Raw genomic sequence first — 64,518 nt, forward strand, 5'->3', positions numbered from 1 at the left:
TGCGTTCCCGGTCTCTGTGTTTTACGTTCCTGGTCTCTGTTTTTCTGCTGTCTCACTTACGCAGACATTCTCTCACTCTCTCACTTTGCCCGTAAGAGATAGAGAGAAATGTTCTCTCACTCACTCCCGTACTTACGGCCTAACTTCCGAACGTGACAGAGAGAGACAGCAAGCTCGTCGAGCGAGTGCCTCACGCACACCGATGTGGAAAAGTCACTCACGACTGCGCAAACGAAGACCGCATAGAGTGAGACCGGCTGTCCCGCTTGCTCTCAGGAGCCGGCGGAAAAATCGGAAAAATCGGAAAAGAAAAACCATCCATTTAGGAAATTTAGGAAATTTAGGAAATTTAGGAAATTACGGTTTTCGTTATTAATTGCAGTGGAGAAAGATGCAAACCGGGCGATCGATCACCGTGTCGAATAGTTTTCGAAATCACTGAACCGGTGTCGGTTTAAGTCCTGGCCGCCGACAAGTAATGTAATGTCCGACAAGTAATGCAAAAGATTTGCTTATTTCTCATGGGAATCATCATTGATTGCTTCGCATTGATCATCGCTTCGCTTAGAGAGTTATTTTATTTGGCTACGAAACTAAGGTTTCTCGATCCTTTGTCCCTTCTGGCGCGTCCAACTACTTCTTCAGGCTGGTCAGTATCCAATCGACGTACTCCGAGATGCGGGTCGAAACCCCCGGGGCCCGCTTCAAGCCACACTTCGGCCCATAACTGACCACGCCGGCTATGTAATACCGCGGATGGCGCAGCTCTATTATCGGTGCCCCGGAGTCCCCGCTGCAAACGTCCTCCAGACCATCGCCCACCGTACACATTTGACTCGAGGGAATCTTCCCCCCTTGCAGATGCTGCCGCAGGGCCTGCGAGCAATTGTCCCGCGAGACTACGTACAGGCCCACCACCCGCTTGGTGTTACTCATCTCCCCATCACGCCCATCTGTTCCGAAGCGGATATCGAAATGTTTGAGCGGGTTTAGAGGACGATCGCGGGCGCACTTACCGGTGCTAGTGGAACCCCAGCCGTACGAAAATACCTGCGACTGAATGGCCTCATCGTACGTATGATTCAACGGCAGGCAAATGGGTTGAATGTAATCCGAGTTTTCCACCGGCCGGTCCATCCGGAGGAGCGATAGATCGTTCAGATTGTACCGTGTAGTGTACGCCTCGTGCGTCACCAACTCGGTGGCTCGACGCTCCTGACACTGCCCACTCTCCAGACACACGCTCAACTCGCGCAAATCGAACAAACCCAGATACAGGATGACACTACACAGATCGGGAACCAAACAGAAGCGTGATCTTCGTGAGCCTGCGCTCCATATGCTGATTGTGATGGATGCTTACTGTTCCGGCTCCAGATGATACATACAGTGCGCGGCCGTCAGGACGTACCACTGGGTGATCAATGTCCCGGTGCAGCGTGTCACAGATCGTGTTGGGTCCCTTTGAATCCGGACAAACACGGCCCACTTGTACGTGTGATCGTCATCTTCCTGTGAGCTGATGATGTGATTTGCGGGTGTCCGTTCCCCGCAGCGTTCCGGCAGGAGCCTCATGAACTGACCAAGCCCGGGCAGAACGCGTCCCCTTTTCATAGTCGTTGTCGGTGCCACCGTTGTGATCCTTGTGGTCGGGGTCCTCCTTCGGGTGGGTCTTCTTGTTGGGGCCACCGTTGTTCCGAGCGGTGCGGTGCAGCAAAACTACAAAACAAAACACGTTGTGAGGCGCCTAAAGCGTACTAACGGAACACACACGTATACTAACGGAATCATCAGTAGTGGCGCTGCCTTCACACGCCTTACTGACGGACGTTATCAGCTCGAGCTGGGCCGTGTACAGCACGCTCTGCCGTAGCAAACTGTCGATCTCTTTGCAGTCCGCAGCGGCCACACACCGTCCCGGGTCGCCATTGGGCCGAATACAACTCCGATTCGCCTCCGCTGTGCCGGGGAACCACACCAGCGGCAGCAGAAGCAACCCAATTGTCCCTAGTGTCCGTAGTGTGTCCCACCGAAGCATCTGGCCACTGATCGTTTCTGCTGATAGCTGCTCCTCTGCGACACGAAAAATGTTGCTTCCAGGCCAAACGCCAAACACCGACTGAGAAGATCGCTGTTATCAGTGCGCCTTTCGGTTCGCAAAAGAATCTCGTGCACTCCGTCACACATAGAGGCGTCACGATGATAACCGCGGTCGTTCTCGGGGTTTGTGAAATATTTCACTACGTCACAGATCAAACTCGGGCGCTTATCAGGCTGGCAAGCTGGTCTATTTATTTCAATGACTGCCCAGTGGCGGCCACTCTACCAGGACCGCTCCTGGATCGTATCTTGTCCAGTATCCACTCACCGTACTGCTGGACGTTGGTCGAAACGACGGGGTAGAGGTTGTTGGTCCGTCCGACACCGTAGCTGACCAGTCCCACCACGAACCAGACACCCTGCTTGCGGTACATCAGCGGCCCACCGGAATAGCCGGCGAACACGTCGTGTCCGGTGATGCTGACCGTGCAGATGCTCCGCTCGTCGAGCTGAGGGGCGGTAAGACTTGCGCCTTGAAGGATGTCCCGGCACTGCTCCAGTGAAATGCGCTCCACCGTTACCCACTGCTTGGTGTCACTGGGTTGCCCTGTTACAGAGGGAGAGCGGAACGTTAAAGGCACGCCACGAGAAATTGGTCCAGGTCCGGATACCACCTTCCGCATTGAGGCCCCAGCCGAAGGAGCGCAACGCGTGCCCGAAGGAGGCAACCTCCTCGTGTTCCTGCGCCAGTGGGACGCAAACCGGCCACGGTGAGTCCGGCGCACCCATCGGAATGCTGCGTTTTAACCGGAGCAACGCGATGTCACACCCTGCGCTAGTCTTCGTGTAGTTCTCGTGGATGATGACCTCCTCCACGTACGAAGGGCGCACGTTTCTTCCCCGAATCTGCAGCCCGTGGCCGTCGTCCGATAGATTGTGCGCGTTCACGTACAGCACGAGGCTATGAGGAGCAAAGCCAGTAAGTACTGACTGATTCACCTGGGTCGGCATTCTTACTTCTCGAGGTCCTTCGCGCAGTGTGCCACCGTCAGGACGTAGTCGGGAGTGATGAGACTTCCAACGCATCGGCCCCGTTTGTCTTGGGCGTTGGTGCCGGCTACGAACACTCCAAAGGCGGCATTCTCTGCGTATCGCCCACCGTGCCTAGCGTCTTCTGGTAGCCAATCTTGAAGACACTCTCCGTGCGGTACCATCCGATCGGTGACCCGGTGGGGAACGAAGGTGTCTACTTCCGGTCTGAAGGTGGTGGTGCTGCTCTTTGTCGATTGAACCGAGCTCTGCGTCTTTGGCGTCGACCGCTGAAGATCTGTCAGAGCACAGCAGAACTACCGCGGGTGAGAGTATTACAATATGGCCACTCGATCTTCACGTCAGGGATCTTACATGATCTGTGGTCGGGCAGGCACGGGACGCACTTTGCAGCAGATTCGTTTCCTGTACGCTGATGTACGTTTTGTCCGAGAGCTGCTTCCACGGTGGGCAGCCGGCCAGCGGAACACAGAGTCCATTGGTGACGGCCAGCGTGATACACCACCGCGCATCGGCCAGACTTAGGGACGACCAAAGGGCGATCAGTGCGCAACTCAAACGCATCCTAGTGGCATCAACACCCGATAGCGACTGAAGTGGCACTGTGGGCGTCCAGGAATTTCGTGCGAAGTCCTCTTATCACTTGTCCACAGCGTGTCCAATTCTTCTTCAATTCCCTTCACTAGAGAATTGGGCGTTTGTTTGTGTTGATTCGCGCGGCGATAACACCAAATTGTCTACACACGAACCACCGACGTCATCCGGGAGGACGTTAATTATAGACTCGCTTCACGCTACAGGTCCAGAAAACAGGAACGGAACGGAGCAAATAACGATCCGTGTGTTCAGCCACGCGTTCGATCAGACCGGAACACCTCTTCGAAGGGGACGCGCGCGCACACACGGGAAACGGTGTCTGCTCCTTCAGCCTTCGAAGGCGCAGACACGGAAAACCGGGAGAGCAAACGGGTTAAAAAAACACAGTGAGGCCCCAAAACAGAAACAGGTGTCGTCGGTGGCCCGTCTTTGCCGGAATTGTTCGATTAATTCGATTCCCTATTCGACTCTCTAAGCCGAGTGTCTAAAAAGTACGGAACCCGTAGCATATGTCTCAACTTTCGGCGTGGATATGGGCGTTTGACGTTTTCGGAGGCTCAGCTCCAGGAGTTAATGAACACGAGGCGCCCCGAATCGAATCGTATCGAAGGAAAGCGCCCGCCCGTGAGTTCAGTGACCTGCCGCGGACCGATAAGGGATTCCTACTTTGGCCCTTTCTTTTTGCTGCCCCTTTTTCACAGGCACCACGGGGAAACGCGAGGACGCACTTTCCGGCACCGAAGAAGATGTTCGCGCTCGCAATACGCGATCGTATCGCTTTTTGAGTAGTGCCACTCCCTGGCGCTCGGTTCGACCCATACCCGGGCCCGGTAAATCTGGTTGATGAGCTCCGCGCTCTCCCTCCCGAGGGTCTTGCACAGGGCACAGGGATCCCTGTGTGGGCCCCAGCCCTATCGCTCGAACGTTGGTCGATCGCGATCGCCCGACTTGTCCGGCGCTCTGGCTGGCTGGGTGGTTCCAGGATCCTGCCTGGAGGCGTAAAGAATCAAGAAAGGACGGGTGGACGGGCGGCTAGTCCGGGCCGTGCCCGGCCAACGATTATCCGATCGTTTTCGCGTTGGTTCGCGACGGCTTGCTGAAGAACGAACGGGGCTTTCAATACGGCAGATCGCATCGGCCGATCGCGAAAGGAGTGTGGTGCCCTCGCGCACGCACACACCCAATTCATTAAGGAAGTGGAGCCGGAACACACGTGCGGTTCCGCGATCGTACATGCGCGATCTCGGGGGGCCCGTGGCTTTATTAAGGCACACTCCTCCGTTCGCTGAGGCGGCTCACAGAACGCCTCACTCGCGCTCGCTCACTTCTTTTCTATTTACAGGCCCTCCGGAGGGGTTCATCATCTTCCTGTGGCCGGGGCTCGGAAACCAGCCCCAGATTAACGGGTGATAATACAGCAAAACCCACAGCGAGCTCACCGGAATCGATCGGTTGATCGTTCACCGCTAATTGCTTGCACGATTAACCACATGTAATATTCGGCAAAAGGATGCTCAATGTTTCGCTAATATAAAATAATACGACTACTTCTAAAACACCCATGGTCCGGGGGCCGTGGCCGTTCGCGCTTACCGGGGGGCTTGTGAAGCCGACAACATTTACATAAATCATTGTGGCCCGATTCGGCGGGGCTTCGGCGGAGCCACGCGGCGCAGCGCAGCGCAGGATCGTTCTCGGAAAAAGTGGGTGGAGACTCGCGAGACAGTCGATCGAGATCGATCGGAGAAAAAATCCGAAATACATCCGACGACGAACGGGCGGCACAGCATAACGACGCCACGCGGACGGTATACGCTGCCACCCGAACAGGGTTCAATCGGATCATTCGAAAAGCGTGGCTTTCGTTGCTGATCGTGGGCTTCATTCTGCGTGGTTTCGAAAAAGCTTCAAAGCTACTTAGGGGTTATTGCGTTTATCGTTTCAGTTCTCAATCTAAGTCCAGAATCTAAGCTCTCTAATGCGTGTCTTTGTGATCCTGCGTCATCCGTTGCCGGAGTTTGTTCCACAATTTACACTTTTACCGTTCGAAGCAAAGATCGTGTTTTTAGATCAACGTAAGAGCATAAGATCACTATCGAACCTCACAGAAGCGAAGAGTCCATTGGGCCGACCGGGGGTCGATCTCAGTTCAACCGTCCCCGATCCGTATGTGCAACGCAGTTTCCGTACCCCTCTCGCCGATAGTGTGACTATTGCTCCACCATAGCGCCATGTTCCGCCCCGAAGGCCGCGCCACGATTGCGTGCCACTAATCGACGCGCGCGCGCACTTTGCGTAACTTTGTTGCACGCATCGACTTGTTTGCTGCATACACGGCGGGGCTAGCCCCTGGAAGCAATAGAGATCACACGGGCCATGCCGGGCCAAAATGAAACTAGTGCACCACCCAAACGCACGCCAGCCGATCGCGGCGGAGTGGAACCGTCCCGTTTTCCTTCTTTGCCGCCGGTCGTACGTCGTACGCTAATTAAGCGCAAACAGCCATCAAATTATCCCCACCGTCTTGGCGTTGCGAGCAATGCGGGATGGCGGGTCGTGGCCTTTAGTGGCAGTCCCCGAAATGAAAAACCCCAAAACGTAAGGTGCGCAAGTTCCTTTGACATGCAACTGAAAGCCGCAAGCCCTGCCACAGCTACGCACAACAAAATTTAATGTTGGACGACCAAAAGGTACTTGGCAAGAGGGAAGAAGTAGGGTTCCAAGATCCAAACTAGGCAAGTAATTCAATTCCGTATACACAAAACACTTAGCTACGCGATGAAATCAAACGGCCACACTAATGAAAAGGTGAATTTAGACAAATAAACGAGTGTAAATAGGAAAGCCTTCAGAAACTATAAAAAGTTGGCTTAAAAGTAAATAAAAAGCCTAATTTTAAGCCGCGAAATCTCATTTTAGTTCAAAACAAAAAGCAGAAGGTTCGACATAGCTCAAGGTTTATTATCAACAATTTTAAACTACAGCTTGAAGCTTTTCGAATTAAATCATACAAAACAAACATAATTCGTCTGAAAGATACCAAAAGGGTGCTATCCTACTCGAGCGGAACACCGCCTGTTTGCCATTGAACCCGCTGGACTCCGGTCCTTAAATTTCTCCTTCAATTTGTTTTCTTTTTACACCGCCCGCCATCGGCCATCTCGTAGGGGTGAACCCCACTTCGCTCCGGTGCGCTAAGTCAACAGCCCACGCGATACCGAGAAAGGACCATCGGCCGCGACCGCGATCAGAAATTACAACATTCGCTTCGCTTTTCCAGTGCGAGCTGGAGAGTGAAATTTTCCCCGGAGCCACCGATCTCCGGCACGCACACGGTGGGTCCCTCCTAATGTGACATGTACGCCCTTAAACCCAGCGTGCCGCGTCGTCGCCAGATTTTGCAGAGCGGAAAATTGTTGTTCCATTGGGCTGAGGCCGTGGGACTTGGTTGGTGAGCGCAAATCCTGCGCCTAAATGAGCGCGACAACGACGCCGGCGAACAGGTTGCGCAAGATTACAGACACCACCAGGCCGCGGTGAGCACGAAAGTGAAATCGCGCGGTTGGAAATGAATTGCGTCTTGAGAGGATGGCCCTAATCTGCATCGCATGAAAGTAAAGTTTAATTTAGGACTTTTTGTTGTTGCTACTTTCAACGCTGTAATAACGTCACGTGTGGTTGCGAATCGCTCTGCTAGGTACGCCGCATATGGTCGAGAGTACCATGGAAATGGGTTTTAATTGAATTAATTGTTCCCTTTCGGAACAATATCGGAAATCCTGGTCCAACTGACCGGAACTTTCAGTTAGTCTCGAATCGCATTAATGGAGATGGGCGGATCGCTCGACAAATACCGAACAGGACTCTCGACAGAATGATGAATAAACAATCATTCCTCTGTTTTGTGGTGCTTTGTGCCCCCTTTTGTGGACCACAAATATCCGAGTTTGTAGTGCGTTGCAAAATTCTTTTCGTTATTATTTGTGCACCAAAACCGAACCCCTTTTGGGGGTTTGGCGCAATGTTCTGTTCCATTTGTAAAGTCCTGGACCATTGGCTGGATTTTTGGAATAATAATTCCCGTTTATTTAAACGAACATATTTTTTCTCCTAGGCGATCCGAAACATAGCGCAATGAAATCACGACGTAGCGACGAAAGTGGCTAATATATAAATCGCAACGATTCACTTTTTTTGTTTGTCGAATAACGGCAAACGGCTTATCGTCGCGCTCTAGGACACCCTGGCGAGCCCGAAATAGATGGTTTCGATTCGGAAGTGGTAGCAAAGCTAGCAGCAGCAGCAGCAACAGCCAGCGAAGAAAAACCAATTACCCAACAAAGCTGAGGGCCATGGGAATGGCTCCAATTACGGTGAAAATAATTGCCGCAAAAAAGCACCAACATAAACCCCCCCCCCCCGTCCAACCACCGGGAGGCGGCAGTGGCAACGTGTTGTCCTGCGGAGCGACTGGTTCCGTCCTTTTCCGCGGGGAACCCGATTGCGCGACACGATCGCGCGCGCAATTCATCAAAGCTCAAATTGATTCGCGTTCGCCCGGGAAAATATGCAAAGAATCAAAACGGAGCGCGAAAGAAGTTCTCACGAAAGGACTCAATCGACAGCGCGACAGGACGGAACGTCCTGTCCGCGCTTCGGTTCGTCAAACGTCCTGTGTTCCTGTAACTGCACGGCCTAGCAGCCGACGAACGCGATATATTAATTTTTGTACGCTCTGTTGTACGTATCGAAGGCCGGAGACCACACCGCGTGCACTGCAACAAGGGGCAGCGAAGCTACGATCTCGGGATCTCGAAGGACTCTCGCGTGGTAGGGGTCTGCGTTGGGAAGCGGTGTGCTCTTACGGGATTCAAAAGGTTAATGGGAGGAAAGAACACGGGACACTCCTTGAACCCGCCGCTCTGGACATTCGCATCGATTGATCGAATCGTTCTTTTTTTCTTCCGAGCCGCGAGAAGCAAAACTTCTCAGCCGAGCTCGAACTCCCGCCTCCCGCCGAGACGAGTGCGCCGCGTGTGCCGTGTCCTGCGAATGCGAACGGCGGCAGAGGGGACGACCAGCGTGCGTCTTGGAACACGGCCCGGGCAGGGGAATCGACTTCAGATCGAACCTTCGAAGAGTGTGTGTCCTTCGCGAGAGTGCACCGGCGGCCCAGCGGTCGTCTTCGTCGTCCTGGTCGTTGATTTTTGGATCGATAGCTGCGTGCTGCGCGCGAGTCGTCGATGGCAGGACCGGCGCAGGATTTCCCGGGCGCACAACAGGACAGTGGGAATTCGTATTGTACTCTCTCTCTCTCTCTCGGTCGAGCCGATGGGAAAAAGTCCTCGCCGACGACAATGCGATTTATTTTGGGCCAGATGTCAAATCGCGACATCGCGGCCTATCGAAGAGAGCGGCGACCTTCCGGCGAAACTTGAGACGTTCCGGCGCCGATTCGACCCACCAAAAGTAGGGCTCCGGAGTTGTTGAAAAGTGACCTTTTCTGCCACTGGGCTGCCCTGAAAGTTGAGGGTCGCGATCTTGTGACTTTCCGTGGGCAGCGGTTTTGTGGTGGACGGAAATAATGACGGTTCCACGGCCAAGGAAGTCACGGGCAAACTGGCGTCAACAAGGGGCTTTTCACTTTCACACTGTTGTAACATAATGAAAGAAGAATGATTTTTAAATTGCTCTACGCAGCCGGAAATAGGAGACGAGTGGCGTTAGTGAGACACGTGAGGTCACTTTCTTGTTAACAATAAATTAATTTCACTATCAATAAGAAACCGTTTAACCTCAATTTATCGTCAACTAGAAGGTCTCACGGTTTAGGGGAAGGGCAACCTATTGCAGAAATTTGCAGTTCTAGTTTCATTCGGTTAATATTCAAATTAAAAGTTTCGTGTTCTTAAAACGATAAGAAAAGGTTGAACAAATAGAAAATGAGCCTATTTGTGTGTTTCAATTCAGTGTCTGGAATTCGCAAGTTAAATTCCACAAATTAATGCTTCACATGAGAGCAATATTATCACCATTTTCTCACCATCAAACATATTTTCAAAGTGAGAATTTGGGTTTTTTTCATTTTCGGATCCGCTATTACGGCTTATCATCGTTACCATCTTCGATTGGTCGTTTGTGGCAACTCCTAATTAATTGAATCGATCCGAGAGCGTCAGAATTCCTTCACACAACGAGCGGTGCCAGAGGCCGAACGTGTGGTGTCTCGGGTGGTCTCCGCAAACCCAGAACACCGCCACCACGTAACACCTTTTTGTCGATCCACAAGGGCACCAGATCGCGCCAGTGTTGAGACTGTCTCCGTAATTGACTCTGCCTTCCCATCGGGACCGTGCCGCGGCACCAAAACTGATCGCGGTACGACCTGAATTCAAAGAAAGCACTTAGCCGCCCGGCGGTTACATCTCTTCCGATTCCGTCCATAGACGCCTAGCGGCCAGGCGCACGGCACCATCCGGGAATCGCGAATGCCGATCACGCACACCCGTTCGGGGCCGGGTCGGCATTATTGACCATACGGAATCGGAAATCGGTTGCCGGCCAGCCAGAGATGGACACACTCATCGGGAATTTTGTCGCAGACATTCGATGATTAATCATCCGGCAAATTCCAATCAAGTGCGCGCCACGGTATGGCGGCCGCCCGGGATAATGATTAACGCCCGGTCGGTGTTGTGCGGGGCCAGCGAGCCAAGGCGAAAGATTAATAAGGACGCACTGGACTGGACGCGCCCAACGCGTGCAGCAGGTGAAAGCTGGGAAGGCAACAACGGCAAGAAAATCACTCCGCCGCCGGCAGACGCGTCGGCATTCGTCGATCATTAAAAATTAATTCATAACCCAACCCATCGTGGGCAATCGAGCAGAAGGATTAGCGATATTAACGGTGCAGAAGAGCTCGGGGTGACTCACATAAGAATTGTTTAAACAAATCAACTAAACAGCTTTGACGTAATTTTTCGATACTTTTAAAAATTATTTAAGTAGGTTAATAAAAAACCCTCGTATCGATCGCAAATATGCTTCCCGCAAAATGTCTTCCATTATGGTTCATTAACTATCTGCACGGCGAGATTGATGTGCTCCGATACCGACATCCTGCACTCATCATCCAGTCCATACGGATTGGCCCCGTAGTGTGTGGGTGGCTTAACCCTTTTTGACCCCCACCTTCGTTATCTAAGAAGCAGAGCTGGGCAAGATTCTAGCAAAAGCCCCTTAAAAAACCGAACCAACACCGAAGCATCGGAACGGAAACCATCGTCGTCGTCGTTATCCTCATCGTCCGTTCATTAATGGTCGTCGGATGGCCGGATCATCGGGACCGGGCACACGGGCACAGATTATCGACGGCAGTCGATCGGATATAAAATAATTACTTTGTTTACTCAACCCCGTGGCAACGTACCGGAGCGCCGTATCATAACGACTCTATTGCTCCCCACGATCACCACCCTTCTCCTCTGGAGGATCGCCAATCCTTGGGCGGAAAACCAATGTTCCGGAGCACAAACCGCGGACCACTTTCCTGCATCATTCTCCCGGCCGAAGTATCTTTCACCGCGACCCTCCCCACTGGGTTTTTATGATGCGTTTATGCGCAAATATGCTTACGATGACGATTCAGCGCTCTCTCTTCCTCTCTTTCTCTCTCTGTCTGAACGATGAGGTGGTCGAACACGATGGCGCCTGGCCCCAAGATGCTGATAAGGACATAAGGACGAGAACGGAGAAATTGACCGCATAGCGCATAGCGCACGTCGTGGAAAGGAAGGAAACCCCGAAAACAAAAAAAAAACAAAATGCAATCCCTTTGGCCCGGCGAATCTAGATATAAAAGTTGTGGTCTCGCTGCGAGAGGGAGATTTTACCGAGGGGCACGCGGTGGCAGTACGCGGCGGGAGTTCTCCGGAGATGGAAGAATAATTCAATAATGTGCCAATGGCCGGGCCAAAGGACGACGCAGAGGCCAGGAGTTCGTGTTTCCTCTCTTCGGCTTTGATGGACGTGATGGGGGACTTGACGTGCGAGATACGAATTTTGTAAGGCCAGCGCAGCGTTGGTCCGGCCATGGAAATACACCGCGAACGGAATTGATTTTTGTGCATAACACCCAATAATTCAGTGAAAAGAAATAGAAATGCGTATCGAAAAGCATTTTTCCAATACTTTGTCAAGTATTTCGATGAACCATTACCAATGATCTTCATCGGACGTACCGCGCCCCATGAACTGTGAATCATGAACCAATAGCGCGGGGCGCCCCCGTCATCCCCCGCACCCGTATGACCCGCGCGGAATCGAGTACAGGATGAACGTTGGACGAGTTTTCGGTACCGCTTGCTGTCCGGCAAAATGCTGCGTTCCTGTTCCCTTTTCAAGTTCATTTCAAGTTGGCTGCAAATTATTGTTTAATTCACTGGGCGCCCTACTTGCCCCATGAACCCCTTTTTCGAGATTTCATTTCACCTAAGAATTAATAAGATTATCTGTCGCGTCTAAAGGCAACAAGTTATCACATCTTCTGTTTGCACATCAACACAAAAGGACAGCAGCCGCGGCCAGGGAAGTGAATAAAAAATCAATAATTTAACTACTTCGCGTCACGGCGCCGTGGTGGGGCCGTGGAAAAGAAAATCGTAAATCTTCTCCAAATGCGCCGACGGGAGAAACTGTATTCCGCCGCCAGCAGCAACGAGCGCGGCTTCACAACCTTTCCGAAGGACTTCACAAGCTTCAAACGATTTCAATGCATCATCGTCCAGAAGCTCGGGGTGATCGGGTGGCTGACAAGGGGGGTGAATGCAAAAATTTGAATCAACTTACCGTTCCGCTCCGTTCTGGTTCCAGCGACGACGGGGCAATAAAATCTTCTGCGGCCTTCCTGAAATGAAAAACCGCCAATGCGATGCAGAGAGTTGATGAATGGATCGGTTGGGCGGTTCGACGAAAACGTACATCAAATGGCAGACAGCCAGACGACAGGACAACAGGGACGGGACAGTTCGGGCGGTCGCGTTTTCGGCGAACTGACCAAGATCGTCGACAAGTTGGAACCTTCGGATGCGACTGCAGTGCAAACCGTCGTAAACCCAATAAATAACACGGTGAGCGTCTTCGAACGGGATCCATTGAGTCCGTGTTTCGGAGGGGCCACTTTTCCGCTGGAAGTGGAAAACGTTTTTCCAATAGTGCATTCTTGTTTTATTGTTCGTTTATCATTGTTAACACAGTTATCTGTCCTCTGGGCGGACGGTGTAAATAGGTCGATGTGTCTACGGTGACTACAAGCCGGAAAGAAGATCCTGCGGATCCTGCGCATACCTCAAGCGTTAAGGATCCACACGGAACACAACACGCACTGACACGTTCCTCTAAGAGAAATACCACGAAGCTGCTGCTCTACACATTCATCGGAACTACTGCTTTATAAGTTTAGTCTGTTTTTTGTCCCTTCCCTCCCTCTTTGCCCTTTGAAGTCGAAACAAAATGTGGCCAGAAATTCGAAAAGTTACGGGGCAGAAGAATCGATCTGATGACCGTCATCCGAATGAATCGATCAGCGCCAGCTGGTGGTCGGTTCCCGCGGTTCGATTGCACACAAGCAACATCTTCAGAAATTCGTGGAATACTGCCAACACTGCCGGGTTTGGAACACGGAACCAACTTGCACGAAAGCTTGCACGCCAGACCGGTGGGAAAATGTGTTCAGTGCGATCGGTTTTGAAATGCGAATTAGCGGATGAAATGAATGAAAAACACATTCATTGTGAACTGTCTATCACTATGCGTAAAACGACTGCACTTGTACTTCTTTTCGGCTACAGCGGCGCTATGGTAATAGTATCATCATAAAAACCTGCTGCTGGGGCAAAAGATTTGTTGTCTTTTTGTTCTACTAAGTCCTATCCACTAACACGTTAAGATCCCTCCTGTTCTTCGGTGCCGTTTGTTCTCTTCTGCTAAAATCTTCACAGTCGCTTACGGTATTGTTAACATCGTATGTTGTGTTTTAAGAGCATCATCTGGTCATAGAAAACAGAAAACAACGGACTAACAACGGCTAAAAACTAAACATGCATCCGCACACAGCTGCGTCCAGGAAACACAGGTTGACGGCACAACAACGCACACAGGTTGGGGCTGATGGACCGGTAATCCTTCTGGTACGCACCCTCTTCTCTTCGTTGTCGTCCGTCAAACGCGTCGCCTGCTCCGCTTCCCATGGCTCTCGGATATCGGTAAGTCGAATGTATAAGGGTTTATCAAAGAACTGTCCTGCAGTAATGTTTACTGGTGGCCCGTTACGACCCTCTGCCCGCTCAATTGGATCGATCCAAGCTCACAATGAACCCTTTGGCCGCAAGGACCCCACGGCACTTGATGTGTACCTGGTACCGTAACGACCAAGCGACACCGTAATTATCGAGTTCCAGTTCGTTCAGAACCTCCCGCGGCAGTAGTTCTACAGCGGCGTGTGGGGACAAATAGAAAAATACACAAATGAATGATTCATTTAAAAATTTACCTCTGCACCGTTAGCCATCGGGCCTTGGAAGCTCACTCCGGCGTACCTTGTGGATCGCTGTGTGTTAATAGCTGAATTTCGTTCTGATTGCAGTAGGCCTGCAGCTCCGGTGGCACCACGCAGCAGGCTGCTAGATTGATTTGCGCAATCGTCGGACGAACCGTTGCCCCTTCGTACAGCTTCTGCAGCGAATCGGCATCCAGATCGGCAATGCCCAACTGACCGATCTTACCCTGCCCGGAGTACCGCTCGAGAAGGCCCCACAGGTTCTTCAGCTTACCGACCGCATTGTCACTCCCGACGGCCCACTCGAGCACACCTTCCTCTTTCGTGTCCCCATCCTCTCGCTCACTCGTTCCGTTGGTGGCCGAGCTGGCGGCCGGCGGATGGCACGCCAGAATAAGATTGTCCAGGTAGGACACTTCCAGCACTTCGAACAGTTTCTCGACCGCCTCGGTCAGGGCCGACTCGGAGAAGCAGGTGAGAAAGATCTTCGCACCAATCTTAATGTCCTTCCGCGGATGTTCACCGACCTTCTCGAGCAGATCATTGTTCCGGCGCACGACCAGCCGGCGTTGGTGCTTCTGTTCGACCACTTCCGCATCGCCGAACGTTGAACGAAGGCAATCCGTGAGCTGGAAAAAGAGGATCATTCAGAAACTGTGATGTGTAGCGGTGAAAGTAACAAGCATACGATGCTTGCTGCTGGACGTAGATTTTTGGGGGGAGGCACACAGTCGAGTCGTGGCCCTCCCTGGCAGGAGGCCAACTGCTCGTCAAACATCCATTCCGGGCGTGCCCGAAACGAATCCATCCGTCGCGCACGGTGATGTATCTTATAAATAAATGCATTCCCTGTGTCGCCCTAAACGCGAGTCACGCGGGGGGACACGGAAACGGGAACTTCGCTTTTGGAAGCGGACAAATTTCGAAATGTCAAAAACCCAGCCTCGGACAGCCACAGGCCGCGACCAGCCGCTCCCCGTGGCGGCGATATTGATCGATCGATTTCGAATGCTATTTTTAAGAAATATGTACTACAAAATGGTGTCCCCGTGCCCGGCAGGAGACGCACCACCAACCTGACCAACCTGGCGACCCACACACAAATGGGAAAGTTCGCAGCTGGCTTCACCACACCGGCGGAACCGGAGGCAAGGGAAAACCGACTCCCCGAACAGCAAAAAAAATGCAAAACCACTGCACTTTATGCTCGAGGACGAGAAGATCAAATATCACCCGAGAAGGCTGCGGGCCAGAAAGGGGGCCCAGCTTGCGTTAAATTGCTCCCCGGAGGGGAGCTCGAACGAACATTTCATGCGGCGCCGCCGCCACATGGTTCGGTGCCAACGGTTAATTGCTTTACATAAGTGTTGCCATTTTTTGTGACACTTTTTTATTCTTCCGAACCGAGGGAAGCAAGAAAAAGTGTCACCAGCACCCAAAGAGAGAAGCGTAAAGTGCATCTTCCGAAGCATTTGGTTTCGGTGTCCAATCTATCGTCATGAAATGCCTTCCTTTTTCCACCATCTGTTGTTAATAATTGTAGATCATATTTATCGTCTTTTTCTTGTCGAACAATCTTTTATCCTCTCTAAGGACATTGCCGCGTGAGACAATCCCAAAACAAATGCCGTAACACACCCAGAGACCCCCGGGGAAAATTACGCATTATGACGAGACTTCCTTTATTTTTACACTAAACGAAGCGGACCACAACAACGTGAATAGCTTTGTGTTTTCCGTGGCGTAAAATCCTCAAAGTGAGACCGATGCGTAGCGGTCATAGTGCTCCTACAGGTCCGGGGGCAGCGCTTCTGAAAGTAAAATGTTCAACCCGACGAAGACGCTCGTTCCCGCTTGATGAAGCTGCTGTCAATCTTTGAGTACGCAACCGAATCCCCCGGGCCGGTGGTCGCTGACACATTTTCGTTCTAGCATTTCGTGCGGAATCGAAAAAAAACATCAACAGGCTAATCGTGAGCCTGGTGTTTTTTTCGTTTTCGGGAGCGATTTGCCTTGATGGACCCCGTGAAAGCGACGTGACTTCCGAAGAAATCCGATTAGAAATTACCAGAACCGTGGTGAGGGATTCACAGCTGATGTCATGAGTTTGCGTACTCTATTATCATCACCAGCGCCGTGTGTCGTTGTTATCGCTCTGTATTCGAGCAGGGAAAGAGCCAACACTTCCGTTACTTGACCACTGAATGGTTGCTGGTTGCTGGTTGCTTGACAGAATTTGTCACACCAAACGCTAGCTTTACCATACAATATTTGCTGTGTAGCAAATGAGGATTCCACGGAAACTCCCATTCAGAAGAATCTGGGACAAAACCATTGCTCCGGGGCGCTTCCTTGGTATAGTGATTTCCCAAGGATGCGCGCGAGCGTGGCATTGCATTCATAATGGCGGAAATGTTGCTTTTTGCTCTCACATTCTAGTACATAAGTAATGCGAATAAAAAAACACAGAGAATGGAACAGTGTCACCGGCGCACTTAGTAGAAAGAGAAGTGTTCGTTCCATGCACAAGCATTTGCCAAGGATCCGTAATGCTGCCTGTGTTTGCCGCTGCGGCTCGTGACTGCGGAGCGGATGTTGGTATGTCCACAGGCTGCCGGAAATTGTATTCTATTATTGCTCTGTGGGAAACATGTCCTTATCGTGCAGTTGTTTTGTCCGCAAGTTAAATAGATTTCGCTCCTGGCTCTATAGCTCTATTCTATTGTCGTCCTTATAGAAATAGGGAAAAAATAGAATATTGGTAACATTCTAGTGAATGTTGTATAATTATTCCATTAGACAAGATCCACTCATTCGCTTGCAATCGGTACCTTCGTCAGCACGGGCCGCTAATTTCTGGTCAAAAGCAGGGCAGGCAATGTGGTACTTTTAAATTTATGTACCCAAAACCACAAACACTTTCGGGCGCGCTCATGGTTTGCAGCATCACCGGGTACTCGTTCGAACGGTATCATTGGCCGCTAACAAGAGATAGGATTAAAAGCAAACTAAAAATAACCAGCCCCGTGATGGCCAAACATTGCAAGTTTCTAAACAAACGCAATGACGCAGCGCAGTGTAGAAAACAATTATCGTAGAAAGGTCTGTCAAGTGAAAACGGAAGCGACACCAGCAAACACATGACGTCGCAACAATATGATGACGACACCGAAGACAGGATCGATCGATTTACACCATACAAGAGTGAGACTCGTGGTCACGGAAAGCCACGAGCAGGTCGGCGCTGGCCGTCTGCCAAAGAGTTTGTTTCGCTTTCGATAAACCAGATTACGGCACCGGCGCGAGTGAAGGCATCAGAACGTCGACCCGCCCGCAGTGATGATGATGTTTATACGCCACCAGCATAAAACTAGTGACATCATCCTTTTCGTCAGTTCGGATTTACCGGATTCGTGCAAGTCACTGTGAATGGGATTGTTTTTATCACCGCGAGAAGGCACTCGTGACGGAAGCGCAACAACCGGTTGCAACCTTGAGCCACGGTTTCGTCATAGATTGTTCCCGATTATTCGATTGAGATAAGACGAATTTCGGTTTCTGAAATAGAATTTGTTTCATTTTGATTAATCTTATCCCTAAAAAAACATTACACGAGAAACGCTTCCCACGACGAAGTCAAACGGTGTTCAAGGACGATCAAAGCATGTTTGTGCTATCGATCGACCGCTGTCGGAGTGGATCGATCACAAATCAATACCGTAGCGTGTTGGGATGAGCTCATGCTCTATTTTCGACCATGTTTTTCACATTTCCATGCGATCCATGGGTAAATGAGATCACCTAGGACCTTGCGACTAAAAGGATCGGAATCATGACATCTTAACAACCGTAAGAATTGAACTGTTTTGAATTAGCCCATATTTTAGGATAAATTGCACACATTCCATTCACGCTATGGCAAATTGCTCCCCTCTGTAGGCCCCACCGGGCAGGGCCATGCATGTAAAAATGTAAATATTTACGTTTCCCACACCAAAACAAAACACAGAAAATTCGGAATTGAGCCAAGTCAATCGATGGCCTCTGGTGGAACGGGATTGGAAATAGAAAAACGGAACTAATAGGAATGTAGTTTAGACAATTAAGCCTCTTACCTCGTCGGTCGGTTTCTGGCCGGCCTTTTTACGCAGATCGCTCACGTTCAGCACGTTGCCGGTCGAAACGATGACGTTTTCATTCTTCAGCAAATGGGACAACATTTTCGACTCTAGAAGGGTTGCTTTGTCGCTGAGAGTTGTTCGTTCCGCGCTACCAACTCAAGTAGCTCGTGAAGGGTGCACACGCAGAAGAGCTTTGCACAAGATAACGCTGGACACACCGTGGTTGCGCTTCGTGGCACCTGGACACTGCCACAATGACTGATTGTTTATTATTCACAACACACACAGAGTTTACGTGGCGCAGGACCGAGGACGCCGGACGTTGTTACAGATGAAGCACTAAATCATTCATCGAACAAGAAGCACACCGATTGCTTCGTTGGCCTTGACCGATCACCACTGAAAACAGCTGTCAGAATGCACTTATACACAGGCGACGGTGCGCGGTCACGCGGGGCTCCTTATCACAGAAGGCTACGTGAGGTATCTTCTTAGGTGGAAGATTTTCATACGGCGTACAGCGATAAGTTACTTGGGAATGCTGCTAGGCAGAAAGACAGCAAACACTATCGCCACAGACTTGCAGCTGATGGAATGAAACGATGGAATAATCGCGGCACGGGTTTGCTGTACACTTGAGCACTAAAAGCCACCATCACACCACTACCAGTACGATTTCACACGCGACGCATCGACTCTGATTTCACGGGAAACCGACACCGGCACACGTTTTATCAGCGCACAGTGCGAAGGAGACGGCACGAAAAGTGGTGAACGAAACTAACCCGCGCCTTAACGAACACATATTGCCACCTGTCGGCGGCACGCGCAAGAGCGGGAGAGACGACTCTATGTAGTAATTTTACTACATGCCACAACCACTACGAGACACTTTACTCTACGCGCGTACGCTCCGCGGCCGTAAGGAACAAAACAAAAGCCGAACCGGCAAACCCTAACGATTCAACTGACGCAAACAGGAACACACTCCGGAAGAACACTAGCTTAACGATTCACCTAGATTCGAAAATGTCACCATGGACATGTAGTTTGCACGCTTTTTGCGAAAATTACGACCATTTTACGGCCCGCAAACTTATGAATGAGAGGAAGAGGAACGCGTTTGCCGATGACTGCGGACCGCGACTGTCAAATGGCAATCGATGAAACGGCCGATCGCATCGATCAACCCGATTTGAAACGGAACTGATCGAGCAAACTATACCCCAAAGTTGAAACCGCGATTATAATTAAAAACTCAGTTTGGACAATCTGTAACACATAAAGAGTGATTATTGACCAATAAATCAACCACTTCCACAAACTGTGCGTTGACAACACGACATACTTTGACGATTCGTTATTCGTTTGGCAATGTTGGCTTAACGTCTGCTAAAGTGAAGAAAGAAAGAGACGGGGAAGGAGTGCTAACCAATTGGTGGTCTTAGTCTGCAGTTTGAGCTTCATCGTTCCTGTCCGTTGTTGGGTGTGTTTCGATCATCTTTCCCGTTGGTGGTCGCTTTGAAACCGTGTTAGCAAACGATGTTGGTAGCTGTGCCGGAAGTTGATTCAAACACGCTAGTTTAACGAGCAAAAATTTCATCCGAGGAGGCTTTGCGAGAAGTCCGTTTTTATCGAACCGCCGCTACCGTGTCCCCGAGAATCCAGCGTTCAGCGAATCGCAATGGCGACAATTGGCAATGTTAAGTTGCCTGACCTCATCAACCGATGGATCGAAGTGCAGAAACCTGGGACTGGCCCGAATCGTTCGGAGGTACGTAGATTCCATTGTCCAGCGGTTGTGCCTCAAATACACAATATTTAACTACCAACCTTGCCGTTGACTCACCGCTGAGTTTTTGTGCTTCGCCCGAGCACGAATGCCGAGCATCTAATTTGTATTCGGAAACGAGAAGCGTTTCGCCTAAAAAAGGGAAGCTACCATATCGTGTCCTTCCATTTCTGGCGGGTCGAAAAAGCGCATTGCATTCGTCGAGGCGAATTGTTTTACGGCGACTTTTTTTTTCATTTTGTTACCTTTTAGCCACTGAACATTGACGTAATCAACCTGACATTGATGCTGAAATCGATGGGCTTGAGACTAAAGTATCTGGATTTTGATGCCGAAAAAGATAACACCGACTCAATGGTTATAAGCATCAAGTGCAACCGTTCCGGCATTCGTGCGGAAATGAGTTACGATCTTCAGCAGCCCGGGTGCAGCTGCCCGGAGAAAACGGATCGCGATAGTTCTTTCTGGGAGGTGCAGGCAACGGGGCCGACGGTGTTTTCGAAGTTTAAGAACAACACCTCCTCCAACCTACTCCCGGACGTATCGGAACGCTGTGCTGTGGTATCGAGAGCGATGCTATCAAATCTTCTGGAATTTTATCAAGCCAGCATTAGACAGGTGAAGGAGGGCAAGGAGCGTCCCATGCTCAACTCGCCACTGAAGAACTCGGAACCGAGCGTGTGTGTGACGAGCCCGGGGCTAACGATCAAAGCTCCATTCTCGACACCGCCGGCCGAAGGTAAATGCACTTCCAGGGTGAGCCTTTCGCAGAGACAATCGACAACGCCAATGGAGGGAATTGCGTCAGGGAAGGAAGAGACGAGAAAGCAGGACACAAAAACCGAACCATCGCCAGGATGCTCGAACGAGTGTAAATCAAACACTTCGTCGGACAGTGTGGGCATCAATAATAAAACTCACGATATAGTTAACTCGGAACATCACGCGCAAAAACCGGTGGTCGAACCGATCCACACCTCCAACGCCAGCGTGCCGGATGAGAACGTGTTTGCCTGTAATGAGGCCATGAAGACAGTGATTACTTCAAGCCCGGTGGCCAGAAAACCCACGTTGCAGGACACACTCGACATACAGCACGACCGTGATGCGAATGTGATCAACTATTTGCATCAAGCACGGTCTCAGATCGATATGGCGCTAATGCTAATGAAACTCAACACCACTCAGGACATTTCCAATGGCTCAGGACACACCATGACCCCCCGCCACACAACGGCGATCTCTCGCAAACCGATTTTGACACCAAAGTTTCAACAATCCCGTTCCAGCTCGCTACTGAGCATCGAACGGCGTCGGGTTCTTGCTTCGGTGGACATGGGAGTGAAGAAAAAACTCGCATCGACTTCCTCACTGGGCTCAACGCCGAGGGTGTTAAGTGGAACCATCGCAGCCCGTGCCGATACACCACGCCCTTCGATAGCCCATATTAAATCCGTCGCAGCTCTACGCCGAACGGCCACGATGCCATCGACGAGTGCGGGAAGCGGGCAACAAACGCTCCAACGCTCTAAATTGACGACGGGCACTGGGACTGCTGCTGGTGGTGGGACACTTTCCGGGCAGCGAAAGTTCGTACAGCCAAGCACTCCGTTGACCGTGCCGGCAAAGCCACAGCCAAGACCACCAATTTCGATTCGTCCGGCGTCCAGCGCCGGGACGAAAGCTGGGATAATTCAGCGATCATCAAGCGCATCGTACATTAGCAAAAAATAGAACTCGTTCAACCGGACCCTCTTTCATTTTGCTGTCGTATTTTGAGAGATTTTTGGCATATTAATAAACAGTATTTCGGTTCGATATCTTTCTCAAGCTAGATTTGTGTACTGCAAAGTCATATAGAAACAGAAAAACTGAACAAACGGCCAATTTAAATAAACTATACTTTTCGTCGTAAAAATCGTACTAAAACTGTACTAACTCAAAGTATGTCCATCGTTTCATCGGTTATCGACGAAGCGCTATCGCGGGCTGTCAAACGGAATCGCAGTGCGCCGCATTTTCGTTTTCAAGCGTCGTTTGTCGTATTTCGCAGTTTTCTCGTACTAACTCAAGTTTCTTTTAACCAAGCTATTTCGAAGATGCCGAGAAAGAAGAAGCATAGCTCAACGAGCGATTCCGATTCTGATTCTGGTCCAGATGATGTAAGTTACTAAACACTAGACTTAAGCACCGGACCGGTCGTCTATAACCGGGCGTTTTTTCACCAAATGCTTTCAGCGCACTCCAGTGAAGAAGGCTAAATCGGATGGCGCCCAAAAGGGCCCAGATGGCGAAGAATATTTTTCGCTTGACAAAAACCGACGGATTGCAGTGCGAGATTTCAAAGGGAAACAGTACGTGGACATTCGCGAGTTTTACGAAAAGGACGGAAAGCAGATGCCCGGGAAGAAAGGGATCAGCCTTTCGGTGGTACAGTGGAAGAAGGTGCTCGAGTACGCGGAGCAAATCAACGAAAAGCTGCAGGATTCTTGAGCATACTGCGACTGTGTCATTTTGTCGACCAATTCTAAGAATGCATGGTCGTTGTGTTTCGTTAATAAATTAATATATTTCCTGCATGTGCTAGCAGGTGTCTGAATATGGTTTCACATTCAATTACACATGTACGTGCTACGGTCAATATGCAGACAATGCACTGGAATATCAGCCTTTTAACCCCCTACGTTGCATAGCCTATAATTGAAGAAGGTGCGATCAACAACACCCGTCACCGTCCCGGAGTGTGGGGACACGATGCACAATTAATCGATCGTCCATTTCGAGTACATCGCCACCAAGCCGCAAATAATCAGTATGACGACGAACGGGGACCAAGTTTTGAGGAATCCGCGCACCCCAACGAAGCGACCCCTGAAGAACATCCAGAACGCCAACACAACCATATTCCAGCGGGTGTACTCCTTATAGCGCATCAGCGACAACGCCAGACCGACGTGCGAGTGGCAGTTATCGCAAAACAGATTGTGCATCCGGGCCCCGTACGTGACCGATGCTTTGATCACCGATTCGTCCCATTTTTGCGTGCCACCGAGGGCGTGCATCGGGTGCAACTGCAGGTACCGAGTGGGACGCCCGAATCCCATATTGTCTTCCGAGACAAAGTACGGCCCCGCGAAATCACGTATTACTCCATTCGACATTGCTATTCCCATATGGCCTAAAATTAAATTAAAAAATCGAGTCATGAAACTTTTGCATCTTATTTTTTCCATCTTTTTCACCTATGAACGGGAAGAACCAGGACAACACAGGGATTGGTGTCCAAACGATGCAGAATGGGAACTTGTCCGCGGCAACGTTGATCGGGGCAATGGCCATCTCGGAGGAAGTTTCAGACATTCCTACTCGACGGTCCCTCGGCGGTTTCCGTGGGTACGCTGAATCGATGTCCCTTGAATCGTTGGTTAGACAAACTATAAGTCAGCAAGCACAGAAAAATGTATATTTCGTTACCTTTGCTCGACAGGTTGGAAATTTGGCGACTCTTTCCAAAAACTAATGCAACAAATCTTTGTTTTGTTTTAAAACGATGACACTCCGATTACGATCCGCTATAATTATAGCGATTTTCTTTGACACTTCAAATTGCCACCGATGATAAAACCGTTTTTTTATGGCACTCCGCTGCATTTATGTTTTAAGTTTAGGATCGATACAAATCATTCATGCTCTGTAGGTTTGCTTTGAGGGGTACGATCCTGGTTCCAGTTTTTATTGATTTAGAAATGGTTGCTTCTTAACTATTCAACTTTATGAAAAGTGGTTACATTCGCTTCTTTAAATTTTGAAAGCAGTTGAATTTTACAATTAAAAGTTGATACTAATCCTCTAAGGTGACTCACGTTTTGTGGAGTCGCGGGACTGGCCCGCCAACATCCCACCAGTGGGTACAGCCCTTTCGTAAATTGATCGTACGCATTGCTGGATCGTGCATTGCATACTAATGCATCGTCCACGATTAGTGCGACGATAAATAATTGTTCACCCAGTCGCGGTCCGAAAAACAAGGGCTCGAGTTGCATTGCTGATGAATACTTTGATGAATTATCAATTCATCACTACAATCCAAGGGGACACGGTCGGCGTATCGGTACCAGGCTCGTGGAGGTCAAGTTTGTAGACGCCATTCATTGTTATAATTTTGCACATCCTCTGTGACCCGCAGAACACCGACGGCTGAAGAAAAGACCTTCAGTAGAGCACGATCGCGTCATTTCCATCATGGTGCGACAGCCGTAAGGTTGGTCTCCAAACCGTTTCGGCACGGACCGCCTGGCAAAGGTTGGCCGGCTCTTCGTTGCGCGGAATTTTTGATTAACTAACCAAACCAAATATCGTTCTCGCAAACACGCTACAATCACGAGACGTATCCACGAGCCTCGTTGTTTCCATGCACCGTCCAAGCCGCATATTAATCAGGAAGATTGATTTTGTTTCAACTTGCACAAAATCCTTCGACAGCGTTCTTCCGAATGCCGCCGGTTTGCCTTCACTGACCTACCTAGCGGTGCTGGTGAAATATAAAGTCTTGTCTACACCCAGAAGCATTGTCAGTCGTCGTCGACAGCTAAGATGAATCGATACATCGCACTACTGGTTTTGCTCGTGGCAGCGGTCGCCGCAGAAGCACCTTATCCTCCCTCCGGATGGCGCCCGGAAGGAGCACAATTTCGGCTGCCGACGGAGTACGCGGCGCCTCTTCTACTGTTCCCTCCGCAGCAACGTATAGTTGAGCTGCAGTTTACGCGGGAGAATATTCAGTTCGCTGGCCAGCAGGTTTCGGAGGAGCCACAATCGACCCCAGCCACAACACCGGCACCAAGAACAACTACGACGACACAAGCCAATGAATACGTTCCGCCGGCTTTGGCAACTACAACGGCCCAGGTAACAGGTTTCAGCCTTAGAGAGCTATGAAAGGGAATAAAATGTTGTGTCTTGTTATTCAGCCCAACTTGGATCCGCTGAAGGTACAAGGCTTACCGTCGGAGCAACCGAAGGGTTTCCAGCAGCGTGCCAGACTTCGCCAGCAGTCGGTCAATCAAGTGCCAACAAACTTTGGCCAGCGTCAGACCGGTGTCTTCCCGATCAGTGGACAGTTGCGTGCTTTGCCAGCGGCGTCTTCAACATTCTCGCGACAGCAGGTAGCTCAACCCCAGACTCTAGGGCCGCAACAGTCACGGCAGCCGGTTCCCGCCGAAACTTACGGTCCCCCGGAACAGGAGGAGCAGGTTCCGGAAGAGCCAACCGTAACGACTCAGGCGACCGATGCTGCCCAGGATAATGGTGATGGAAGTGTTAACGAAGACGAGTATGAAGATGATGCCGGCCGTACGGTGGTGGCGATTGCCAATGGCGTCTCCGGCCAGTACTACATTCTGTCGCCGGATAACACCCTGCAGCGCGTGATGTACACAGCTGCCCAAACGGATGATGATCGCTTGGTAAACGGATTTTCGGCCCAGCTAAAGTACTCCCCCGTGGAGCCAATCAGTGATCCGATTTACGCTTACGACGAGCAGGGTCAGTTGGTTCGAATCTATAAGAAGTAGAATCTACGAGCGCTCGTCATTCGGATTTGCTAGTGTATTTCTTTGTTGGCAAAATATAATTTATGATTGGTTTTTGACTGCGAATAAAGCATGTTTTCAAAAATTAGCCAGTTGCTATAAAACTCCATCTCGGTCAACTGAAGTCCGAAGCTAGCGACTATAAACGCAGCGGTACCTCAACAGAATAACCAAAACAAAAATCATGCTTCTTGAGCCGGCAAAAGTTGCGGATTCGAAGTTGGAAACACGGAGCACGATGGAGCAACAGAATAATCCCCCGAAGAAAACTATCTCCAATGATGAGCGTCTCGAGCTGGCCGCTCAGCTCGACAAGGATCTCGATGCGTTTATTAGCTCGTTGGAGAAAAAACGCTACACCGAAGGATGGCCGGAAGATCGTTGGGAGGAGGAAATGGCTAAGCATCCGTTCTTCATGAAAAAGTCACCGGAACCGGGTGAAGAACTGAGCCCGCTGATGGAAGGTCTGCAGCAGCTAAAGTACGATCCGCTCGAAAACACCGAACAAGAGTTGGCCGATACTTACAAAGAGGACGGTAAGTTCTACATGCAGCACCGCAAGTTCCGTATGGCCGTGCTAAGCTATACGGAGGCGCTGCGATATAAGGTTGGTGACGCCGGGTACAAGGCCGTACTGTATAACAATCGAAGCGCTGCCAACTTCATGCTAAAGAACTACCGATCGTCCCTGCAAGACGCCCAGAAGGCGCTGGAGCTTAAGCCCGACTACGATAAGGCGCGGTGGCGGGCTGCCCAGTGTGCATCGGCAATGGATCGCTTCGAGCTGTGCGCCGAAATTTGTGATACCATTTTGCAGTCCGACCCTTCCAACGGTCTAGCTATTGAATTGCGCAAAACATGTGCCGCCCGTAAAGTTGCACTAGAAAGGGACGCACGGAAAGTGGCGCGCCTGGAACGAGAAAAGGAGGTCGGACTGCAGCGAACGCGAGACGAGCTTAGGAAACGGTCGGTAAAGTTTGAAGAACACGATGCACTCATCGACGAGCGGAAACTACGTCCCCGGCTTGCACCGCTCGAGGATTTCATGGTTACCTGCGATAACGACGGTGTACTGCACTGGCCCGTCGTATTCTGCTACCCGGAGTTCCACACTACTGACTTTCAGCAACAGCTTCCGGAAGACACCACGTAAGGATTGCGATTCCCCGTGGACCATATCAGACCCTGTAAAACATTTCCCTTTTTGCAGTATGTACGCCGTCCTGGAGCAACTGTTCGAGCAGCCACTTGAATGCGATCGAGAGCGGGTGTATCGGGCAGAAAATGTGGCCGTTTACTACGAGAACCGAATACTGGGCCGTGCTTACTCGGTCGATGCGAACAAAACGATCCAACAAATTGTGGCGGAGAAAACTTTCCTTGTTTTCCAAGGCACACTTACATTTTACATCCTCGTGCGTGGTTCGTCCCACGAGCAATCGTTTGTCAGCCAAACAAGGATACCCTTGAACGTAGAGTTTTGATGTCGATCCAATAAAAGTATTGTTGGTGACTAAAATCCTTCCATGACGGGTGTGTTCGGAATATTTCGTCAGTAACTTTTCCCAGAATTCATTGATAATTAGTGAATTACACAATTTTTGCTTTTATTCATAGTTTTTTTTTGTTGGTTTTTGTTGTAATATGTAATATATATATGCGCTTCAAGATTTACTTCGAAGAAACTTGTAATCAAAAGTAACAATAAAATTGAAAAATCGGTGCATTCTTAAAAAAGATCACAACGCGACGCCGGCAAATAATCCAACAAAAAAAATGAATGGTGGATAGATGAAGGAAACGGGATGTGAGGTCGGGTTTTGCTGTAAATGAAGTCCACTATTCCATGAAAACAGAAAATGTCATGCAAAATTCGGTGGATTTTGGGTGAAGTGTCCTCCGACATTGACATGGGGCATGCTTGGCGGGAAATAGACACAGTAATGCGAGTGACAAAAATGGATCAAAATGTGTATAAATAACGGAGAAACATTACGCAGAAAGTAGACTAGAGAAAATGATGATCGATAGTAACGTGGTGGTGGTTGGGTGAAATTTCACAGCATCTTCTTGACGACTTTCCAATTATTTTGCGTCGATCATCGCGCGATCGCTTACTTCTGCCGTCTTTGTTGGAAAAGTGTGTTTCATTAAGGAGAGTTTTCCACTTTCTCTCGCATTTTCCTCCCGTTTCTAGTGGTAGTGGTTCCTATGTGTGTTCGACTTCGAAGACGAAACATTTTCAGATCGATCTTGTTGGTTTGTTCGTGCTCCTTTCTCAAATATGGTTTGTAGTGTGTAAAAGGTATTCGGGTTTGTCGTTTTGTTTGCACAGTTTGAAAATGGAATCAAACAGATTTTTCTTGTCGATTGTTCTTTGTAGGTTTTGTTGCTCTTGTTTGATATCTCGTGTATTTTTGCACACCAAAAAAATTGTTCTAAATACGTGCTTTGTTCTATTACGGATTTTCTTGAGGGGTATAATATATATATTGTGTTGTGGTAGTCTTTCGCATGTTTTTAATTGTGTGTTCCGCAGTTCCAGGCTTTCCACCTTTCTTTTCCCCTCTATCGTACTATCACGTTTCGTTTTGGATTTTTCGTTCCACTTTTCGTGTGTGTAGCTCAAAAATGGCTTGCAGAAAAAATACTACAAAATTTACAACAACGAATTCCGTTCCCACCCCGTACTTAGAGTGTCGCTCTTCCCACACCGATTCGTGTCCTGTTCCTCAAACAATACGTTAAGTTTCAGGTATTATTATGCCTCGTTTTGCGCCAAGAATTCGTTAATCGCTTCTTGAGTGTAGTCAGAGCTAACAGTGAAGGTGGTTCCGTCAACACCGTAGATTGTTGTTCAAGAGTGTTGTCACCTTGTAAGTTCCTGTTGTGACTGCTTGTCAACCCTTCCTATTCTGACCTCCCCTTGTCCTCTGTGCGTGCTAGCTACGCGCTCTGAGTGTCCACCGTCCCCCGTTTGTTGGTTGTGTCTTCTCTCGTGTGTGTTGTTGTTGATTGTGTGTTTTTGGATGCTTTTACATTTTAACGTTTAATATAAAATATCACAATGGTACATTTTTCTCGCCACCTCGCCGTCAAGAGCGTGTTCTCAAGTGTTTTCACAAAAATATATTTTAATATGCTTTAGTACGCTCCCTTCGGAAGAAACACGGGCCACGGCGCAGGGGGCAGCTTCTGCCGCGTCGTCCCGTTCAGTGTGTAAGCGAAGACTTTGGCTTCTCTCTCTCCCTCTCCCTATCTCGTTATGTCTGGGTTTTGCCCTGGTCGATCAATATCGCCAGCAAAGTAAGTTTAAAATTTCACTAGGCGTTTTACGAGTTGACTATAGCGCACACAAGATCGTGATTCTCGTGCTGTTGCCGGAGCCTGTTACATCCGCTTGTCAACCCACTTCTTTTTGTAATGGCTTTCATTGAAGGTTGCCGTATGACATTTTGGCAACATCCCCACGGTTTGTGCGCTATAATAAATCGGGAGAGTGTTTCATTTTCCAATGAACATATTCTGTTTAACATACGCGCTCCATTCCCAATGTTTGGAAACAGATTCCATAGTCCCACAATATGCTCTAGCCAATGAGATCAACAAAATGTGAGTTATGTCTATTACAACACAGTTCAATTACGTTGTCCCGCTATTGCGGACAACACTTGAACGTTGAACTGTTTTTAACGCCCTTGGGTTCTGAAGAACGACATCGTCAAAAAGCTACGCCTGAAGTCAACGCTTTCCTTTACAGATTTTCCCATAAACGTTGCTTAACTTTGTTCAATAGCTTAACTAACGCGTACTTGTGTGGCGACAACATTTCGTCTTACGTTGTCCTCTTCAGTGGCTCCCAAAATGTTGCCACCAACAATGTTGTGGTTTAATAACGATTTGTGAAAACTTGTTACGCTTCTTTCTGTTGCACCGGCGGGAGGCTTCGGAAAGCGACAGACTTTGGTGCTCCGTTTAACACCAGCAGCAATAGCATTCCTTTCGCTATTGAGTGTTTGTTCGCGTTCGCACCTGTAAATGTATTATTGGAGATATCTTACGCTTGTCTGTTGTGGATGTAAAACACACCTTGCTTTAGCGGCTCTCGCTTTCAGCGTCGACGGTAAAAAACAACCTATCGGAGCGCCGAAGAGCGAGGACACACACAAGTCTTGTACACGCGCGGCGCACTTAGCACACACCTTAAGATCTGTGCTGCTGCCTTCGTTGTGCCGCAGCAGCTCAGCTTTGTTTTTCATTGTTAGAAACTTTTGTAACCTTTTTTCAGTGCATCGTGGTGGAAAGTTAAGTAAACGAATGTGTCCGAATCCATTCCACAACACGCCTTTCCTGCTTCTGACTTTTTCCCCTTATCACAACGGACCCCTGTACCCTTAGGGCAGTGCACAGTCAATTTGCACGTGCCCCAGAGAAAGGTTCCGAGTAGCTTCCACTGTACGGAGAAGAGTTTACCGTTCTTTTCGTGTTTGGCAAATTCTACTCATTTTCTGCACGCTTCCCTTCACAATCCGATGGTCTCAACATTCTAATCGTTTATGCCAACTATTGTTGATAGTTTTCTGGTGAGTGGGAAACGTAGTAACTCAAACTCGTTCCAAAACTTAATTCTACTTTTGTGACTTGGCCCACAGGAAGAGGGGCATGCCGGAGTTTCGACTGACTGAAGAACGGACCCGAAATGTATTCGAGAGTTTGTGTCTCAAACTGGTGGTGCCATCGTTTCCCCTCTTCCGTCTATCGGGGGACCGAAGAATCGATTTAAAAGGTGCAGCGGGGGGCGGTGGCAACGGGCCAGCCGCCCCCCGGGGGAGCTTATCTGATGCTGTTTTGTAACAAGGATTTGTTCCCATCCTGAGGCTTACGAATCGGACCCTCAAATCGATCATCGATGCTTCTTTAGTGGTATACACAACGAAAATGACCAGCGCTGTTGTGCTGATTCACGCGTTGATTTGATTATTGATCTGCTTCGCTTCCGTCGTCGGTTTCTAGCCCTGCTTTTTACGGATACTATATTAAGGTAGTAGCTTTTGTGTGTTGTTGTGTTGTTTCATCGTAGTATTTTAAGCGCAAAACACGATTGATTATTATATTCGTATATTGAAATGGTGCTTTTCATTTATATAAATCCTTGCCCGCTACAGCGAATGGAGGAACTCTCGAAGCATCGTAAACAACGGCGATGTGGATCCACGCTTCCCACTTGCCGTCCTGGAGTTTTGGAGTTGGTTTGAGATTTGTAAAATTGAGTAAAAGACCACGGACCACGGTATTTGGGCCGTCGCCGTTTGGAATGGAACATATTCATCGATTATGGGACTTTGTTTAGATGGAATTTTTAAATGTTCGATCAATTCAGAGGGTTCTTCATATTTGCACTTTCAATCATAATTAGTATTCAGATTTCGTGTGTGAGTTTTGGTCTCCGCTTCGAGCCTTCTCCACCTTCGCGGGAGCGCCCGACAAAGATAGACGATTAGTACTAAATCCGTATTCGTATTCGTAACATTGAATATTTAGTAGCGTGTAGTAATTATTACAAGTATTTCTTTTTTACCGTGACAACAATTTGTTTCGCCAGAGCGCGCACACCGAGAAAACACACTTATTACTGTTATCCCTTTTTCGTTTTAGTAGTTGATGAAAGGAAAGTACATTAACAAAAAAAAAAGTACGAAAGTTACTCATTCTCATCCAACGACGATCGTTTCTCGTTTTCTTTTGCTCGATCAGCTATCATCATCATCGTTTTCCGTATCAGGTTTAATAATTATGTTGTAGCCCGTGTCAAGGAGCGGCTCATTCTCGGTCGGTTGGTTTGTTTTCTTATGGTTGAACTAACTTGCTCACGCTCTCAAGCTGTCTAATACTTTTCTTCTTGTGTTACTATCGCACGAACATTGCATAACCAATTTTCTTGAATTATATCATCACAGTGTATCGGTTTTTGTTTCGACTTCGTTACTGCTGTTGCCGCATTGTATCACATGTTTCATCAGCAGTATTGGGCAATAGAGACTTTGCGCTGTTCTATTCCTAAGCTTCGTCTTTCCGTTTTCCCTACCCTGTGCAATGGATGATAATCATTCGTTTCACGCGATAAAAAGCTTCATGTTTTAGTTCTGGGATTTCAATACGCATTTCCTTCGACTCTCCGCGAACGACAGTATCGTGTGCCGTTGGCTGCCCACCCATGAAACGTTTTGCTCGTTTGTCCGTAAGAAATTGTTCGCCAGTTTGTTTTGTTTCAAAAAACGTGTTTTTCACGCTATTCAACAAAGGGGAAACAACATGCAAAACATTCGGTGTTCGGTGCCGTGTCGTTAGACGGTTTTTGTTTGATTTTTTTCTAAGACAAAGGAGAAATACTGGTACCTACTATGCCATCATTTTCATACCCCTCTATTTTCTGTTTCCGGCTTTCGCTTTTCAGAAAATCCACTGGACTCTGGATTGTTGTGTGGTGTACATATTTCGTAGAGAGATACATCGGTTCACTAGAAAGACAACACTCGGTTGGTTTGTCTACTAATCGTAAATGGAGTCCCACCAGATCGATGTGGATTTGTCGTGTTTTGTGTCCCCGCCTTTTTCCAGTGTGCATATATTACGATGAATCATAAACATAAAGGACGATGGCGTTTAGGAGCCCACCCAACGCCCAATCAGAGAGAGATTGTGCTTCGGATTCACATCACAGACCAATGATGAAAACCCTAGGGTTGGCCACTTCTTTCTCTATCTGTCTGTTAGTTTTCCTCCAAAAACAAGAGGGAAGCGTTTTACTCAGGATTTAGTGGAACAATATTATGAAGGCTGGTCCCCCTGACTCTGATGAAACCAGCAGCGGTTACGATGGCTCGGCCTCGCCATATCGAAGACATTGCCCAGCAATATTACAGCACAAATTAGGAACTAAACGAAATGCGCTGTCTTCGTCAAACGGGGTCAGAGCGGTAAAGTGTTTGTCAAGCGTATACAACATCTTCTCTCGTTTGGATGCTATTTGCTTGACCATCTGTTCTAATGCTTAAGTCCTATCTACGGCGCCGTATACGCGAGCGAGCGCAAGCTCATTCGCGCGTACAAACCGTTCGCCTCCGTTCTTGGCCGTTCGTAGGTGTTGTTTGGTGGGATAGATTCGATATCAGATGGCATCCTGACGTCATGTCGTCGCAGTGATTTAGTTCTCTAGCAATAGGCTTTTTATGGGCAATTTTTTAAATTAGCTCCGAACGACCATGCGGTTTAACCGGAAGGGCGGACGTTGAAAAACTGACGACAAAACGCTTTTCATAAACTAACTCCAGTCTTTTGATGATGCGCATTGCTTGGTGTGCCTAGCCCACAGCCACATTTCAGTTTCGGTTTGCTTTTTCGGGCAGGAAAACTGTTGAACTGTTTTCCGTTTTCACCCGCCAATCTCGAGGTCATAGTAAATGGACGACAAGACGGAGACGGTAGGTAGCTTCTAATGGTGGATCCGATTTCCTACTGCTGGTGGACTCATTTGTAACCCCATCGTATATAATCCATCAAGCGCGTTCGCTCTTTGTTCCTCATTACCGTCTGTTGTCCAATTTAAAACTGGTCAACGGGACGATAAATACTCTTCCGATAACTAACAAAAGAGCCAACGGAATTTTGACCGCTTATCTATTCCGCTACGGAGGGGGATAATAATTTAGCGATCTTAAAATTTGAAATTGCACTGGTTGTTTTTTTTAATTAGAATTCCTATAACCGATACAAAAGCAAATCGCGCACCGCGTCTACGCGGCTATCGGTGCCCGCGTGTCGGACTTATGTTTATCGCAAGAGCCAAGCACGAAAACGGAAAAGTACTCATACTTTAGCATACATTTTTCTGGACTCTCGCCCTGACTCCGCAGTGCAGAGCAATACAAGAACGCGGGACACGCGATTCGAGTCGATCACAGTTCGTTAGAAGGCAATATGTGTGTATTGTTGTTGTGTTTGGTAATAATTTCTCTGTACGTTTGATACATTTCTCCACGCGTCGTCGTTTGCTTGCAGCAAAACATATCTTTTGCATGTTCTGCACCGTCGACTGGAGAAAATTGATTAAAATCAGGAAATAGGACGAAATAATTGGCTATAGTGCGATTTCCCAAAAGATCCGCGGGTGGTGCCCTAGATGGTAGAGAGATTGTAAATGCTTCCGGTGCTTCTAAGATTCCCTGTCTGTTTTCCTACATCCTCGCGGTCAATCGCCCCCTTGACTAGACTTTTGCGAGCGGTGGTGTTAGTGTTGTTCTGGTCATGTTATTTTCACCCAGGCAACGTACCCTAATTAGTCACATAATCTGTGCCCACGGTACTTGTAGAACGACAAGCATCCCACTAAGCCCAGAACTGTGTACAAACGGGCGCGGCGCACCAGCGGCCAACACAAACGAATTACGAAAATGATCAGTTTTGGCCGTTTTGGGTTCCTCCTGTGTGGGTTCTATTTTTGTTTCCAGAACACACGTCTAAAATAGAAATTATCCATCCATCGTCGGCGCGGGTTTCCATTTCCTTTCTCTCTCTTTTTTCTAATCTATCAACAAAAACAGGTACTCGCTTATTAGTTGGTTGGAACAGGGTAAAGATTCTTCCTCTTTTGCGACCCACATCCGGATGATGCGGTGCGTGTGTGAAGGAATGTATCGGTTAACTATTGGGGATTTGTTTTCGATTCCTCTACGTACGGTTAGTGGGATTTCCGGGACTGCTAATAAATGTCACGCTTCACAAGTTCGCTTCGCGTGGCAACATCACTCGCGGACGCGTCACCACCACTGCGCGCGGTGGCGGCGTAAAATTAGCCCAAAGAGATTCTGTGGCGGCAAACGTTGCGCACAACCCAACGCAACGAGGCTGTTTTCCGGATTCCGGAAACCCTAAACCTTCTGCAACAATTCGCATATCCTTTGCCCCGAAACGGAATGGAATAATGAGATTTACTACAGAAGGGTCGCCCTTGGTACCGTGTGCCGTGGCCGGAGACAAAAGCTGATGCGCAAGTATTGTACGCGCAACGTGCCGCCGGCCAACGTTGTAAGAGAGCGTGAAAAATGAATAGAAAACATGACACCGAATGGCGATCATTAACTGCTGTTTCTTGTTTGGCGCACACAATAAGGCAAATTCGTTTCTCTGGCGTCTCGTCGCAAATGCTTTCCACTTAAAACAATCAGCTTTTTTCTCCTCTCGTTTGCGTATTTGCTTCTGAACTCTGGTTCTTCTTCTGTTTGTTTGAGTTTGCCTTCCTTTTTGAGGGGATGTCGATCGTTCCCCAGAAACCTACCTCCTCTTTCTCGAGTGTTTGGTTGACACTTCAATTCTGTTCCTTTCGTCGTTTTTGGTTTTCTTCGTAGAAATTTGAATGAGCTTTCGTTTCAATAAATCGTGTGGCTATCACTCTGTATTCTAGATAGGCGCAAGACAAAACGTACGTACGCTGTGCGCGCAGTATTTGAACGGTGCGCGTATGTGCAAAACAAAAATGAAACACAAATTTATCTTTTAATCCGCAAAAAACTTCTCTGCCTCTTTCGTACTCTAAGATACTATAATATTGTTGAAGAAAAAGATGAAAAACCTCTGCTTAATTCAATATAGAGTGCGCTATCACCACCATCGGGTGGCGGATCGATTTTTTCGATCGCGGTTCACGGGGTACTTCGGGAATCCGGTACTCGGGGGGCAACGTGGTGCAGGTTATTTAACTCTTCAAAACGTAAAGCCCCACTATTGTGCTGAAACTTTACCCCGGTTGTTAATTTCTTGTCCGATTTTCGTATAACAAATCGTGGTTTTCATTGCGCATGAAAAAGAAAAACTATAAGATTCAAAGAGGTTGTTGTTAATCTGGCCGGTTCCTGAACCTTTCTCGCGACTAACAATAAAGCACACCGGATGGTGGTGGTACATGTGATTAATTATAGTGTGTTAATATTAGGAAGATAAACTAACCTTGCTTTCTCTCTCCGATCGTTTGTGATCGTGTCGGCCCGGGTGGAGCATGGATCGATTTACTGCTGAACCGGCGGTACGACCGGAGCCGCCTGAGCTTGTGGCGGTGGCGGGGCCGTAGCGGCCGGATACGGATAGTACGTAGCGGTCGCCGCCGTGATCGGGTACGATGCCTGATACTGCAGGCCTCCGGTCGGATCGAAGCTGGTGAATCCAGCCGGAGCTGCAGTCGGCATGGTTTGTCCGGCAGCAGCAGCCGCCGCAGCCGCCGCAGCAGCAGCCGCCAACTGCGGGTACTGGTTTGGAGCGGCCGGGCCGGCCGGGTAGCTGTTGTTGTACTGCTTAGGCGGGTACGAGCGGCCATTGTTTGGCTTCGGTGTACCATCCATGTTGTACTGCTGGCCAGCGTTCGGATTGTAGCGGCCGCCTGGTTGAGACTGCTGCATACCACCCAGTCCACCCTGATGGGCAGCCTTGTTCTGATAGTAACGCATTCCGCCACCCGGAGCAGCTGCAGCAGCCGCAGCGGCGGCCGCACCTCCAGCGAACAGTGCCGTGTAGTCATCGTACTGACCCGGATATATGTTTTTCGGGTGGTACGCACGCAGCTGCGTTTGTGTCTGCTCGTACATTTGCTGACCAGGGGCACCGCCGGCGCCCTGCGGAGACTGCGGCGAATGAGACTGGTAACCTCCCGGGCCCATCATCGGATTCGGTTTGTTCCAGTTGTTCTCCCCGCGGTACATGCCACCATCGCGGAACTTGTTCGGCGGGCCACCGAACTTGTTACCCATCATACCTCCGCCATTCTGCATGCCACCGTATTTTGGTGGTCCACCGAAGCCTCCACCGATGAACGGTGGACGGCGCTGGTAACTGCTCATTCCGCCGTTGCTACCGTAGCTACCACGAGTCGAGTAGCGCTGACGGCCTCCCTTGCCGCCCGGTGCCGACTTGGCCATCTCGATCAGCTCCACTGTCGGTTGCTGTCCTGCTTCCTCCAACACCGACAGCAGCTCCCGTGCCTGGCGTCCGTTGTTTGGTGTGAAGAAAGTGTACGCCGTGCCGTACTGCGAGCAACGCCCTGTGCGCCCAATGCGATGGATATAGTCTTCCGACGAGTTCGGGTAGTCGAAGTTGATCACGTACTTTACGTCCTCCACGTCAAGCCCGCGGGCTGCGACGTCCGTGGCCACGAGGATCGTGCTCTTACCGTGGCGGAAGTCCTGCAGCACATAGTCCCGCTCCGATTGGCTCTTGTCACCGTGGATTGACGTGGCCCCGTACCCATCGCGCACGATGTTCTTCAATAGATCCTCCACCTTCTTTTTCGTCTCGACGAAGATAATAATCTTGTTCGATGCGTCCGTACTGGCAATTTCCTTCAGCAGCTTCAGCAGCTTGCTTTCCTTTTCGTTCTCTTCGCACACGTCCACGATCTGGTGGATGTTGTGATTAGCGGCCAGACTCAGCGAACCGATGTTGATCTGGATGTAGTCACGTAGGAAGTCCTCGGCCAGTGTTTGTACCTCCTTCGGCCACGTAGCCGACCACATTAGCACCTGCCGGTCGGGACGAATCTGCTCGACGATCTTCCGAATTTGGGGCTCAAAGCCCATATCGAGCATTCGATCCGCTTCGTCCAGCACGAGGTAAGTGCAGCGGCGCAGGTTCGTGATGCCGCGTTCCAGGAAATCGATCAGTCGTCCTGGTGTGGCGATGACCACCTCTACACCGCGCTCCAAGTCACGCACCTTAAAGCAATGGAGTGAAAGGGTGAAAACAGAGTCTTAGTAGGGCTCTAGTCGGGCAATTCGCTTTCGGGAAACTCACCTGTGGTCCCTTTAGCGCACCACCAAAGATGCAAGTGTAGCGAATGTTGGGCTTCGAGTGAGTGCCAAAGTCACGCACCACAGTCTGGATCTGTTGGGCCAGTTCGCGAGTTGGTGCCAGCACAAGCACGATCGGTCCTTCGCCGCGCGATAGTGGTTTTTGGTGCGAAATGTGCACCAAACCGGGGAGCATGTAAGCGAGCGTTTTTCCCGAACCCGTTTGTGCAATACCGACCATATCACGGCCACTCAGCGCAATCGGCCAACCCTGCGACTGGATGGCGGTCGGGCGCGGGAATCCCTGTTTTTTGATTTCGTTCATCACGTACTCCGGGAAGTTACCTTCCTCGAAGTTCTGGCACGGGTGCGGCACATTGTTGCCCATCACCGTCACTTGCGTCTGCTCGCGGAATGTCTGCACCTCTTCCGTCGATCGCGCCATCACGCTCGGGTGTGGCACGTAAAAGTCCTTCTGGAACGGTTCCAGAGTATCCCACATCGGTTTCATGAGCGTCTGGCCCGGGTACTTTGCCTTCAGCGACTGAATCTTGGACCGATCGTCTTTGTTGAATCCGTTGTAGTCCGAGCGCGTACCGAAGCCATTCCGGTTGCCCATACCATAACCACCTCCCATGCCGAGACCCATGCTATTCATGCTGCCGTTATGGTACTTCTTCGGACCACCGAACGTATCGAACGGTTTGTCGTCACCGTACGGCTTGCCGACACTACCCGGTCCGTACATTTTCGGGCCACCGAAATCCTTCTTCGGCATCATTCCCGGCTGGCCACCGAATGTGCGCGGTCCGCCGAACTTGTTAAAGCCAGCGGGACCAGCACCGTTCATACCGTTTTGCTGGTACATCGGTTTCGGTCCACCGAACGCGTTCGCATTGAACGGCGGAATCGATGGTGGACCGGGTTTGTTCATAAAGTGTGGCGGTTTGGTGCCCGGTTGGCCGACGTAGAAGTCGGTCTTCTCCGGCCGCGGACCTCGGAAACCGCCCTGATGTGGTGGCTGAGCTGTACCTTGGAACTGCATTTTCTACCCTGTTCTCTGTTTCCCGTTCAATCAATGAGTGAGCGCTGCAGGAAATTGCCGTAGGGTGGGGATCTATGTCGGACGGTTTTCTTTGCGCCTGCAGAGTAATGGCCGCTTGTTCAATGCGTGCGCAATCGATTTTCGAGAAAACTAGTGTGTGGGCGCTCCGCTCTGGGGCCGACTTAGTGGACTGCAAAGTTTCTTTTTCTTTTTACCGTGTTTTCCACTTCACACGGTCCCTCCGCTCCTCTGCAACACTGCAATGGCGATACGGCCCCGGAAAGGGAGGCGAAAATATGAAGTCTGGGCCTGTGCCACCAATGGCGGCGGTGTGAAAATTTTCCACCAACTAATGCACTTACATAAAGCTCTTACGATGTCGTTGTGGATGTTAAATCGATGCTCCTGCGTGTGGGCTGCTGGATACGCACCGTTTTCACTGCACGGGACACTGGAAAATTGTGAAAATTACAATTTTCTTTCACACCATACTACGGACCACCTTCACGACTCGAAGAGAGAAAGCAGAGAAGCCACCGCTACCTTGATGGTTGCGGCGTCGACGTTCGGATGAACGTCGCCCAGTGAGCCCAGGTGGCATATCTAATGGCAGGACATTTTTCGTTTCAAATATGTTAATTTTTACTATTAATGGCATGTTTTGTGCATAAGTCGGTGCATGATTTTGCTGTACAGGGCGTGCGTCGAAAAGATTATTTTGTTGTCGAACTGTTTCGGAATGAACGGCAGCAACATTCGCAAAATTTCGTCTGAAGAGTGCATGAATCGATGAAATCGACCAAACTATGGCGTTAATTAAAAGAACAACACCACGATTGCCGGGCATAAACGCATAACGCCGACAGTTGACAGTTGACGATGAGAGGCGAAAGATCCGACAACAAAATAACTTGCGCGAATCGACTCGGGCAATTGTTGGCGTCAACTGAGTAAGCACAACACAGGGGGAAAATGTCCTCCATTATGTAGTGCCGCGGTAGAAGCAACTCGCAGAGCGTTACCCTTCTGCAACGATACGCCAACGACAACATCATCTTTAACAAAACCACCGACGACCATTAGCGATCCCTGGAAAGAGGGCCACATCCGGCAAACTTCAGCTTCCGGCAGGGCACTCCCCTGCGGAGGGGCCCGTACCGCGCACCGTTTGCAGTCCCGGCAGTTCGGTTTGTCCGGAACACATAGCTGTGCAACAGCATGACGATTCATCGAGCAGCCTGGCTATTACTATGCCACCGGAGTCAGGTGACTGGACGATCGATAGCTGGCTGGCCGGTTGCATAGCGCGATCGTTAATTGGTTCTATCTGTTTCTTGTTCCCGAAAGTGGCACCTAGGCTCGGTGGGAAAGCTTTCGCTTGGAAGTGTACCAAAGTACCGCTGCTGGTGGAAGGACAGTACCACCGCTTTACGTAAGGAGGGTAGCTATGGCCAAAGATGTTTCACACTGTCACGCGTGGTTGAGTCGAAGAAAGACGACGTGGCGCCGGTTACAACGCCGGGTGAACAGCAGCAGACGACACTTGAAATTGCGACGAAAAATGGCAAATTGCTGGTAAAAACAACGCTGGCCGATTCAAAGCTACAGGAGATCGTAATCGAGAAACCAGCAGCGGGTGCCCCACTGCCAGCTTATACGACGGGGCTTCCTCCGGTGGCAACAGGCGAAGCTGCGACGGCACAATTGGCCGAAGCGGATCTGAAAGAACAGTTGGCGGAAAAGAATCGCCAGCTGGCGAAGAAACGCATACGGGTGGACTTTTCCCGTTCGTCACTGGAGCGAAATTTCATCACTCCTGTGCGGGCCATGTCCGACTTCCTCCTAAAGCCGTCCGATCTTGAGACCCTGCCGAAGACAAAGCGCAGATCACCCTACGAACAGGAACCGGCCATTACGGTGTACTGGCGAAAGGATGTGGAAGCGAAGGCGATCGATGTGTGGGGCACGAGAGAGAACCTGCTGAAGGAATGCTTGAAGCGGGAGATCGAGAAGAAGATGCACCAGCAAAGTGAGTACAGGAGCAGAATGGACCAATCGAGCTGACACGACATGAACGTGTACTTCTTTTCATTCCAGACATATTTACCGTCAAACGCCGGCTGAGGGACTACCGGCGAGAGATTGGTAGCCGTACGAACGTTGTCGATTCCGAACCGGGACTATTTGGAAAGTCCGGAAAAGTCGTTCTCACCGCCATTGCAATGTAAGCAGATAGACCGTTGATGTAGAACTATCGCTTCATTTGATTGCTGTTTTCCCTTCACGGGTGTTTTTAGCAATGCCACCAACTGTGTGTTCAAGTTCGGTGCTTGGCTATATACCGGTTCGCACAGTATGTTCGCGGAGACGATCCATTCGCTTGCCGATACGATTAACCAGCTGATTCTGGCATACGGAATCCACAAATCAACGCAAATCGCCGACTCCGATCACCCGTACGGATACAGTAACATGAAGTACGTTTCGTCGTTGATCTCCGGTGTGGGTATATTTTGCGTCGGCACCGGCCTGTCGTTCTATCACGGGATAATGGGACTGGTGGATCCTCATCCGATCGACGACTTTTTCTGGGCGTTCTTCATTCTCGGCGGATCGTTGGTTTCCGAGGGCGCCACACTGTTGGTGGCGATCAACAGTTGCCGCAGTGGAGCAAAGGCCCTGGGAATGAGTTTCCGGGATTACGGTATGCTGATGTGAAGGATTTTTGGTAGAATCTATGTGAACTTATAAGAACCGTTTCTAATCCTGCAGTTGTGCGCGGCCAAGATCCGTGCGTGAACGTGGTACTTACGGAGGATGCTGCCGCAGTATTGAGTGTGGTGCTTGCCGCGAGCTGCATGGGACTGTCCACCTGCACTGGGTCGCCCATTCCGGACGCCGTGGGTTCACTTCTAGTCGGTTGCATGCTCGGCGGTGTGGCTTCGTTCATCATCTACACAAACGTAGCCGCTTTGGTGGGCCGCTCGATTCGGCAGGAGAATCTCGACAAAATCAACGCCGAACTGGAGGCCGACATTATGATTCGGGCGATCCATGACGTGAAGGGTATTGATATGGGCAATTCGTTGGTCAGATACAAGGTAGATATGCAAATGGTGGAACATTGATTTAACCGTAATCTAAACAATACTTATTTCCTAACCACGCACAGGCTGAAATGGATTTCGATGGCCGTGAATTGACTCGTGTGTACCTGGATAAGCAGGATTTAAACACGCTGCTGGAGGAAGTGCGGACGTTCCAAACGATTGACGAGCTCGAAGCGTTCCTGCTGAAGCACGGAGAAAACATTGTCGATCTTATGGGAGGTGAAATCGATAGGATCGAAATGAAACTGAGAGTAAGTGAGGGGTACGAGTTATACTGCTTTTCCTATTCCGATTTCCTAATTCGTCGTTTTCGTTTATTTGCAGAAGAAATTCCCAGAAATAAGACACTGTGATTTGGAGATACTGTAAGCCTGAAATGTGATTTGCTACTTGTTTCCCTTTATTTTTTGTTTGTTTCTACCTTCTGCGATTACGGCTTTCCTCTTCGAATACAAAGAGAGCAAAATAAAGTGGTATTGCTTGCGCAGGCAGCAATAGAGGATTTCGCCGACAGTTTGTGCCGGTTGTTCGTTTTAGACAATATTGTGCAGAACATTTAGAGCAAATAAATGCAAACTAACAAAACGGAAATCACAATCAAACGATTTAAGTGCCGGTTCGTTTAATGAATGTCGGTAATGTTTGTCTGGTATTTAGAATAGATCTGTTTGTGCTTAATAGATGTAGCCTAACCTCCTCGGTATTAATTTGTTCATATGGTTTGCTTGGAAGATAATGGTTCCATTTATATTTATGCAACGTAGTTGCGTTGTTCCGTTATGATAAATATGTTTCTAATAAAGCAATAACTTGTCGCTGAAAATGGGGTCATAACTCATCTCATATCAAGCATTACTCGAAAGAACGATTGTCGCCCGAAGCGAGCAAAACTTCCAGTTCCGGCGCGTCGTAATAATCTGACTCACCTTCATCGCCTGGTTCATCGCCAAAGTTGTGCCACGTGTAGTTCCAAAGGCTTGGTTCACCGCGAGGATCATCCTTCATGTTAGACGGTGGTATGGCGGTACTGTTATAATCCGCCAGTCGTGCGAGTAAGCTCTGCAGAATGTGTGGATAATCATCCGCCAGATTGCGGTATTCGCAGGGATCTTTCTCCAGGTCGTACAGGCAAACGCTTATCAGTGGGTTGCATTCGTTTGCCATGTGGAACCCTTCACCACAGGAAACGGTGGCTTCGCGGCGTAGCTTTATGATCTGCTTCTTCGCCGGAAGCATTTTCAACTCAGCCAACACGCGGCCCGTTCGCCCCCTGATGATGGCGTCCAGTGCGTATGCCTTCTCCTCTCTCGTACCGGATGGCCCATACCAGCCATCCCAGGTGCGATTGTAGTGCGTACCCTTAACAATCTTCCAATTGCCCACCGCTAGTGCTGCCGATTGCCAAATGTCGTCGATATTGTGTAATACCTCAATACGGTTAGTCGGGCTGCCGTTGTTTAGCTCCTTCCACACGCTGACCCCATCCAGGTTCGCTGGCAACGAGCTGCCGGGAATATGGACTGTTATTCCTTCTGCGAGACCCTTGCGAGACTGTCATCCCACCTACCTTACATTGCCACCCGCGGCTTCGTAGAGCGTCGGTAGCCAGTCGGAAATCTGTATCGTCTGGAGCGAAACACGGCTGGAGTTTTGAAGCAGTGGACTCCAAATGAAACCTGCCCCGCGCACTCCGCCCTCCCAGAGTGTGTTCTTCACGCCCCGAAGCGGCCAATTGGAGGCCGCGTTATCATTGAAGCCCTCGGCAGGGCCTCCATTGTCGGTGCTGAATACGATTATAGTATTGGACAGCATATTGCGGGAATGGAGCGCCGTCACCAGCTGCCCAACGGTCCGATCCAGTTCCACCATCATGGCGGCAAATTTGCGGCGCCGATAATTCTCGATGCCCGACAGCTCGGCCACGGTCTCATCGGGGGCGGGCAGAAAGTCGTAAGAATTGGCCGAATGGACAGCACCGTGGGCAACATACAGGAATAAGGGTTGGCTCGTGTTGTGCGTTTGAACGATTCCTACCGCTTCCTTGCCGAGTACTTGCGTAGTGTACATTCCGTGCAGATCGTAGGCCACGCTGTACCCGCGCCGCATATCGAGTCCCCAGTGGCCGTGCTCTACCGCCGTATGATCGTTAAGGTGCTGGTGGCCGGTCCAGAAGCCGGTGTGGCTTTCGAAACCCCGCTGAAGCGGCGTGTAGCGAAGCTGGTAGTGTCCCAGATGCCACTTACCGAGCATGTGGTTGGAGTACCTATACTTTCATGGACATTAGTGGGAGGCAAGTTGCCGGCGCTGCTTCATCCTCACCCTAAATCCTTCATATACTCGGGCAGGAGCTTTTCCGCCAGTGGTAGTCCTCTCGGCTCCATCGCGTACAAAACCGTGTGCTGCATTCCAGTGTGAATAGGATGCTTTCCTGTCATCAAAGCAGATCGCGATGGGGTGCAAATGGGATGGACGTAGTACCGGTTCAGGATAATACCGGAGTATGCCAGCGCGTCAAGATTGTTCGTAGGAATCTGCGCCGAACCATGGAACCCCACATCGTTCCATCCCAAATCGTCGGCCAAAATAAAAATTATGTTTGGCGGTGTAGCACCGGGCGCAGCAGCTGCCTCCGTCGTTTCATCCACCAGCACGAAGGCAAAAAGCGTCACAATAAGATAGATGCCACGTTTTTGTGACCGTCGCACTGTGTACTCCATCGTTTTTCTACACCACGATCCACCGTCTAGCGAATTTGACCAATAAGTTCAATGACCCAACGATTGGTTGCAAAGAAATTCGATGTAGCCTTGGCATAAATTCCCAAAACCAGATTCGGTTTCGCACCTACACCGTCTGTGAACCGGTTTGTGTTTTAATTCCGTGACACGAACTGAACTCCGTGACTCGAAGATGAACTCCGGATCAATCCCGGCGGCGCTTGGTGCGTGATCGGCGGTACGCAATTGACTAACCCAACGCGCACGGAGACGTGTTGCGTGGATGATACTCGCGGATGGTCAGCTACCCCAAAACTTTGCGTTGGGACAATTTAACACTGCACCGCCTCACGACGCGCGGACCAGCAGCAGCGTCGTCGTTACTCATAATTTATTTGTAAATATAGCGCTGCCCGTGAGGGGAATGAATGGGGTGAGCCGGTCCAAAAATGTATGCTTTGCTCCGGGGCATATTTTTTGCACATTTGCAAGTCCAGTGGAAAGTACGTCGTACTCCGGTCGGTTGCGCAATGTGCTGGTCAAATTTGATGAGCTGGTGCGCAATGGCTACAGAAAGAAAGAAGATTCAGCGCATTGCGATGTGCGAGTGGTCAAATTAGATCGTTTTCAATAACGATCACCAACCGGAAGAAGATCATCCGCTTCGCCGTTGTATCGAAACTATTTAAAAAACGTTACACCGTTGGGTGGGTTTTATTTAAAAAACATTTGCAGTGTAACCTGCTGATTTTGACGTTTGGCTTGCATCGTGATTTGTTTACATTTTCTTGGCGTGCGGCTGAACGATAGGATGTTCGTTTTCAGGCGAATTCTACCATTAGTTCCCCGTCGGAGGTACGAAATATCGTGCCCGAAGCAGACCTTTTCCTCCGATTCTAAAGTACGTACCATTTGTGAAACGAAGTCAACGTTTAACTAACGTTTTCTTTGTGCCAATTCTTGCAGCCGGCACCATGGCCACGCAAGGTGTTCTCTGGCGTGCAACCAACAGGCGCACTGCACATTGGCAACTATCTGGGGGCAGTCAAACGGTGGGTGGAGCTGCAGGAAGCCGGGGAGGATGTTACGTACTGTATTGTAGATTTACATTCCATGACCTTGCCACCGGTGAGTGACCCGATTCAAATCGTTTCCGATCGCGTGCTTCGATCGACGTTAGTCAAGAAAAAAATGTGTTCTATTCCCTAGGAACCTGAAACACTGCGCAACAACACGCTGCAAATGACGGCGACCCTGTTGGCCTGCGGTATAGATCCGTCCAAGTCTACGCTGTTTCTGCAGTCGGCCGTTCCACAGCACGCGGAACTGTCGTGGATATTGGGGTGCCTCACAACGATGGCTCGTCTCACGCATCTGCCACAGTACAAGGAAAAATCGGCCAATATGAAGGAAATACCGCTCGGACTGTACCTTTACCCGGTGCTGCAGGCCGCCGACATCATGCTCTACAAAGCCACACACGTACCGGTCGGTGAAGATCAAATACAGCAACTGCAGCTGGCTCAATCGCTTTCCCGTGCGTTCAACAACAAGTACGGTCGAACGTTTCCCTTCTGCGAAACGCTCGTTAACGACGGCAGTCGATTAAAGTCGCTCCGTGATCCTGCGAAGAAAATGTCCAAATCCGATCCGGATCCAAAGAGCTGCATCATGCTGATCGATTCACCTGATAGCGTGCTGGAGAAGGTAAAAAAATCACTTACCGACTTTCGGTCGGAAGTAACGTTCGAGTCACAGGAACGGCCCGGTGTATCAAACTTAATCACCATCCACTCGTTGGTTAGTGGTAAATCCGTGGAAGAGATTTGTCGCGAAGCAGTGGGGAAAAATACTGGCCAGTACAAGCTGGCGGTAGCGGAAGCGCTCATCGAACATTTGCGACCAATACGCGACCGGCTGGAACGGTATACACGGGATGTTGGTTATCTGGCAAGCGTGATCGAGCAGGGTAGCGAACGCGCTCGCGCTGTCGCTGAGATAACGATCGACGAAGTGAAGGAAAAGATTGGTGTCGATTGCTTCAATATGGAGCGATTGCGAAAAAATGTGCGCCATGAAAATAAATAAAAGGTCCTAGCATCTTACCCAACGGTAGATATTCGATTTAAAAATTGAGTTCAAGTTTATGTGACTATAATGTTTGTTTGACTATTATTATTTTAGGTTCGACACGTGGGGAACAAATTCAATCATAGTAAACTCTGTTCACAAATATTATGTGCGCAGTGTTTCGTTAGACATTATTTTTCACATTGTATTTCGTTGGACCAACAAAGGACCGCGGATGGCTCAAACGAAAGCTGTAGCCAAATTTTGGATAGCCACGACCAAGCAGATCGAAAATGTGTTAGCTCACGAAAAGTACGTTCAAGCCACAGAACCAACTAAGGATTCGCAAGAGGCACACCGTCTCGTGTCGCGTTTGTACTGTCGTTACGTTCAGCTGTGTCGCAGCCTTGGACAATGTTTCGATCAAACGCTGCAGGTTCAGAAACGGGAAGTCATCCAGCAGTTGCTGCAAGCGGCCAACAAACGGCTAGTGGAGCTTGGCGCAATGCTGAAGGAGGTCGAGTTGAGTGATTTCGTATACATTGACGGTGCGCTACAAGAACTGCATCTGATTCCCGAGGATGTGCAAGCCGTTCGGCCATGTTATTTTCCCGCCGTCCGTCCTGCCCACTTGCAGGTCTTACTTGATGCGAAAAGTCTTCAAAATTTTGCCTCAGATAGTGGCTGCAGCAGCAGCGAGGAAGAGAGCATGTCTGAAGAAAGCGACTATGAGACAGTCGCCATCCGCGAAGAACCGAAGCGACCGGTAATGAAGCGCGATCGAAAGAATGACCGTTTAGTTGGTGCACTCAGGTTAATTATTGCACACGAGAAAGCTCGTCAGGCGAGGGTACTCCGGACCAACTTTCGGTTGCAGCCGGATCGGTACTACCCGAGACCGATCGATGAGGAACTCGTTGACATGAAGTACGATTTTTTCTTCCGTCCGGGACAATAGATGCTGTTTCCGGTCAAGCGTACCGCTTTCAACTGGGACTTTCGAATGAAGCAAAAGGACTTGGGGAGCTATTCCTACTACCGGCCTCCCGGATACCAGGAGGAAACTGCTCCAACAGTTGAACAAGAGATTGTAAATGTTCAACCTACACAGCAACGCAGAAAAACGAATGATTCTGCAGGTCTTGTGGAAGCGGAAGCACTACGTGTGGCAAACGAACTCGAAAAAAGACGCCTGGACCGTGCGGCGCAAATAATTCAACGCTGCTGGCGTCGGTATCGGGCAGTAAAGCACCAGACACGTCTCCGCTATGGAAGATCCCAATTTTTGGGACTCTTTGATGATATGCAACCGGCCAATGTTCGGCCAACGATAGAAGTAGATCGTGTGCGAGCCTTGCGCAGCGAACTGAAGGTTGAGTTTGATCAGCGATTTTTGGATGCGATCACCGATGAAAAGGCGCGAATATTACGCACACGTGGTGCTGCCATTCTGGAGGACATAACGGACTTTATGCGGGCTTGGTTTCGCCAGTGGTTCGATGAAGCGCACACATTTGATGTTATTCCGGAACCGTTTCAAGGGGGGACCGTGTTGATCGTACGCGGAGAAACCCTGACGCCCATGGAGCATTTGGAACGGCAGCGATTGGAACGATTGGAGAAACTGAAGTCGGCGGAGCAAAGAAAAAAGGAAGCGGAGAACAAAAAGGCCGCGCTCGAACGGGACAAGGCCCAAAAGCGCGAGGAAAAGGAACGTCTCAAAGAGCTAGCCCGTCAGAAGCGTGCTAGGGAGAAGAAAGAAGGCAAAACGTACGATTTTTCTGAACCGGAGTTCGTGAGCAATGCATACCGTAATAAGGAAGGATCTAACATATTGAGCGACAAAAAATGTAGCCTCATTTCATCTCATTATTTCAGTGACACTCGAGGAAACCATTCGTCGGTACCGTGAAGATTGGCAGTTCGTTGAGGAACTAAACAATGTAGACGATTTGCCAATCATGGAGTGGATTACGTTGGAGAAGTTTGCCGAAGTACACCAGGAACTGCATGGTGAGGTACGCGAGCTTCTAAAGTCCGAACGTGAGCTGCTTCAGAGGGCACTCTGTAAAGATGAAAAGACAAAGTATAGGCCCCCGAAAGCCCTCCGTCCGCCACGAACGAAAAAGGCAACCGGAAAGAAGCGCAAGGCAGCAATCGACCATACGGCGGATCGCACGGAAGAATCGTTAGTGGATGAGTTGGTAGCAAAGGGTGTCATCAAAGCATATCGAAAGCGCACGATGGACGAGTTTGTTGGGGATATAAATTATGCCGCGTTCGAGAGGCGCAACCTTCTCGGAGATGATCCACCAGCGGGTTTGGGCGAGATCCGGAACGTTGTACGATCGTTTCTGTACGGCATGGGGCCGTTGGTGGTGCCCAAACCGAAATCAACCTGTTTCGTTGCGCCACCTGGATACGGCAAAACGTTGCTCCTCGAAGCGATCTGCCATGAAACGGGGTCCGTGTTGTTTGACCTTAGTGTTGAAACCTGTGCACCGATTCTGCCGACCGATATGCCGGGGTTTCTGCAGTTGGTCCTCAAGGTCGCCCGTTTAATGCAACCATCGGTGCTGGCCATCGAAGATGTGCATCGTGTTTTTTATAAACATGTCCCATCCCAAGAAGCTCCACAAGATCCGACGAAACTGGGAAAGTATCTTCTTAAGTTGATCGTAAAACAGTTGAGAGCCGAAGAAAGAATTCTCCTCGTGGCCACCACCAGCCAACCGTGGCTGGCAAAAGTGGCCGCAATGAAGAATTGTTTCAAAACGTTTGTTCTTATACCACGAGCCGACTACGGGTCAACTGTTATGCTGTGGCAGCGGGCACTCTTTCGTTACACCGGTGTCCCGCGGGATTTTGACCTGTCCGCACTGGCGATCGTTACAAAGGGATACGCTCCACGGCAAATATTACGCTGCGTCCGAGATGTGCTAAGAATCAGACGGAGGATGCAGTTTGGCCGACGGCCGTTGAAGCTCAACGAGTTTCTAGACTACTTTCTTACACAAACTCCACAGCCACAGTATCCAATCACCGACAAAGAGTACGATCGCTACACTAAATGGCACCGGAAAGTGGACGTGCTGGCCAAGAAGCGATCGAAGATGATGCGTGAACGCGAGCAAGTGGCCGAACAAATGAAATCAAAAGGAAAATAAAATTAGGAGCTTCACAACTCCAGTACCAAACCAATCTCGGGGGCTATATATTTTATCATAAAGCGAACAAAAGAAAAAAACAATAAAGACAACAAAAAAGGTTTTAAATATAAACAAGGAAATCCTTCCGTCCGGTGACCGCTTCGGCAAACAGTTTACCACTTTCGGTTGGCGCCCCAAATGCTATATCGTCAATCTTCAGGAGGTAACCAAAGATGTAGTGTCCCCTGATAGCGTCTATTAGTCTCGCGCCAACACCGAGCCGTCGATATTTGGGTGACACCCAAATGCGCGATACGCCGCACCTGTGGTTAGTAAAAAAAAACAATGTGAGTCTTTGTGTCTTAAGAACCTGTGGCGAACTCCACGATCTGACTCTTACTTGGCTGGGTAGAACTCGGACGAGTAGCAATCGATTGGTGCTCCGTGAAGTCCATCGAGGCTTACCATACGGTTAGCAAACTGCAGCGACTGTACGACACAAATACCCAGCACTATGGAGCGAGCCACGGCCAAGTACACAAAAGCACCGTCCGGCAGTTGACCGTTTGTTGCATAGCCCAGCTCGCTATCTACCACCTCCAAGATGTGTTGTACCTTCGTCAACCATTGTTTGCTATCCGACTGCGAGACAACGATGATTCGACCGGTGACGTCCCACTCAGGTACCGGCGTGACGATGTGTTCACTGGTCCACCCGCCGAACGTAAGCTTCGCTAGTGAGCGATGGAAATTGTCATGGATTAGCTCCTCTTCCGGCTCATTGTGAGAGTAGACAAGACCACACTCGATGCACTTCCTGGCACCATACGACCGCTGACCCGCATCAATCTGATACTGATCGTGACCAATGCCGTAGCGCTTTCGTTTGCCATTTGGCGTCTCACGAATCAAATGATATAAGTCGTGGGGTTGTAGTTCCTCGGCTTGCCTCGATTTCCAAAGTTCACGGACGCGCTCCTTATAGAAAATTGGGTAGTATTCGTTTTTGGCCACACTGCCGGGACCGGTGTTTGTGTTGTTTGTGTGTTCATAGACTTCATCCCCTATATCGCACGCGTTGTCAACCGCCATCGCGTTGATCACATCCTCGCTTAATCCAGCCGCCGATAAGTGACCGTGGACAAAGATGCTATCTGAAGCTTGATCATAGAGTGGTTCTTCATCTTCCATATCCGATGTTAATTCATGCGCAGGAATGTAGATAACGTTCGGTTGAATTGGTATCGGCTCATCGTTGCTAGTGTCATCCTCCGCTCCCGGTTGGCCGTTATGCGAGTCGGACTTGAACGGTTCTACGTAATTGCTATTGCTGTTGTCTAACCGATTAATCAAATCTTCCACCTCGAGCTGCTCGAGATCGAAGTCGAAGTCTTCGCTCATTGAAAACTCCATCCGCGGCCGCTTTGGAGCCTCGGGGAAACTTGACAACTTTCGCTTGCCCCCGCGGACGGTGAACTTGATTGAGTTCAAGTGATTGTAAACTTTGCGCGATGATCGTTTTCTGTCGGCGGAACGAAAAAATTTACGGTTCTGTTGGCTCTCCAGTGCTGAGTCTTCTTCTTCGGAAGAGGACGAACTGTGAGCTTCTTCGCCGGCCGATAGTGCGCTCAGATCCGTCATCGACCGTGCCGTCGATAGGGGACGAACGCGTTTCAGATTATCCTGTCCGTGTCGCAAGATTTCGGCCACGCGTTTCAATCGGCGCCGTACGTCGGTACCGTCGGAACATTCGCTTTCTTCATCGCCGCAACTTTTCGGTGTCGTTGGACAACTTTTTGCAATCTTTGCACCCTTCTTCTCAGACTTGGACCGTTTCTTGGAGTGTGGTTCCGTTTTGTTCTCACTGTCGGGCTCACCTTTCACTAACGGTTTTTTCGACGGTTTCCGTATCTTATGGCACACGCCTCGCTGCCCCAAACGGGGTGCGGTAGAAGAGAAAGATTTCGAACGTTTTCGCATGGTGCTTTTGTGAGGTGTTTTAGTTGTCGGCGGTGTTTTGTCTTTACGGTCGGGCTCATCTGCTTCCGGAGAGACGAGAACGACTGGAATTGGAGTTTTTGGTCGTTTGTCCGCCACGGATGAGTAGAATGACTTAGTCGGAATCGGCTGAATGTCGTTAAACTGCAGAGAGATGCGTGCTTTGTTACTGGAGCGTCTGGGAGGAGATTCATTTTCCTTCTCACTATCAGCATTCGATGGCTCGGGAGAAGGCGATAACGAGATGGACGTGGTAGCGTACGAAGCGGTCACGAACTGTGGCTTTGGCGCGTGATGATGTGTTCGACGGAGCGACAGACCCTGCGATTTGGCGGCCACAGGTTTGCTTTCGCTCGATCGGCTCGTCACACCCGGTGTCCGAAGAAGTGGCTTGGTTCTTTTGTCGACAAGATTTAAATCCGAATTCATCATCTTTGACAGGGAATTAGAGTTGTTTTCGTCGAGTAGTGCGTTCTCTTCGGTGCTTACGCGATGGCTGGACGGTGTTTCCGGAATATTGTGGAACGAAAATCTTGTTTCTTCGTCAACATTATGCTGATTCTCGCTCTCCGGAACCAGCTCATAGCGACCGTTGTTAGTGAAGCGCAGCAAAAAGTCGGGCGAAAGGGAACGATCACTTTCCGGGGATTCGTTTCCGAACAGGTTCCGGAATGAGTTGATGTTGCTCAAGGGAGTATGGGCTGGAAAAGTGGGCGTGAAGGCTTCAAAACTTGACGAACACGCAAACACGTGTGCGCTAATTACTTACGCTTCTTGGGCCCTTTTCGTTTGCTTCCGAATCGAAGCGGAGTCATTGGTCCCAAATCGGAGTCCTCACAATCATCCTTGCCGAAGAGAGCCTTCTTGAGACTCGCTAGTTTTGAGCTTGCTGCATGCTCTCTCTGAACCCCTTTATCTAGGGATTTCGGTGTCTCCATGTTCACCGTCCTGCATTGGTTTCACTGGATTGGCGCGAATTAATCGGCACAGTATAAACTTCACAAAATACGCTAGGCAACAAGATTGTGATTTATTTTCAGTTTCACGATGGAATAGCACATTTCTGCTGAGATTTATCAAGACGAAGCACACTAAGATCACATCAGCAACATAATATCGCGGGAATGTTTACGATTTGATGCCGTTTTGGCGGTCTGTCAAAAGCCAGCTTTGACGTAGGAGCTGGCAACCCTGCAGTCATTTGGTTGGTGCTGTCGGTAACCTTTTTGGTGCTGTCGGTTTACATGATGGACTGTGAGATTCTCTTCCTATGCTGATCTTATAATCCTCTCGGAGTTTTATCACCTTTCCATTGCTTTCACTTGTTCCTCGACGTACTCCAGCTTATCAGCTGCTTGCGAAATGGCTTCGTGTTGATAGTTTAGGTGTTGGAAAATGATTTCCATCTTCTTTAGGTTTTGGATGCTATTGTCCACGGTGCTCTCGTGGTAGGCAAAGTTTTTGGCCGCTTGCATGAGAATCTCATTCGATTTTGAACCACGCACAATCTGGCGAGCCACGGATGAAGCGTTGTTTACGTTGACCACAACCCGCTCGGCAAGCCGCCGTTTTGAATCGCTAAACAGATTTTTCGCACTACTGCTGGAAGCTGATGCCATAGCTGGGCGGCAATAATTTGTAGCAATCCTTTGAACAGTTGAAAGTGGTAATTGAGTCAACATTCACCAATGACGGAGAAGAACACACGAACACATGTGGTAAAACCTTACCTGTGTTGGAATTAAAAGATAAAATCACGAAACGTGTTTACGAAATCACGAAGTTTGGGATTTGTTTTGTTCGTTTGGGAGTAGATTGTTTTGGTAAATTATTTTCCCGATTGACAGATGCATAATAGAAATGAGACAGTTTTGTGTGCAAAATGCTGTCAGTTGCGAGATAACCCTTCGGGCCACACGAAACCCAATTCGCCTGATCATATTCGAACCGTTTGGCGGTTATGTCCACGTGATGTTGGAAAACATTATTTAGAGTTTTACACTTCATCTGTGCAGCAACATTCGCGGTAATTACAATTCAGTCTCAAACTGCACGTGTAACATGTCTTTCCGAAGGAAGTGTAACAGCAAAATAAATGGAATCGAACGAATCCTTTCGTTCGTTACGGTATGCAAATGCTCACCGAGACGATATAATCTCGACACCTTTCCCTTTCATTCGCTGTGCTATAGAAAAAAAAACATGATTTTCACTGGATTGCCCATTGTTCTGTGAACCGCTGCTTCTGCTGGTTGGCCTATTTTTACGGTTTTGTAAGTATGTTGACATTTGAACTCCTTTCACGCCTTTTGCGAGTGATAAATAGATCAGCCACACTCCTAAGACCGCGGTAGGTCCTACCCTCGGTACAGACGCCAATCTGTCGCCAACAGTCGCCAGGTGTGACGAAGGCGTGATGATTGATGAAAGGGACCCTTTCTCTTGTGCGCTGAGGCCACCCCGAAAAGGAAAGAAAGAAAAAATAATTTGGAACAACAGCACGATGAATTCGAATCAGCTGGTTGCGGTTAAGTATGGCCGTGTGTTTGCTCCTGATTTTAAACTACAGCCCAGCTTCAGCTCTCGCAGCTTGACTTCGGTTTAATTCGAAAGATGGACTACGGAGGCCAACGGACGCCGCAGGTTTGCGCTCGTGATCGCCACGGACGGTGGCACTAACTGCGTGATGTAATTTGCAGCATGTCGGAGGTTAATTTATGGCCATAACAGTCAGCCCGAGAAAGTACTGTCCACGGCAAGGAGTCGACGACGGTTCGAGGGAGATGCTCAGCCAGTGTAGGGGCTTACGGGTACAGTGTTACACATGTGATTAAATTAATTAGAGTTTCCGCTTTGTTACGCACCCGTGAAACCCCGCATTGGATCGTGCTCAACTCGATGAAATTATATTGGTAAAGAATTTCAAACATCTTAAATGGTGTTGGAAAATATCAGGCAATCAGCCGTTCTTTCATACTACTCGCGTTGTTTCGTAATCCGTGCGTAAAGATATCACTCGGCGTAAAATTATTCGCTGTTTTCCAAATCATGAGCATCATTTCATAATGTAGTTTTCCAAACAGTATTTTTTTCCCAATGACTGCAAGTAGTACTTTCTCCCGATAATGGCCAAAGCATGCCGGCGGTGATAGTTGGTTGGCTATAGTAAGCAAATGGAGTTGTTGCGAGACAAATTATCTACCCTTCTGACACAGAATTCTACGGCCGAGATAAACGCGAGGGCTCTCACTTTCGTCGAAGAGTTATAATAATGATCGGCTCACGACCGCCATTAATTTTGTCCGTTGTTTCCCGAAACCCGCCGTTGGTCGACGGCTTACGAGAAGCACTATGGATGCGTGGTGTAATTAAGAAATTTCTTTTCTAATTATACGTGACGGCAGAATCAAGTCTCTGGCCGTGTGCCATGCTGCTCTGGCACGGCTCGAACGGAGAACTCGAAATCGACGATCGAACTGGCAGTATTGGGCGTTGAATCATTAATTAGTTATCATCGCGGGGTTCCGCCGGTGATGGAGGTGATTGAATTATTCACCCGATCAATTAGCTGCGCGAGTCCTGCTGCGGTCAGCGGATGGTTTTAACATAAAAAAGGCTTTCCCGACGTGTGCTGAACCCGTCTCATTGAGGAACGTTACACAACTTAATTGTACCGTTCGTTCACAGAAAGCGTTCTCTGAGCGTTGTGCTTTACATAAAATCCACAACAGGTTTTAGATGCTTATGCAGGCATTATTTGATTTTTATGCATTATTCCAATTGACCAATTGATGCAATTAATAGAATAGACCGAGAACATAAAAAAGGCTTCCCGAAGAACATTGATGTTTTCAAAATTTTTCTTTTTCTGGCTAACGATCCAATCTGTTTGAGGCCGCACCAGAATAACAGATTCTGCACTAATTATGAGATTTATGTTTTTTCGCTTCGTTTGCCGCATACGGGGGATCATTTGTCACGACATCCATTCCTGGCCGCACCATGCCGCACCTTTTGAACGCCCAATTCCCACGCACGGTTTGCGTGACGTAACTTTGCTACTTTCCCAGGTCTGCCGAGCAAATCAAACGTCCCGAGCGTACGGGAGCTCCCACACGTTTCCGCCGAGAATCCTTTTATGGCACGCACGCCGTCTGGCGCCTCATAATTCTATCGCTTCAGACCCGAAGGCCCCCGGGTCTCGGGAGGGCCTACATTATGCGAACGAAATCGAAATGGAGCGAAACAGAAACGGATCGACAAACAAAAACTGGATCGCTCAAGTGGCTGCCATTGCGCCGCACTCGGATCGATTCTTATTTCCGATTGATCGATTCGATCGCTGACGATCGGCGAGGTATGGAGGCGCCTTGCTTTTGCCAGGGGCCGGCGCAATCCAGTATGGTAATGAGGGACCCAACCAGCACCGCCGGGGAGGCGTTCACAGCACCCACAGCCCACAGTGGCGTTCCCATTTCAACGCCCTCAAGCAAAAACCCGTTCACCAGTGTGTAACCCGCAAGCCGTGGGTGACATAAGCTGGAGCATAATTGTTTTCGAGTTCTTTGTAATTTTTGGGAAAAACTAGATTGGGTCTGCACCCGAAGCAAAGAACCTGCGATGCGGTCACGTGGGACGTCACGCGTGGAATTCGGCCAACGAAGTGGCTCGGTGGTTTGCGTGATGACCGATCGCCGATTTCGCCATGCGGTGCCACCGTTACTTCTGAATGCACACTTTTAATTGTGATGCACCTGCGGAGGGGCCGGGGCCCCCGTAATGGGTCGAACCATGTGCTCTGAATTTGTTCGGGAGGGCTACTGCGCTAAAAGTAACGCAAACTTTTGCGTATGATATAAACGCGACACCGCCAAACCCTACTGAAGGAAGGACAGCTTTGTAAGAAAGAATAACATCGAGTGCGTGAGAGAGAGGGCAAGAGGGGGAAAAAGCGAAAGCTCAGAGCATAGGGGTACGAAGAACAGAAACACCTTTTCTGCCACAGTTGGCAGGCGGCTTGTTCCAAGCCCGGGCCACGTGGTACGTTCTGCGCCAGCCGTGGTAGAAAGTGATCGTTATCGAACAAGGCGATATCTATGTCATGATAAACGATCTCTCACTCGCGAACGCGACCATGGTAGCATAAGCATGCAATCGCACCGAGGGCCCGAGGAATAGTCGGTAGTCACCCTATTTAGCATGTGCACGCGGCTGTAATTGAGCGGCCCCGAACGGCGAGGCGGTTTGATCTATTAGATCATAGCCGCACGGATCAGTGGCACGGAAAATTGTCGCCAGCCAGCGTGTGGTAGCAAAAGTTTGAGTTACGAGCGAACGAAAACCAACCCAAGGATCTGTCGGAGAAACAGACGAACACGCCAATCGACATCGGTAACTGTTGTCTGCTTTTTGGCGTTGATAAATACATCAAACCAATGTATTGCGTACCGTTCCTCCTGCTATATAGCCGCTACTTATTTTAAAAGGTGCTATAAAATTCGATTCCAGTTCGGTGCCGTTCGTCGCCATTCATGGTCAGAAGTAGAATGAAGTAATTATAGAATGCAAAATTATTTAATAACTCCCCGCGATGATGGAGATAATTTATAATTTACGACCCACCACCATGACCCCGACACAGAGACAGTCTTAAACTCCCATTCCTGCTGCAGCTGTTGCTGTTCCGTCGCGGACCAATCCCACTTCGAGGTTAATGTCGGATTCCCATCGGCCCTCCGAGGTCCGAGACCGAGATTATTTCTCTCTTTTACTTAATTGCAAATGGCTCTTCCGCCTTTTGCGCTGCTCGCCGGTTGCCATTTCAGGCGCATAAATCATTATATTCATTATCGATTTCAATCAATTAGTATGTTGCGCTGAGCGTCAGCGTCGCCAGCGTCAGCGATGAGTGAGAGATGAGCTGATTGCAGCACGCCGGATGATGAAGATCCGCCTTACCGTCGAGATCACGCTCGATCCGTGCCATAAATCACAAATCAGCCGGTCGCTGCGTCGATGCACTTGCGGGTTACTTCCTGTTCTTGGCAGAACCCTGTCCAATCGCCACCTAACTCCTTAACGAGATTGCACGTGAAGGCAGGTGGAAGATTTTGGCAAAACCCCCAGCTATGCAAAAAAAGTCCATTTTCGATGGAACCGTACAACTTCGACACGGTGTAGCAATCGGTTCGCGCTGGTCGCTAATAGAATATTTAATAGAATTCGGCGACCACTTAGTCTCGCCATTTGTCTCGTTCAAAAGGGGCGAATCGCGCGAATCTGATTCCATCCCATAACGGCCCAGCAATCTAGCATCGTCGAAGGTCCCACTGCCCATAATCAATCAATTAAAGACATGCACAATTTGCCACACACCGAGCGCCGTATCAGATCGAGTCGCCGGGGCGGTAAACATGGCCCAGGCGAGCCCGAGTCCCCAGACACGGTGGCCTAGTTGACTGTAAAAGGGTACTCTGCATCCAACTACCTCCACGACGGGCGGGCAGGGCCTCCATTCGGTGATTTCACGCGAGCAATTATGTGCGACTCCCCAGATCCAGGCAGTGTTCCGGAGAGGTCCCTCTGCACACGCAGCACACGTTTCCTTCTGTGTGTGGCTGACCATGGCTCGCCGAAGGAGGAAACGAATCCTCACCTTGTGGGTGGCGGGCGGATGTGGGTTGCGTGTGCGAAGGCCGTCCCGATCGTTGTTCGACCATCGGAATCGTGCCCCACAGACAAACACCGGAGTTTGTTAATTTGTTCTAAATTGAAAACATATTATGTCACGGCAGTAATTGGATTCGACTACCTCACGACGTCCTCGGCACGCTGATGGGGAAGGGCCAAAAGTATTGATTAATGATCGCCGGGGCCGGGCCCGAGAGATCCTTCGAGTCCTTGAGGTGTTGCGTGCCGCTGACACTGGGCAAGGTTTTGTGGGGCAAGGCACACTTCGGTGGCTCGCTGGCTGGGTGGTGGAGATCGGAACTACGCCATTCATGTGGCGCCGAGTCAGAGAGCAGCGGAGACACCGAGGGGACCTTTAAACTTGAACTTCAAAACTGTGGAGCTGATGCCGGGTGGGTGAAGAGCGTGAGTTGTGGGTCAAATACACATATACACATGCGCCGTGCCTCGCTACAAGTGTCCACTTTTGTCCGGAGTTTGCTATTTTGGAGTTCCCGGCCTTGGCGGAAACGATTAGCTGTGTGAGGCTGGCCCGGCAGCCACCGAGAGGCGTAGCTAATAACGGCGGACGGGATGGAAACGTTTGCCTAGCGTCGTCGAGTGTTAATAGGACACCTGCTGGAGCTGTTTGGCCAGCTGCGCTTGCGGCAGGTCCGTTTGACGGTGGCGTTGATTTCGATTCGATTCGCCTGTCACGTGGAGAAGGTTGTGGGTTTTTGTTGTTTGCAGCGCCACACGTCACGAGTTCCGGCCCGGGGGCACCCCGGTATCCTTGACCGTGGTCAGAGCCTTAGTTTTGAGAATTTGCTGCCCCCGGCCATCGGATGGTTTCGGTGTCACGTGTGAAGGTGAAATTGGTCTCCCACCTCCAGGGAACAGGGAGCTCCGTGTATTGAAATGACTCCTTATATGGGGGTGACGGCGCTCCAATGGGGTGCTTCTTCAGCCGAGTGCCATTTGCATTACTTAAGCATTATTTGCTTTAGATCGGTGAATGGTCAAGGTAACGACGCATTATGCAACCAAAAAAGCCCGATAGAGCGTAGAGGGCGCTGTAGCTATTCAATCCAGAAGTGATCCTAGTACACCAGGTCGATGAAGAGAGTGCAGACAATTCCCGCGTATCGATCGTAGTAGACATTGTACTATCAGTGTTCAGTCAATCAGTTCATCGCGTAATGTCGTCCACCAGTTTGGTGCGTCCCGGACTTACAACGCCGTTCTCGAAACAGCTGGCCCAGATCAGGGTACGCCTGCGGAAGAAAGTGTCCGTCCTTTCGGCCAACGATGTTCGGCGGGCGCGCATCCCCTACTACGAAGCCATCGCCAGTGAGCTGTATGAAGAAGGAAACACAAACGCAGCATTCTTGGTGCTAAGCCTGATCAAGTACGAGGACCAGCACGTATGGCCAACATCGGACCTGTCGGTCGAGTGTCGCAGGCTGTGCTACTCCAGCAAGCTCCTAGACTACTTCCGGACCGCACTGGCGAGCATCGAACGACGAAGGGAACGGGAGCAGTACGAACAGGAAGTGTTGGAGTTACTGGCCGTAGCCCGGAAATTTGCGTCGGACCCGGAGAAACATTGGATGGCGCATCAGTTCTTTTTGATAACACTCGAACGAAACTCTGACTGCAGGCCGGCAGCGTGCCGCCTGAGAACGGAAGCCATGGTGCGTTACTACTATGGCAGGTTTTTGATGGTACAGAGGAAAGAAATTGAGGCTATGAAGCAACTCCAGCTGGCAGATGCGGCTGTTTCAAAGGCCATCTTCGAGGGGTATCCGGTTGGGGTCTCGCTGGACGAGAGTGGCGAAAGTCTGGACGTTGCCATCAACTGTCTGCTGTTTCGCGTTAATCATAACGCGGCAGAAGACTGCAAGGAGTCACCGATGTGGATGCGTGGACAGTACATTCGAGATGCCCACCAGGCAGCTCTGAAGAGTAAGACTCCAGTCGGATCATTTTCTCACCGAGGATTCACAGTTTCTTATGCTTTGCGCTCTGTAGCTCAGAAGGCGACGATCATGTCGGAGTCGTACATCGACTACGGACACTTCCTGTCCACCGAGGGCCACTACCCGGAGGCGTTGACACTGTACAAAAACGCTGCCCGACAGGCCGAACTCGACGGTTCCAGACCGGATCTGCTGTGTAAGGCGCGTATCGCTCAGGCGTCCACCTATCACCGGTAAGTACCAAGCTCCTGGAGGTTTTACATCAGAACCTTGGTTCACGTCACTGTCTCTCCCAGTCTCCGGGAAGGGACAAAGTGTAAGGCGATGTTTCAGCTCGTGGATCGAATGACCAGCCGGGATGAGCTATCGCTCTGCCGAGCATCGTATCTGCACGTCGCGGCCACCATTGAGCTGGAGGAAGGCGGGTCGAGTTGCGAACCGCAGTCCGCCGAACGGTTAATGGCCAAGTTACGCCAAGCCGGCAACATCTACCAGCACTTTCAGAAGCCCGATAAAATGATAGCGGTCCGCTGCCTAGAGGGATTGGTCCGGGCGGACGCTCAGTTCGCCGCGTACGTCAACCTGATCCCGGCCGCCGTCAGCACTTCCGATGCCGCCCTTTACCGGATGATCGATTGGCTCGAGGAGGCTCGCGTACCGCAGCGCCATGAATGGGCACCGGACGAGTAAAGTTCTGGGCAGTGGTTCTAGTCCGAGGTTCGATAGAATACGAGATTTCGGAGCAAAACGCGGGGTGGGGTTCCAGTTTGGCTGTTGTTTTGTCGACCGCCGTCGAATTCTTTCGCTGCGGGATCTCCAACTTTACGGTGCGGGAGTGGGCTGGGTGAGTGAGGCCAAACCTTGCGGATAATAAAATTCTTTTGCGAGCCAATTAATTAATCAAACAAGATCAACACCTGGCCCAGCGGGATCCGGTGTGGCGAAAAATGGCTCTCGTTCACCCCGTTGGGAGGTCCTGCATAGGCTGTTGAAGTGGAGTGCCCACGGTAGGGGGTCATCGATCTGGACGGATCTCGTTTTGGGGTGGTGTCCATCGATCCGCTCCCCTCGGGGGTCATTTCATTCATTGAGGTTGGCAAACTTTGCACATAAAACCGAAGGCAGCATCGTTGGTGGGCCGGGCCGTTGGTGTCTCTTTGCTGTTCCCATTAACATCGTTGCTGGACTCCGGAGGTTTTGCTAATTTGTCCGCCATTCCGGGCGGGCCAACCTTAATCTCTTTCCCGATGTGTGTGGGGCGAAGATACGAGTCGCGGATGAGCCGCGGATCAGACTCTGACGGTTGACGTATCAATTTGGTGGACCGCGCATGTAATTAGCAGATCGATCGGAACGATGTATTTTGTTCTGTGTCTGACTGTGGGTTTAACGGTGTTGTATTCCGCAACATTGAAATTGTTGGCATTGCAGCAGTTAAAATGCGCCGTTTTATGTAACACAAATTGCATCACAAAAATAAAACGAGCGCAAGGTTAAGGTAGTGAAAGCATAATACAATCGCACCACGAAAGTGATTCATGTTAAGGGCGCGGGCTGGGAATGAAAAATCATATAAAAGGGAGCAGTGCCTGGTTGGACCGTTCTTATGTCACGGCTCGCCCTCACGCGCAACAGGTAACATGCAATGGCGCTATCGTCCTGCAGGATTTGTCCGATTCAAGGAATTCCCCTGGGACTCTGGTATTGAGTTTTGAATTTTTTCCATTTTTCGTCTGTGGTTCGGGTTGTGTTTCGGTTGTGGCTGACACGGAGCTCTGGTGTCCATTGCAGCGTGTTGCTGTTACGTATTCAGCTCGCCGGTCGCTGGTCACATGCGGTGCACCGCAATGCACCGCGCCCCAACAGAAACGAGTGCACTCTCACGGGTTGCACTTTTCGTGCCAAGTTGCTCTAGTTTTGGGCGGCCGGTGAATGTTATTGTTACTCTGGACGCGCCAGCAGTGGCGAAAGGGTGAGCGAAACGGTCGCCGCCATAAAGTCTTGTCCCCTTTTGTGTGCACAGAAACGGGGTCCCCCGTTTAAGAGCATTTGGAATCAAATTTTACTTGTTGTACCTATTCGAGATGCTGGGGCCACAATCCTGCACGCCGAGTGTCACCGAGAAATAGGTCCCCCTTTCGGGGTGGTGATCGTGAGGGTTCATGTTGGCGGACTTTAACTCACGAAAACACGACATGGAATCGATCCCTGGTCAGAGGCCGTCTCCGGGGGCTCCCCGTCGCGGTTCGGGCAATAAATATTGTTTCACACATTATGCTGACAATACCGGTAAAGCAATTTATTTGAACCACTTGACTTGGAACTCTGCATGCGAAGTGCGGTTTACCATCAGCGTTTCGTCCTGCACCTCATCTCCGTTTCTTCCTTTAATTTATCTTCAAATAACAACAATTTTGAGAGGTCTAGCACTTTCCTCAGCAGCAGTCGCTTCAGAGAGGAAAAAACACCGAAGATCCAGTGTCGCCCTCGCGGCTGGCACGGAAATATGACGTGGAACCAAACTAGGAACCACAACGGGAGGAATAAATATCGACACCAAACAAGAAGTGAAACATGCCGAGAACCGGCCCCAACACAATCACTATTAAGGAGCCAGCACCACCAACACCGCACAACGATCCTAGATAGCTTTCTCGTTCCGTTCCAGTGAAACTCCAGGGCCGGCCAAGCAGTATTACCGGTATTATTAGTATTATTGGCTCGTTTTTGCCCCAAAACATCTCGTTAAAAGTTGCGGGCAAAAATGGTATGCTAATTTATTCAAATAATCATCACTCCATAGCTCTGGGTGCCTGGGCGGTGCTTCATCTTGGTTGTCTTGGTCTTGGCGACGGCTTTTAGCCGAGATCGAAGATCTTCAGGGTTCCCTCGGAGAATTGGTGCGCCGTACTGGGACACTCTGGCCGCTACTATTTTTCGGAAATTTCTCTCTCTCTCTCTGGGGTTGACAAATAAAGAAGGTTTTTATCAGCTGTCCGTAGGTACCGGTTACATCTGGATTCTTGCCGGCTAAGTCAACGAAACACATCTGATCCCCGGAAAAATATGATGCCTCTGACTTTGATTGAAAAAACATTAAAGTAAATTTTCGGACCTTCTCCCCTTGGAGTTCCGTTTTGGCAAAATTATTAATGTCGCTACTTTCCGATAATCGACACAGAACGGTCGCAGGGATTAGTCCATGAAAAATAATTCCGATTTCAGCGCAACATGGGGCGGTTCTGGCACGGCTTAATGGGTCCGACCGCCGAGTGTCGTTAGCTTGTGGGTCGTGAAATAAATCACAGCCCTTTTAGTGGTCGACGCAGTGCACAGCATGACTCATTTTGCGCCGAAAGAGACGGGCGCACGGACGACAGCGATAACGAGGACCGCGCAGAACCCGGACTCCCGGATAGGCCGGGAGTCGCCAGAATGTCTCCCGATATCGCCGGTTCCCATACATTCGGCGGCGACGGCGTCTTTTTCCGGGCGACAACTTCTCCGGCAGAGGATAAAAGGTTTTATTTTATACGATTCCATGTGCAACTCTAACGATACGAAATCGAAAGGTTTCGCCTGTTTTTTTTGGCTGGTTGTTCGCGTTTCGACCATGTTCGACATTTACAGTGCCATCGTTCGGCAACGACCGCGCGACGACCGATCGACGGTCGCATAAAGTCTGGCCGATACTTTTCCCAAAGCCGATTGCCGCCCCGATGCTGCGCTGATGGAATGATGTCATGCTGTGTGGCGGGAAGTATTTTTGAATATTTAACTTCTCTCCAGCGGCCGTTTCGGCGTGGCGGCATGTTTAGTGTGCCTTTTTTTTTGTTTCGGTTTTGTTGGGTGGACTTTGCTGAGGGGTCATGACGTTGTTTTTTTCCCTGCCGAAAGAACCCGCTGGCCTGGCCCGAAACTCCTGGCCCGTAGTAGAGAGTGAAACGAAAGCTTATGCGAAAGCAATAAAATGTTTATCAGCTTCATTTGCATAATTCTTTCCATCTGCGCTCTCTTTCTTTCCCGTTTTCTCCTCGGTCAAACGTTTCTGGTCGTACCGATCGGCTCCCACGAGTGCGTAGTGCGATCTTTCACGACCAGAGTCCCGGGCTAGCAAATTTCGATACGTTTTTCGCCTCTTTCTTCGAGGCTCAATCTGGGTTTGAATCTGATCGAGATGATTTGGTGTGTGTGCGGCGTTAGT

At 49.7% G+C, this 64,518-nt stretch overlaps 16 protein-coding genes across 18 annotated transcripts; 8 read left to right on the forward strand and 8 right to left on the reverse strand.

Moving 5' to 3' along the window:
• Positions 1 to 565: 565 nt before the first annotated feature.
• On the reverse strand, positions 566 to 2,102 carry LOC131216447 (serine protease 7-like). Its single transcript, XM_058210941.1, has 4 exons — positions 1,784 to 2,102; positions 1,364 to 1,719; positions 1,017 to 1,285; positions 566 to 953 (listed from the first exon to the last, which is right to left on the reverse strand). The coding sequence occupies exons 1-4, from the start codon at positions 2,036 to 2,038 to the stop codon at positions 634 to 636; spliced, it is 1,200 nt and encodes a 399-aa protein (XP_058066924.1). The 5' UTR covers positions 2,039 to 2,102; the 3' UTR covers positions 566 to 633.
• Positions 2,103 to 2,291: 189 nt separating this feature from the next.
• On the reverse strand, positions 2,292 to 3,654 carry LOC131215029 (CLIP domain-containing serine protease B15-like). Its single transcript, XM_058209405.1, has 4 exons — positions 3,477 to 3,654; positions 3,058 to 3,367; positions 2,715 to 3,001; positions 2,292 to 2,647 (listed from the first exon to the last, which is right to left on the reverse strand). Exons 1-4 carry the CDS (start codon positions 3,652 to 3,654, stop codon positions 2,292 to 2,294), a joined length of 1,131 nt encoding a protein of 376 aa, XP_058065388.1.
• A 9,522-nt stretch (positions 3,655 to 13,176) lies between these two features.
• LOC131209959 (glutamate--cysteine ligase regulatory subunit) lies at positions 13,177 to 18,935 on the reverse strand. The gene is made up of 3 exons (XM_058203137.1): positions 18,358 to 18,935; positions 14,283 to 14,871; positions 13,177 to 14,173 (listed from the first exon to the last, which is right to left on the reverse strand). Exons 1-3 carry the CDS (start codon positions 18,460 to 18,462, stop codon positions 14,031 to 14,033), a joined length of 837 nt encoding a protein of 278 aa, XP_058059120.1. The 5' UTR covers positions 18,463 to 18,935; the 3' UTR covers positions 13,177 to 14,030.
• Positions 18,936 to 19,862: 927 nt separating this feature from the next.
• LOC131216370 (uncharacterized) lies at positions 19,863 to 21,962 on the forward strand. The gene is made up of 2 exons (XM_058210845.1): positions 19,863 to 20,137; positions 20,408 to 21,962. Exons 1-2 carry the CDS (start codon positions 20,048 to 20,050, stop codon positions 21,887 to 21,889), a joined length of 1,572 nt encoding a protein of 523 aa, XP_058066828.1. The 5' UTR covers positions 19,863 to 20,047; the 3' UTR covers positions 21,890 to 21,962.
• Positions 21,963 to 22,167: 205 nt separating this feature from the next.
• Positions 22,168 to 22,754, forward strand: LOC131212439 (RNA polymerase II transcriptional coactivator). The gene is made up of 2 exons (XM_058206305.1): positions 22,168 to 22,317; positions 22,394 to 22,754. Exons 1-2 carry the CDS (start codon positions 22,255 to 22,257, stop codon positions 22,646 to 22,648), a joined length of 318 nt encoding a protein of 105 aa, XP_058062288.1. The 5' UTR covers positions 22,168 to 22,254; the 3' UTR covers positions 22,649 to 22,754.
• LOC131212431 (transmembrane protein 222) lies at positions 22,705 to 23,684 on the reverse strand. The gene is made up of 3 exons (XM_058206293.1): positions 23,630 to 23,684; positions 23,398 to 23,567; positions 22,705 to 23,333 (listed from the first exon to the last, which is right to left on the reverse strand). The coding sequence occupies exons 2-3, from the start codon at positions 23,513 to 23,515 to the stop codon at positions 22,918 to 22,920; spliced, it is 534 nt and encodes a 177-aa protein (XP_058062276.1). The 5' UTR covers positions 23,516 to 23,567; positions 23,630 to 23,684; the 3' UTR covers positions 22,705 to 22,917.
• Positions 23,685 to 24,748: 1,064 nt separating this feature from the next.
• On the forward strand, positions 24,749 to 25,784 carry LOC131216818 (uncharacterized). Its single transcript, XM_058211398.1, has 2 exons — positions 24,749 to 25,030; positions 25,126 to 25,784. Exons 1-2 carry the CDS (start codon positions 24,749 to 24,751, stop codon positions 25,726 to 25,728), a joined length of 885 nt encoding a protein of 294 aa, XP_058067381.1. The 3' UTR covers positions 25,729 to 25,784.
• A 187-nt stretch (positions 25,785 to 25,971) lies between these two features.
• Positions 25,972 to 27,365, forward strand: LOC131214961 (DNA polymerase interacting tetratricopeptide repeat-containing, protein of 47 kDa). Its single transcript, XM_058209315.1, has 2 exons — positions 25,972 to 26,895; positions 26,957 to 27,365. The coding sequence occupies exons 1-2, from the start codon at positions 25,985 to 25,987 to the stop codon at positions 27,228 to 27,230; spliced, it is 1,185 nt and encodes a 394-aa protein (XP_058065298.1). The 5' UTR covers positions 25,972 to 25,984; the 3' UTR covers positions 27,231 to 27,365.
• Positions 27,366 to 35,807: 8,442 nt separating this feature from the next.
• LOC131214960 (uncharacterized) lies at positions 35,808 to 38,622 on the reverse strand. Its single transcript, XM_058209314.1, has 2 exons — positions 37,582 to 38,622; positions 35,808 to 37,502 (listed from the first exon to the last, which is right to left on the reverse strand). Exons 1-2 carry the CDS (start codon positions 38,620 to 38,622, stop codon positions 35,808 to 35,810), a joined length of 2,736 nt encoding a protein of 911 aa, XP_058065297.1.
• A 949-nt stretch (positions 38,623 to 39,571) lies between these two features.
• On the forward strand, positions 39,572 to 42,429 carry LOC131213054 (proton-coupled zinc antiporter SLC30A9, mitochondrial). 2 transcript variants are annotated; one of them, XM_058207100.1, is made up of 7 exons: positions 39,572 to 39,888; positions 39,970 to 40,651; positions 40,720 to 40,846; positions 40,920 to 41,326; positions 41,395 to 41,723; positions 41,795 to 41,983; positions 42,057 to 42,429. In XM_058207100.1, exons 1-7 carry the CDS (start codon positions 39,841 to 39,843, stop codon positions 42,099 to 42,101), a joined length of 1,827 nt encoding a protein of 608 aa, XP_058063083.1. In that variant the 5' UTR covers positions 39,572 to 39,840; the 3' UTR covers positions 42,102 to 42,429. The 2 variants fall into 2 exon arrangements, with proteins under 2 accessions (XP_058063083.1, XP_058063084.1); XM_058207101.1 differs by having other exon boundaries at positions 39,980 to 40,651.
• A 155-nt stretch (positions 42,430 to 42,584) lies between these two features.
• Positions 42,585 to 44,449, reverse strand: LOC131215030 (arylsulfatase B). The gene is made up of 3 exons (XM_058209406.1): positions 44,052 to 44,449; positions 43,300 to 43,995; positions 42,585 to 43,236 (listed from the first exon to the last, which is right to left on the reverse strand). Exons 1-3 carry the CDS (start codon positions 44,447 to 44,449, stop codon positions 42,585 to 42,587), a joined length of 1,746 nt encoding a protein of 581 aa, XP_058065389.1.
• A 791-nt stretch (positions 44,450 to 45,240) lies between these two features.
• Positions 45,241 to 46,554, forward strand: LOC131216406 (tryptophan--tRNA ligase, mitochondrial). The gene is made up of 3 exons (XM_058210890.1): positions 45,241 to 45,350; positions 45,416 to 45,577; positions 45,659 to 46,554. The coding sequence occupies exons 1-3, from the start codon at positions 45,261 to 45,263 to the stop codon at positions 46,535 to 46,537; spliced, it is 1,131 nt and encodes a 376-aa protein (XP_058066873.1). The 5' UTR covers positions 45,241 to 45,260; the 3' UTR covers positions 46,538 to 46,554.
• Positions 46,555 to 46,754: 200 nt separating this feature from the next.
• Positions 46,755 to 49,686, forward strand: LOC131215031 (dynein regulatory complex protein 11). The gene is given in 2 exon segments (XM_058209407.1): positions 46,755 to 48,330; positions 48,398 to 49,686. Coding segments are annotated over 2 exon segments (2,865 nt in total).
• A 25-nt stretch (positions 49,687 to 49,711) lies between these two features.
• Positions 49,712 to 52,633, reverse strand: LOC131208600 (N-acetyltransferase eco). 2 transcript variants are annotated; one of them, XM_058201408.1, is made up of 3 exons: positions 52,436 to 52,633; positions 50,069 to 52,367; positions 49,712 to 49,991 (listed from the first exon to the last, which is right to left on the reverse strand). In XM_058201408.1, exons 1-3 carry the CDS (start codon positions 52,602 to 52,604, stop codon positions 49,790 to 49,792), a joined length of 2,670 nt encoding a protein of 889 aa, XP_058057391.1. In that variant the 5' UTR covers positions 52,605 to 52,633; the 3' UTR covers positions 49,712 to 49,789. The 2 variants fall into 2 exon arrangements, with proteins under 2 accessions (XP_058057391.1, XP_058057384.1); XM_058201401.1 differs by having other exon boundaries at positions 50,069 to 52,396; positions 52,432 to 52,633.
• Positions 52,634 to 52,959: 326 nt separating this feature from the next.
• LOC131208617 (BLOC-1-related complex subunit 7) lies at positions 52,960 to 53,288 on the reverse strand. The gene has a single exon (XM_058201420.1). It carries the CDS (start codon positions 53,283 to 53,285, stop codon positions 52,968 to 52,970), a length of 318 nt encoding a protein of 105 aa, XP_058057403.1. The 5' UTR covers positions 53,286 to 53,288; the 3' UTR covers positions 52,960 to 52,967.
• Positions 53,289 to 59,534: 6,246 nt separating this feature from the next.
• Positions 59,535 to 61,004, forward strand: LOC131215032 (uncharacterized). The gene is made up of 3 exons (XM_058209408.1): positions 59,535 to 60,300; positions 60,367 to 60,547; positions 60,611 to 61,004. Exons 1-3 carry the CDS (start codon positions 59,535 to 59,537, stop codon positions 61,002 to 61,004), a joined length of 1,341 nt encoding a protein of 446 aa, XP_058065391.1.
• Positions 61,005 to 64,518: the final 3,514 nt, after the last annotated feature.

Source organism: Anopheles bellator, chromosome 1 (genome assembly GCF_943735745.2).
Source record: "Anopheles bellator chromosome 1, idAnoBellAS_SP24_06.2, whole genome shotgun sequence".
NCBI classification, from domain to species: domain Eukaryota; kingdom Metazoa; phylum Arthropoda; class Insecta; order Diptera; family Culicidae; genus Anopheles; species Anopheles bellator.

Excerpts from the sequence above, each read along its gene's own strand:
- LOC131216447 (XM_058210941.1), bottom strand. The coding sequence starts at position 2,038 with ATGCTTCGGTGGGACACACTACGGACACTAGGGACAATTGGGTTGCTT. Across the intron at positions 1,720-1,783 it reads GCGCCACTACTGATGATTCC|TTTTGCTGCACCGCACCGCT; the intron begins GTTAGTATACGT and ends TTTGTTTTGTAG. Across the intron at positions 1,286-1,363 it reads TATCATCTGGAGCCGGAACA|TGTCATCCTGTATCTGGGTT; the intron begins GTAAGCATCCAT and ends CGATCTGTGTAG.
- LOC131215029 (XM_058209405.1), bottom strand. The coding sequence starts at position 3,654 with ATGCGTTTGAGTTGCGCACTGATCGCCCTTTGGTCGTCCCTAAGTCTG. Across the intron at positions 3,368-3,476 it reads GGAAACGAATCTGCTGCAAA|ATCTTCAGCGGTCGACGCCA; the intron begins GTGCGTCCCGTG and ends GTGCTCTGACAG. Across the intron at positions 2,648-2,714 it reads CTGGGGCCTCAATGCGGAAG|GGCAACCCAGTGACACCAAG; the intron begins GTGGTATCCGGA and ends CCTCTGTAACAG.
- LOC131209959 (XM_058203137.1), bottom strand. The coding sequence starts at position 18,462 with ATGTTGTCCCATTTGCTGAAGAATGAAAACGTCATCGTTTCGACCGGC. Across the intron at positions 14,872-18,357 it reads GCCAGAAACCGACCGACGAG|CTCACGGATTGCCTTCGTTC; the intron begins GTAAGAGGCTTA and ends CTCTTTTTCCAG. Across the intron at positions 14,174-14,282 it reads AACACACAGCGATCCACAAG|AACTACTGCCGCGGGAGGTT; the intron begins GTACGCCGGAGT and ends ACGCCGCTGTAG.
- LOC131216370 (XM_058210845.1), top strand. The coding sequence starts at position 20,048 with ATGGCGACAATTGGCAATGTTAAGTTGCCTGACCTCATCAACCGATGG. Across the intron at positions 20,138-20,407 it reads CTGGCCCGAATCGTTCGGAG|CCACTGAACATTGACGTAAT; the intron begins GTACGTAGATTC and ends GTTACCTTTTAG.
- LOC131212439 (XM_058206305.1), top strand. The coding sequence starts at position 22,255 with ATGCCGAGAAAGAAGAAGCATAGCTCAACGAGCGATTCCGATTCTGAT. Across the intron at positions 22,318-22,393 it reads CTGATTCTGGTCCAGATGAT|CGCACTCCAGTGAAGAAGGC; the intron begins GTAAGTTACTAA and ends AAATGCTTTCAG.
- LOC131212431 (XM_058206293.1), bottom strand. The coding sequence starts at position 23,515 with ATGTCTGAAACTTCCTCCGAGATGGCCATTGCCCCGATCAACGTTGCC. Across the intron at positions 23,334-23,397 it reads CTGGTTCTTCCCGTTCATAG|GCCATATGGGAATAGCAATG; the intron begins GTGAAAAAGATG and ends ATTTAATTTTAG.
- LOC131216818 (XM_058211398.1), top strand. The coding sequence starts at position 24,749 with ATGAATCGATACATCGCACTACTGGTTTTGCTCGTGGCAGCGGTCGCC. Across the intron at positions 25,031-25,125 it reads CGACACAAGCCAATGAATAC|CCCAACTTGGATCCGCTGAA; the intron begins GTTCCGCCGGCT and ends CTTGTTATTCAG.
- LOC131214961 (XM_058209315.1), top strand. The coding sequence starts at position 25,985 with ATGGAGCAACAGAATAATCCCCCGAAGAAAACTATCTCCAATGATGAG. Across the intron at positions 26,896-26,956 it reads CAGCTTCCGGAAGACACCAC|TATGTACGCCGTCCTGGAGC; the intron begins GTAAGGATTGCG and ends CCCTTTTTGCAG.
- LOC131214960 (XM_058209314.1), bottom strand. The coding sequence starts at position 38,622 with ATGCAGTTCCAAGGTACAGCTCAGCCACCACATCAGGGCGGTTTCCGA. Across the intron at positions 37,503-37,581 it reads GTGCGCTAAAGGGACCACAG|GTGCGTGACTTGGAGCGCGG; the intron begins GTGAGTTTCCCG and ends CATTGCTTTAAG.
- LOC131213054 (XM_058207100.1), top strand. The coding sequence starts at position 39,841 with ATGACGATTCATCGAGCAGCCTGGCTATTACTATGCCACCGGAGTCAG. Across the intron at positions 41,724-41,794 it reads ATTCGTTGGTCAGATACAAG|GCTGAAATGGATTTCGATGG; the intron begins GTAGATATGCAA and ends AACCACGCACAG. Across the intron at positions 41,984-42,056 it reads GGATCGAAATGAAACTGAGA|AAGAAATTCCCAGAAATAAG; the intron begins GTAAGTGAGGGG and ends GTTTATTTGCAG.
- LOC131215030 (XM_058209406.1), bottom strand. The coding sequence starts at position 44,449 with ATGGAGTACACAGTGCGACGGTCACAAAAACGTGGCATCTATCTTATT. Across the intron at positions 43,996-44,051 it reads GAGTATATGAAGGATTTAGG|GTACTCCAACCACATGCTCG; the intron begins GTGAGGATGAAG and ends ATGAAAGTATAG. Across the intron at positions 43,237-43,299 it reads GCCGCGGGTGGCAATGTAAG|CTCGTTGCCAGCGAACCTGG; the intron begins GTAGGTGGGATG and ends TATTCCCGGCAG.
- LOC131216406 (XM_058210890.1), top strand. The coding sequence starts at position 45,261 with ATGTTCGTTTTCAGGCGAATTCTACCATTAGTTCCCCGTCGGAGGTAC. Across the intron at positions 45,351-45,415 it reads CCTTTTCCTCCGATTCTAAA|CCGGCACCATGGCCACGCAA; the intron begins GTACGTACCATT and ends CAATTCTTGCAG. Across the intron at positions 45,578-45,658 it reads ATTCCATGACCTTGCCACCG|GAACCTGAAACACTGCGCAA; the intron begins GTGAGTGACCCG and ends TCTATTCCCTAG.
- LOC131208600 (XM_058201401.1), bottom strand. The coding sequence starts at position 52,604 with ATGGAGACACCGAAATCCCTAGATAAAGGGGTTCAGAGAGAGCATGCA. Across the intron at positions 52,397-52,431 it reads AAAGGGCCCAAGAAGCGTAA|TTTTGAAGCCTTCACGCCCA; the intron begins GTAATTAGCGCA and ends GTGTTCGTCAAG. Across the intron at positions 49,992-50,068 it reads TCCGAGTTCTACCCAGCCAA|GTGCGGCGTATCGCGCATTT; the intron begins GTAAGAGTCAGA and ends TACTAACCACAG.
- LOC131208617 (XM_058201420.1), bottom strand. The coding sequence starts at position 53,285 with ATGGCATCAGCTTCCAGCAGTAGTGCGAAAAATCTGTTTAGCGATTCA.
- LOC131215032 (XM_058209408.1), top strand. The coding sequence starts at position 59,535 with ATGTCGTCCACCAGTTTGGTGCGTCCCGGACTTACAACGCCGTTCTCG. Across the intron at positions 60,301-60,366 it reads CCACCAGGCAGCTCTGAAGA|CTCAGAAGGCGACGATCATG; the intron begins GTAAGACTCCAG and ends TGCGCTCTGTAG. Across the intron at positions 60,548-60,610 it reads CAGGCGTCCACCTATCACCG|TCTCCGGGAAGGGACAAAGT; the intron begins GTAAGTACCAAG and ends TGTCTCTCCCAG.